Source organism: Marmota marmota, unplaced genomic scaffold (assembly GCF_001458135.2).
Source record: "Marmota marmota marmota unplaced genomic scaffold, marMar, whole genome shotgun sequence".
NCBI lineage: Eukaryota > Metazoa > Chordata > Mammalia > Rodentia > Sciuridae > Marmota > Marmota marmota.
Genome location: NW_025999941.1, coordinates 10,112,598 through 10,184,686, shown reverse-complemented (window position 1 = coordinate 10,184,686; position 72,089 = coordinate 10,112,598). Strand labels below are relative to the sequence as shown.

At 38.7% G+C, this 72,089-nt stretch overlaps 1 protein-coding gene across 2 annotated transcripts; it reads right to left on the bottom strand.

The window, feature by feature from the left end:
• Positions 1-15,518: 15,518 nt before the first annotated feature.
• Positions 15,519-68,456, bottom strand: Dcp1a (decapping mRNA 1A). Of its 2 annotated transcripts, XM_015494427.2 has the most exons (10): positions 68,218-68,455; positions 65,643-65,683; positions 63,915-64,042; positions 43,497-43,563; positions 38,393-38,531; positions 32,201-32,314; positions 23,681-24,439; positions 22,039-22,104; positions 20,108-20,326; positions 15,519-19,795 (listed from the first exon to the last, which is right to left on the bottom strand). In XM_015494427.2, exons 1-10 carry the CDS (start codon positions 68,350-68,352, stop codon positions 19,715-19,717), a joined length of 1,749 nt encoding a protein of 582 aa, XP_015349913.1. In that variant the 5' UTR covers positions 68,353-68,455; the 3' UTR covers positions 15,519-19,714. The 2 variants fall into 2 exon arrangements, with proteins under 2 accessions (XP_015349913.1, XP_048657088.1); XM_048801131.1 differs by lacking the exon at positions 22,039-22,104 and having other exon boundaries at positions 68,218-68,456.
• Positions 68,457-72,089: the final 3,633 nt, after the last annotated feature.

Genomic DNA, 72,089 nt, shown 5'->3' with positions numbered 1-72,089 from the left:
ATTTCATAAGCCAGGCTGCTGCCTGGGAGGTTTTTGGGTTGAGAGCAAAGCCCCGGGCTGTGTGGGTGCCCTTGCCCTTGCTTGGCTATCTGCATGCAACTCAGGACAAAGCTACTCTGATGTGCCCCGGCATGTCTGCCATCCGCTGAACACCAAGTGGGCATCGATGAGGCGTGAATGGCCCCGAGCAGCTGCGTTCCTGAGTGACAGGGCTGGGCATCGCTTTGGCAGGGCTGGGTCCATGTGTGTGTGTGTTCCCGGGGCACGCCTGGGCTGGGTGCTGTGAGCCCCAAGCCAGCACAGGGCTCGCAGTGCAGCAGACACTAACTTTTATATCCTTGGGACACTTCCTTTGACTCAGGTCCAGGGCTCTCCGCCAGCAGTGGCCTGAGATGAGTCCTTGAGGGGTGATTGTGCAGGCTTGTCTCTTTTGAGGTAAGAACACTATTTGTTCAACTCACTCATAAGAACCTCTGATTTTTCTGTATTTGTTTCAATTTCTTTAAACAATTTCAATTTCTAATTATAAAAGTAAAACATATAGCCAGGCACAGTGGTGCATGCTTGTAATCCTGCAATTTGGGAGGCTGAGGCAGGAGGATCATAAATTCAAGGCTGGCCTCTGCAATTTAGCAAGATCATGTCTCAAAATGAAACATAAAAGAAGCTGGGAATGTATTTCAGTGATTAAGCACCCCTGGGTTCAATCCCTAGTAACAAACAAGACAAAAAAAGTAAAACATACTCATTGTAAAAACCTAAAAAATACAGAAAATTTAAACTTAAACTAAAATCATGCAAGATTCCACCCAAAGAGAACCACCGTTAAAGACCATTTGTTCGGAGCTAGGGATGTGTCTCAATGGCAGGGTGCTTGCCTAGCATGTGCAAGGGCCTGGGTTCAATCCTCAGATCTCCAAGGAAAAGAAGTCATTTATTCAATTGACGAATATTGTTTATTATAATTGTTATTGTCTCAGGAGAAGGGCCCAAGGAGTACCCACAGGGAAGGGGGAATTTGATTCAGGACTGGCTGGTGTCTTGGTTCTTGGCATAAGTGACAAAAAAGGATTTCAGCATACCAAAGGCATAGACAGAGGTTTACTTAAGAAGTAGATACACATTCAAGAGAGAATGCAGCGGGTGTGGTGGTGCACGCCTGTAATCCCAGCAATTTGGGAAGGAAGATCACCAACTCAAGGTCAGCCTTGGCAATTTAGTGAGGCCCTAAACCATTTGTGAGACCCTATCTCAAAATAAAAAATAAAAAGGGCTGAGATTGTAGCTCTGTGGTAAGGGACCTCTGGGTTCAATCCTTGGGAAAAAAAATTATATATATACATACCAAATAGATACCATTTTTTACACTAGCATTTTTGAATTCTTCAGACATCTTTTTTTTTTTTTTGTTCGAGGGATTGAACCCAGGGGTCCTTTATCACTGAGCTACACTTTTGGCCCTTTTTATTTTTTTTTATTTTGAGATAGGTCTCACCAAGTGGCTTAGAGCCTCACTAAATTGCTGAAGCTGGACTTGAACTTGGGATCCTCCTGGCTCTGCCTCCCAAGTTGCTTGGATTTCAGTCGTGTGCCACCGTGCCTGGCTAAAGACATCACTTTTACTAGCTGTGTATTGTCCAGTCATAGGGCTATTTCCTCATTTATTAACTATTCCTACAGATTCACCATTACATGCTACCCTGAATTTTGTTGCCTTTGTCCTTGTCCTTTTGCAGGATTACCTCCTAAACCAGAGTTCTAAATGAGAAACTACTGGGTCAGAGGGTGGCAATCCTTCCAGGGCTCTGGATACATATTTGGCAAAGAGCTCCCCAGAAATTCTGGTTCTGCTGGCTCAGTCAACTTCTGCCACTAACTGGTGAGATCTTATTGTGGGCTTGGGGGAGAGAACAGAGAGAGGATCCAGAGCCTACTTGGCTGTGGCTGGATCTTTATCCTTCCTTGAGCCTCAGTTTTCCCACATCTGTAAAATGGGTTTATTCTTGCAACCCAGAGGTTGGGTTCTCCCATCATGCCTGGCCTTGTGTGCTGGGTTAGAAATTTGTGGGGCCATTCTCTGTCTGGGTCTGGAAGGTTGAAAGACCACTAACATGTTCTAGTAAATGACTTCTTCAGGCAGTGAAGTGTAGGGGTGGGGAGGGTTTTGGACCCTGGTGACCAGGAAAAAAGGTAAGTGGAATGGCCAGGCAAGGTGGCCCATTCCTTTTGGTTGAGGCAGGAGAATCACAAGTTTGAGGCCAGCCTGGACAACTAAGGTCCTTTCTCAAAATAAAAAATAAAAAGGGCTCAGTAGGCCTGGGATTACAGCCCCTGTAATCCCAGGGGCTCAGGAGGCTGAGGCAAGAGGATCAAAAGTTCATAGCCAGCCTCCACAACTTAGGGAGGCCCTAAGCAATTTAGGCTCTGTCTCAAAATAAAATATGAAAAGGGCTGGCGATATGGCTCAATAGTTAAGTGCCCTGGATTCAATCCCCAATATAAGCGGGAAAAAATGCAATGAGAGGAGAGAAATGGCAGGGTTTTGCAGATCCTTTTCTCTAGGACATCTGCAGACTTTGGGGCACTGTGCACTAGGCTGGTGGGAGTCTCATTCAAGAGAGGAAAGGGTGGGAAAGGGAGCCCAGAGACACTAGAGAGTCTCTCTGTGGTCTCTTTCCTGGGACTTTCCTGGGAGCCAGTTCAACCAAGCACACAAGGCTTTCTTGTCTCTTGACTTCCTCTTGTGCTGACTTTATTTTTTAAAATTGACATATGATAACACATCATGAAATGGGTTCCCTTTTTTCCCCTTCCACCATTAGGGATTGAATTCAGAGGGATTCTATCACTGAGCTTCACCTTCAGTCCTTTTTTTTGGGGGGGGGGGGAGTTACCAAGGATTGAACTCAGGGGCACCCGACCACTGAGCCACATCCCCAGCCCTATTTTATATTTTATTAGAGACAGGGTCTCACTGAGTTGCTTAGTGCCTCACTAAATCGCTGAGGCTGTNAAAAAAAAAAAAAAAAAAAAAAAAAAAGATCTAGAAACACAGCTGACTCTTAAAGAGATTACTAGGTTTGCCTGCAAGGCTGTAGGGACAGAAGTACCCACCTTTGCTGTTACCAGATCTTATAGTCCCTAGAGGGATGAAGACCCCAAGAGTAGGGGTGTCTACAGATGCTGTCTCATGGAAACCACATACTCCATTTTACCAAAGATAAGCCCCTCGAAAGGGTGACTGAGCAGAGGGCTGAAACTCTGAGACAAGAGAGGCATCAGTGCCAGCCCAGCCTGGGGACCCCCAGTGTTTTCTGCATAGCCCATACCTAGAGCCCTGGTCATGAGATAATGGCCAGCCCTCACCTAGATGTTCCTCACCACCACCCCCATGCCCAATTAGACACCAAGTGTGGTATCCCATAGCAATTAGCTCCTGCTGGTCCAGCCCAAAAAGGCTGGCCCCATGACATCTGGTTAGCAAGGATTGTGGGCTTGGATTGAAGTGATGTGGCCCCTAGGCATGCCACCCTGACAGTCCTGACAGGTGCTACCTCTGCCCTTAGATAGTGCATGACTGGTAAAAAAGGCTAATTCTGAAATATTTTGAAAGCTCTGTGCTTCCAACTCTGTGGCTCCTTATTTCGAACCTCAATTTCCCCATCTACCTACCTAATGGGACTATTCCTGGCCTCTCTGCACCTACCCTAGTCTCGGATGAGGGTACAGGATTCATTGTGGCGCTGGGGACAGAGTAATGATGGAAAGAAAAATGATTCTACCCCACCATGGGACTCTGGAACCCGGAGGAGGGCTTCCTCTCATCCTGAGGTTCCACAAAAATGGGGCCCACCCACTTCATCCTGGATCTCAGTCGTATTTTATGGTTCTTAAACCTCCCTAAAGTCAGTTTGGGAACCAACACTCTGTTTGTCCACAGCAGTTCCACTGTGCCTGGGTCCTGGGTCTTTAATCAGACATGCACACCTTTTAAATCACATGACGCTTGAAAGGCCAACCTTGGATCTTGCCTGATTTCCTGCTGCCATCTTGCTCTGCTCCCCTCACACCCTCAGCCTTTTTCAGCTTTCACTTTTCCCATTCACTTTCTCTATGGTCTTCAGAGAAAACTCCTGGTTTCCCCCAACTTATACTCCCATCAATCCTCCTCCACTTTTGAAATAAAATTCAGGCCCTGCCCCCCACCCCAGCCTCTCCTATTTTCCTGTTCTCGTGCCCTCCACCCCATCCATTCCAGCTCACTAGTCTTCTTCCTTTCCTTAAAAAACATCAAGTTCACGTTGACTACAGTGATGCATAGCTGTAACCCCAGCAATTTAGAAGGCTGAGGCAGGAGGATCACAAATTCGAGACCAGCCTCAGCAACTTAGTGAGACCTGCCTCAAAATTAAAAAAAGAAAAAGAAAAAGGAAGGAAAAGGACCAAGGACACAGTTCAGTGGTAAAACATCCCTGGATTCAAAAACCACCAAGCTTGCTGGACACAGTAAACCCAGCAGCTTGCGAAGCTGAGGCAGGAGGATTTGTAAGTTCAAAGCCAGCTTCAGCAACTGAGCATGTCCCTAAGCAACTTAGCAAGATCCTGTCTCTAAATAAAATGTTTTTTTAAAGGGCTGGGGGTGTGGTTCAGTGGTTAAGCCCCCACCCCCCTTCAATTCCCAGTACCAAAAAATAAAACAACAACAACAACAACAAAATTAACCCCTCTCTCCCTCCCAGAAGTTTCACATCTGTTGTTCCCTGAGCCAGTAAAGTTCTTCTCTCAGCTTGTATGTTGCCAGGATCTAGAGCAGCACCTCTGTCTCCTTATGTGACCGGAGACTCTGCTGGATTCTCCTTCAAACTGCATCATCATCGTTGTTGTTGTTGTTGTTGTTATTATTATTATTGGAATTGGGGGTCAGAACACTTAACCACTGAGTACATCCCCAGCCCTTTATTTTTATTTTATTTTATTTTATTTTTTTAAATTTTGAAGCTGGGTCTAAGTTGCTTAAGACCTCACTAAGTTGCTGAAGCTATCCTCAAACTTGTGATCCTCCTATCTCAGCCTCCCAAGTTGCTGGGATTGTAGGCATGCACCACTGAGCCCAGCTCCACAGGCATTATCAGCTCCAGGAGATCCAGGATGCGATCTCTTGTCCCTGGCTCTATCCTCAGGGATGAGAATTGTCATTCACACATAGCAGGCACTCAATAAATGCATGTAAAGTGAAAGTATGACTATAAAATGATAAGCCTGAAGTCATGCAGCCAGCAAGTGTCATATCTGTACCCAGGGATAGAAGGCATCAGAGAGACCTCAAGGGAGGGAATCTGTCTGCTCTAACTGGTGCCCTCCATTCTGGCCTTTTAAAAAGTTGAGACACAAAGGTGCTCTGTTGGAGGATAGGAAGTGGCACAGACATCCTGATGTCAGCATCAGGTGACAACAAAAGCCACAGCAACCTGAAAGCAGAGATAGATGCTGAAGTCTGAGCTGTCCCACAGGACCCATGAAGTGCCTGGGGCAAAGAGCACCCTCCAGGAGCCAGGAAGGTGCAATGAACTCTGTGAGAGTCCCCCACAGCTGGCTCCCTAGGACCTCTTGGATCACCAATACATACTTGAGCTGAGCATGGTGGCACATGACTGTAATCCCAGTGGCTGGGGAGGCTGAGGCAGGAGGATCTCAAGTTCAAGGCCAGCCTCAGCAATTTAACGAGGCCCTAAGCAACTCAGTGAGAACCTGTCTCTAAATTAAATATTATTTATATATATATTACACACACATACACACACACACAAACACACGCCTGAGAGGAAAATAGGAGTGAGGGGTGGCATGTAGCTGAGCGTTGCCACCGAGTTGGTTATTGGCAGGAGATTGGCTTTGGGCACTAGACAGTGCTGACTAAAGCCTGCTGGGGTGGAATGTGGAACAGGAGGATTCTGAGCATGCCTCAGCAGGAAATTCCAGGACCATTTAGCCAGGCTGGGCAGGGGTGAGTGGGATGGGAGAAGGGCCATGCAGGTGCATGGATGCCACTTCTGGGGGAACCTATGGGGACCTGAAAGGGCTGCACTTGGGCTAGGAGTGAGGAAGCCCAGGTTTTAGGATTGTCACACACACACACACACATACACACATACACTCATATTCTCAGACACAAACATGGGCACTTCCTTGCACATCCTCACACTCAGTCTCGTGTTCTCCTGTGCACACCCAAGGCATTCACTCTCATTCACACTTGCTCACACTCACCCTCTTTCACACTGGCACACATACCCAGATCCCTCTCCTGTTGTGCCCTGTCTCGCCCTGCCCTGGACATCGCTGGTGGCATCATCACAGCACCTTTTTGGCCCTCCTCAGAGTCCACAGACCTTGGCAAAGGCTCAGGGAAGAGTCAAGGCCCAGTTCTTTCTGCTGTCAGCCCCAGGGCTGGCACACCCTAAGACATGAAGGCCCAGGCTCTTGCAGCAAAAGCCTCCGCACAATCTGGACACTATGGTTATAATCCCAGTCGCTCAGGAGGCTGAGGCAGGAGGATCGTGAGTTCAAAGCCAGCCTCAGCAACTTGGTGAGGCCCCAAGCAACTCAGCGAGACGTCTCTAAATCAAATATAAAAAGGGCTGAGGATGCAGCTCAGGGGTTAAGCACCCCTGGGATCAATCCCTGGTGCCAAACAAAACAAACAAACAAACAAACAAACAAACAAAAAAATCATGCAGATCTTTGGATACCGCATCAAACTTCCCATTAGCCTCTGTCATGGGGCCTAGGACTCAGCATTGTTAATAGGACTCTCTCTTGTGTTGGGGTTCTGGGAACTCTCCAGCGAAAATTGCAGGCCAATCTGCTATGACTTTGGTTTCTGGAGCTGGGCAGCTTTAGGTTCAGTGCTTTCCCAAAGGACTGATTAATTCTTAAAGACCATACCACTCAATTCTGGGATGGCTATGAAACTTTTTTTTTTTTTTTTTTTTGCCTCACTAAATCGCTGAGGCTGTCTTTGAACTGGCGATCCTCCTGCCTCATCTTCCCGAGCCACTGGGATTACAGGCGTGCACCACTGCCCTGGCTCATCTTCAGTCCTTTTAATTTCCATTTTGAGACAGGGTTTCTATAAGTTGCGAGGCTGGTCTGGAACTTGTGATCCTCCTGCCTTAGCCTCCCAAGTTGCTGGGATTACAGGTGTGCACCACTGTACCTGGTGAAATTTACCTTTTTAAAGGGTACAATTCAGTTACTTTGGGTATTAGGGGATAGATGGGAGAAATAGAAAGTCTGGTGGTCCATTTTCAAAATATTGTGCTTAGTCTTAATTGGGATGTAAGATCCACTATAGGCATTTTGAGCTCCCTAACCTGTATCCAATCAGGGCCATTTTAACTAGAGTCCTTCCCTTTGCCCTCCCCAATTTTAAAATTAGCTAGCCAATGGCGGAGATCGTAACTCCCAGCTCCTCGTATCAGAGCAAGGGGCGGTGCTGAGTTAGGGATAAACCCAGGGGGACTGCCAGCCGAAGTGTGCTTGCTTGCTAGACTCTGTTCTGTAGCTTTTCGAGTTAGCCTTGCCAGGCTACTTGTGAGCACGTGTTGGATTCCTTGCAACACAGCAGTATTGCTAACTTAGAAAAGGAAAGGAAAAGTGTGCACCACCAAGCCTGGCAACTTTCCTATTCTTATACTCTCAGTACAATACAATATTTCTGTGACTCCTGGTCACCAAAATGTATGGCCATATCTCCTCATTAAGCAATTCTGCAGCAGACACCAGCTGGGATCTCCTAATTCAATTCAATTCTGACAGCATCTACCTGAGGTAACATCACTCCGGTCTCAGGTTGTGTCTGGCTTCTTTCATTCAGTGGAGTAGGATGTTTTCAATGTTCATTTATGTTGCAGAATGGCTTAGTACTTTATTCTTTTTTATTGATGAATAACGTACCATTGTATGAGTATACCATTTGTTGTTTGGCAGTTGATGGGCATTTGGTTTTTTTTTTTTTCTTTTTTAACTTATTTATTTATTTATTTATAGATGTAGATGGACACAATACCTTTATTTTATTTATTCATTTTTTTTTATAATTTTTATTGTTTAATTTTCGGCGGACACAACATTTTTGTGTGTATGTGGTGCTGAGGATCGAACCCAGGCCGCACGCATACCAGGCGAGCTCACTACCGCTTGAGCCACATCCCCAGCCCTCATTTATTCATTCTTATGTGGTGCTGAGGATCAAACCCAGTGCCTCACACGTGCTTCGTAAAGCACTCTACCACTGAGCTACAGCCCCAGTCCTGGGTCGTTTTGATATTATGAATAATGCTGCTTTGAACAGCGATGTGTGTAAACTTAGTTTCTAATTGTCTTTCTCTCTTGTGCTCTCTCTCTCTCTCTCTCTCTCTCTTTTTTTTTTTTTTGGTACTAGGCTTTAACCCAGGTTAGTGCCAGTATCGGAGCCCAGCCAAGACTTGCCAGGCCCGCTTTCCTTGAGCAGGAAGAAGAGGTGCTTAGTCACTGTAACTTGCAATTTGAATGGAGGGCTGGGTCCTGTCTGGTACCTTTCTGAGTAGAGAGCAAGGAGCCATCTCATGGCAGTGCCCTGCAGCCGTTGCCAACTCCTGTTGGGTGATGAGCTGCTAAGGAGGGGCACTAAAAGGGCACTTTTTTTTTTTTTTGATAGCAGGGATTGAACCCAGGGGTGCTTAACCACTCTGCCACATCCCTAATGGCCCGTTTATATTTTTTGAGACTGGGTCTCCCTAAATTGCTCAGGGCCTAAATTGCTAAGGCTGATCTTGAATTTGTAATCCTCTTGCCTCAGCCTCCCATGTCATTGGGATTACAGATGAATGCCACAACGCCCAGTTTGTGGTCAATCTTAAGAATTAGTTTGCCTAGTCTGTGTGTTCCCAGTGATTCAATCCAACACTAATCTAGGTGTTGCTGTGGTAGAATTTTGTAGATGTGCTGAATTCAGTGGCATGGTAATCCCAGTGACTGTAATCCCAGTGACTGTAATCCCAGTGACTCTGGAGGCTAAGGTAGGAGGATTCCTAGTTTGAGGCCAGCCTCAGCAATTTAGGGAGACCCTGTCTCAAAATAAAAAAATAACAAAGCCTGGGGATGTACCTAAGGAGTAAAGTGCCCCTGGGTTCAATCCTCAGTAACAAAAATGCAGGGGGTGGGGGGTAATTTTGTAGATGTGATTAAAATCCATAATCAGTTGATTTTAAGTAAAGGAGATCATAAAAATAATCTGGGTGGACCTGATTCACCCTCTTGAGAGGTTGTAAAGGAAAAAATTCCTTTGTGGAATACAGCTTCCCTAGGGCCAAGAGTCCAATCTGCCTTGAAGATTTCCAACTTGCCCCACCAGCTTGAAGTTTTCCAATTTACCCCCAAATGGAGTAGCCAATACCTTGAAACAAATCTGTTAATCTCCTGTGCACACAAGAAAACTAATTTATTATTCAGTTGGATCTGTAATCCCAGCAGTTTGGAAGGCTGAGGCATGAGGATTGCAAATTCATTGCCAGCCTCAGCAATTTAGTGAGGCTCTAAGCAACTTAGCGAGGCTCTAAGCAACTTAGCGAGATCCTGTCTCAAAATAAATATATAAAAAGGGCTGGGGATGTGGCTCAGTGGTTAAGCACCCCTGGACTCAATCCTTGGTACAAAAGAGGAAAAAAAAAGGAAAAGAAACCATTATCGTTCCATGCCCTCCAGCATCCAGAAGTCACCACTGATTTTTCAATTATTTCCTTAAAGTCTTATTTTTTTTCTACTTATCTATGTAAATATTTTACATGAACATGCTGCCCATCTTGCTGGTTTATCTCGCTTTTTAATTCCTATTCTTTTCTACCCTAGTATTACTGTTGATGCAGAGGGAGGTCAACCTGTCCCTTTTTCATCAGAACATTTGTTTGCTTTTGCTTTTATACTGTAAGGAACAACATTTGCACTTTCACTCCAGTCAGCTCGGAGCTTCCAGGAAAGTTTTTTCTTTTTTCCGCTGGTTGCTACTGCAGACAGGACCCTGTGTGTCCTTGTCCAATCCCAAACCCAAGCCCAGATTGCATTGTTGACACTCTGAGTCATCCCAGAAGGCCTGAGGAAGGTGAGGGCAGGGCACTTCTGAGAGGTTAGTGCCAGTATTGGAGCCCAGCCAAGACTTGCCAGGCCTGCTTCCCTTGAGCAGGAAGAAAAGGTGCTTAGTCACTGTCACTTGCAATTTGAATGGAGTTCCAGGTCCTGTCTGGCTCTGCTTCAGGCCTGGTACCTTTCTGGGTAGAGAGCAAGGAGCCATCTCATGGCAGTGCCCTCCAGCCTCTGCCAACTCCTGCTGGGTGATGGGCTGGCTAAGGAGGGGCACTAAAAGGGCACTTTTTTTTTTTTTTTTGGTAGCAGGGATTGAACTCAGGGGTGCTTAACCACTGAGCCACATCCCCAGCCCTTAATATATTTTATTTTGAGACTGAGTTGCTTAGGGCCTTGCTAAGTTGCTGAGTCTGGCTTTAACTTGATCCTCTTGCTTCAGCCTCCTGAGCAGCTGGGATTACAGGGGTGCACCACTGCAGCAGGCTCCAAGACGGGGCACTTGTAGGGAGGTTGGGCCTCACCTGGCTTAGTTTGCAGGACACAGCAGGGAGATATTCAGCCTTGTCCCCTTTTCTGGTACTCTTAGGTTTCTCGGAGCAAGGCAGGGGTGGTGGAGGTGGTGATGCTATTTGCATGGATACTAAGGGTTAAAGTTTTGTTTTGTGGGTGGATTTCCTCCTGGCTTGACTGTGACTAGCTGAAAGTGAATGGCTAGTTCGGATAGGACCAAAGAGCTCTGGAGTGGGGTGATGGAGCTGCCGAACTGCTCTGAGCCACCGCCCCTCCTGGGAAACATGGAAGTCATCAACAGCACTTTACTATATAGGTTTGAGGCAGGTGATTAATGAGGACATACATCAAGCCCCAAGCCCAGGTTTCTTGGCCCTCCAAACTCAATTTTTTTTTTTTTTTTATTTAATAAATAGAGCAGGTTGAAGTAGTCTCTTGAACCCATCCATTGCCCAATCAGGGAGCAAAGCCATTTCAAAATACTGTCATTTCAAAATACCCCTCACAATTTTCCAGGGACCTAGAAGCCTTTGTGTTCTGCAAACCCAGAGGAAGTTCCTGTGAAGAGCTTCTGCCACTCTCTAGCTTGGTGAATTTGGGCTGATTGCCTCAAGCAATTTACTTGAGCACGTCCTCATCTCTAAAATGGGTCACACATGTGTTTTGCAGAGAGGCATGAGGGGGAAGTTCATTCTATTCAACAAATAGTGATATGCAATTCTACTACGTGCCACCTGCAAGGGTAAAGGGGTCCTAGCAGCCCTGGTTCTCTGTGGAGGGCGTGGTCCAATGCTCGTGGCACAGAATAGCTGCTACTCCCAGTTTGACGGCCAGATGAGGGTACTAACAAATAGCTCACTCTGTCTCTTTTCTACCACCTGTTCCACTGGCCTCTCCCTGAGACCACAGCCTGGGGAGGTGCTGTGCGATCAAAGCGTTGAGCCATACCGGCCATCTCAGTGCACTGGACCATCATTTAAGGACTCCAAAGTCCTCCAGAGCATTATTAATTAATAACTTCACCATCTGATTCTGAAGCCCAAACAGCTCTTTCGTCTCCTTTTGGGCAGAAGCCCATGTGTGTCAGGGCAGCGGGTGGATGAGCATCTGGGCTGGGGACCATGGGTGGCTGGGAGGCACTGATTCCCAGGTGTGTTGGGCCCTGGCCAGAGTGAAGACCAGGGTTCTTCTTTAAGTTAAAAAAAAAAATTCACACAAACACATATAATTATTATTTTTTAAAATGCTTTTTAGTTGTAGGTGGACATAATACCGTTATTTTATTTATGTATCTTTATGTGGTAGTGAGGATCGAACCCAGGGCCTCACATGTGCTAGGCCAGCACTCCACCATTGAGCTGCAACTCCAGCCTCACATGTATAATTATTAAACATTTATTTACTTTATATGTTATATTTATATTTAAATATTATATTTCATATATTTATATAAAATATATATTTTATATTTTACTCTTATATTTTGGTACTGGCAATTTAACTCAGGGGCACTTTACCACTGAAATACATCCCCAGCCCTTTTTTTGAAACAGGGTCTTGCTGAGTTGCTTAGGGTCTCACTAAGTTTCTGAGGCTGGATTTGAACTTGTGATTCTCCTGCCTCAGTCCCAAATTGCTGACATTATAGGCATATGCCACCATATCCAGCATGGATTCCTAGGTCTTTTTTTTGTGGTTCCAGGGATTGAACCCAGGGGTGCTTAATCACTGAGCCACATCCCCAGCCCTTTTTAAATATTTTATAGAAACAGGGTCTCCCTGAGTTGCTCAGGGCCTTGCTAAATTGCTGAGGCTGGGTTTGAACTCGTGATCCTCCTGCCTCAGCCTCCCAAACTGCTGGGATTACAGGCATGTGCGCCTGCACCCAGCTTCCTAGGTCTTGATAGATGAGAAGCAGACCACTCTAGGTTTTAATAAACAGTCGCAACAGGAATGACCTAAGAATGACCAAAAAGCAATGGATGCAACTGAGTCTAGAAAGGAATTCTAGATCAGCTCTTCAGTCTGCTAGGTTTCAGATCCTTGATCTACCTATCACTTGTTCAGTATGCAACCTTTGGCATAAGCTTAACTAATCTTAGCTTCAAACTTTATTCTCCCTAAAATGGGTTATTGTGAAGATCAGGAAAATAATGGGGGCAGCAATTCTTAGCTGTTGAATGAGTATGCAGCATTAATGATGACTGATGTGTGTAAGTGTACCTAAATAGTTATAAAGCAAGTTAGCTCTAAGGCAGACAGGTATAACATTTTAGAACTGCATTTGGAAATATGCATGTTAGTAATGATTATTAAGGATACACATGATTAAAACCCCTTTTTTTGTGGTACTGGGGACTTGACCCAAGAGTGCTCTGCCACCAAGCAGCATTCCCAGCACTTTTTAACCTTTATTTTCAGGCAGGGGTCTTGCTAAATTGCTGAGGCTGGCCTTGAATGTGCAATTCTTGTGCCTCAGCCTCCTGAGTAGCTGGGATTACAGGTGTGTGCCACTGCACCTGGCTTACACCCTTTTTTCCTTAAACTTTTCTGTTTTCATAATGATCCTGTTTTACTTCCCTTTTTTTTAAAAAATCATCCTAGATGCCTGGTATGTGAGAGCTCAGTACATATGAATCAAATAAAATTTGAGAAATGATTCAGATAAATCATATAACATTTATTTTTCTATTATAAAACAGTTTTTTGGTAGAACTATACCCTCTCTCCACTTGAGGGAATCTTAAAGGAGTAAATGAAGTTCTTGAGATGTCAACTCATGTGAATTACACATTTCATGTTTAGTGACTAGAGAGGGGATTATTTAATAGGCCCAGGACTTGGAGACTCCAGATGTAAGGATCCCCGTGGCTGTGATCCTGTGCTTGGGAACAGATTATATTAATCTTTTTTTTAATTTAGCTCATTCACATTTATTTATTTATTTATGGTGCCACTTAATGCTGGTATGTTAAGGGTTTTACTATCATTTAAAATTTTTTTTGGTAATGGGACTCAGGGGGACTAAACCACTAAGTTACATCCCCATCCCTTTTCAGTATTTTATTTAGAGACAGGTCTCACTGAATTGCTTAGCACCTCGGTAAGTTGCTGAGGTTGGCTTTGAACTTGCAATCTTCCTGTCTCAGTCTTCTGAGCCGCTGGGATTATAGGCTTGTGTGACCACACCTGGCTGTGTTTGTATTTGATGCTTTTCTTTTTTAGATTTTTTTAAAAATATTCTTTTTAGTTATACATGACAGTAGAATGTAGTTTGGCAAATTATATGTACAGAGTATAACATTCTATTTAGGTTCTGCTCTTTTGATTGTGAATGATACAGAGTTATCCTGGTCATGTATTCAAGTACAAGTCTTTCCTATTCCCCTTCCTTATCGCTTCCCTTCATTTCCTTCTAGCTAATCCAATAGATTTAAAAACTGCATACTACAGTGACACAGCCACATCAATGTTTATAGCAGCTCAACTCACAATAGCCAAGCTATGGAAGTAACTTAGGTGTCCTTCAAAGAAAAATGGATAAAGAAATAAAGAAAATGTGGCATATATACACAATGCAATATTACTCAGCCATAAAGAAGAATGAAATAATGGCATTTGCTGATAAATAGATGGAACTGGAGAATATCAACTCACAATAGCCAAGCTATGAAAATAACTTAGGAGTCCTTCAAAGGATAAATGGATAAAGAAAATGTGACACACACACACACACACACACACACAGAGAGGAATATTACTCAGCTATAAAGAATGAAATAATGGCATTTGCTGATAAATGGATGGAAGTGGAGAATATCATGCTAAGTGAAATAAGCCAATTCCCCCAAACCAAAGGTCCAATGTTTTCTCTGATAATGTGGAGAATGTGTTAATCTTATGAATCACTTGACTGAGTTAAGTGCTACAGATAGCTGGTCAGGCATTGTTTCTGGGTGGATTTATAAGGGTTTTTGGAAGAAATTAGCATATGCATTGGTAGACTGAGTAAAGCAGATCTGCCCTCAGCAATGTGAGTGGGCATTTCCAATACCCTGATGGCTTCAATGGGACAAAGAGGAGGAAGTTGAATTAACTCTATCTGACCTGGTACATCGTTTTCTTGATTTCAAAGCTGTCTGTTCTTAGCCATTTGGACCGGTTTGGAGTCTATAACATTGGATTTCTTGGGCCTATAGCTTGCAGATGGCAGATCATGGGACTTCTCAGCCTCCATAATCATGTGGGCCAATATCTGATAATTATTAAAGAAAAGTTACAGGAAGCCATTGGTTTGGAGTAAGCTCCCACAGTAGGTCCATCAGGCCAACCAAAATGTACTCACACATGCTGAAGTTTCATATCAGAAAGCCAAAACTCAGTGGGTTATCTAATGTTTTGAGAAATTAGGAGAGAGAACAGTCAAATCCCTCAACAGGCCAGTTTTAGCCAGCAGGATAAGGCTAAACCTTACCATCATATTTTAACCTTAAAACAAAAGTAACTGGGAAATGACTAATTCACTTTTTGTTTTCTGTTTCTGCAGCCTGTTTTCTGTTGTAAATCTTTAGGGAAATGAGGGTTTGGCTCAGTGTTAGAGCAAGTGCTTAGTAAATGAGAAGCACTGGGTTCAATCCCCGGGGTGCACACAAATTATACTGAATGTGATATTGCTGGATTTTGGACTTGAAATAAAGCCAATTAAGAACCTTAAACTGAGTTTAAATGGTCCTGTTTCTTTGGAACCCTGACTCTACGGGGTGGAGACAGGAGGATGAGGTTTTCTTTGTTGCTTTTGTTCCCTCTCCCTCCCCTTCTCACCAGTACAGGGCAACTCATTCAAAAGTTCCTAGTTCTACAAATTAAATAAAAACACAGGTAAAACTTAGTAGGTGCTAAAACTTGGTTTTGAAATTTTATTAAAAAAATATATTTGCAAACATATAAAATTTAGGATGAAAAACGCTCATTTTAAAACATGTAATAACTTAATATTTGCAAACATACACAGATGGTATAAAATCCATACCATTAAAAATGTCAATGATGCTGTATTGCGCTCATGGAACAAAAACTTTGCTGTCACTCCAGAGCTTCTTGTCCCCACATTTCAGGGAGCTAAGAATCTGATACAATGAAAGTTGTGAGAGCCAAAAGGCCAAAGCAGTAATACAGAATAAAAGACCATTGAGAACACCTATTTTAAAAACATGTTTCCTAAGAATTCACATGGATAAAAGGGAAATGCAATCTTGCATTTTTTGTCACTTCAAAGTGATCAATATTGCATCTTAGCATTTTAAAGAAAGATGTCAAATACAAATCTGAGTGAAAGATTGCACACATCTCTCCTGCTGAAATTTGCTGAAAAACAGGCTCCTTGGGGCCTTGTCCTGCTCAAAGAACTATTCTCAAGCATAGCTTTTAAAAAGCTCAGTATAAGTTGCTTTGCTCTGTTCAGATATCAACATTTTAGACACTTGAAAACACAGAGCACTATTGATTCCTGAAGGTACTCTGAACACAACTGAAGAAAACCAAAGGTACGCAAGAAACAACAACAACAAAAAACACAGGTTCCACAGCAAATGTGCAGCAAGGATGCAGGACATGGGCCCATGATTCTCAGTCTTCACTACTCAGGCTGAGCTTACTTGTGCCTCTGTCACCTCTCATTCCTCTCCAAGTTACAGTATGATGGCTGATTCTGTTTTTTAAGCAGTTAGGCACCTTCAATTTCATGTTGCATTATTAGTAATACAATGGCAGTCATGGCCTCTACTATCAAAACAAGAAAATTTCCAACTACATTCTTTGGGGGAGGAGAGTAATAAAGCTGCATGGTTTAAAAATATTTACCTAGTAGTGGATTTGATGGAGTCTATAATTTCAACACGAAAATATAAGCCAGAAATAGAATAAATGCTTGAACATGCAAAATCTGGTCAGACATATTCTAAACTAAGTCTGTGCATCCTCCCGTAGAGAAGTGCCCAGGTTAACTCAGGTTCTGAACAAAACACTACTGTTCAAGGTAAGCTGTAAACATTCCATAGGAGACTGCAGGAAATGCTTCTCTTGACACTGTCACTTGATTGGGGGAAAAAAAAAAAAAAAAAAGCAACAAACTATCCCTCCACCCCACCCTGCCCAGGTACTGGGGATTGAACCCAGGGTGCTCTACAACTGAGCTACATCCCCAGCTCTTTTTTAAAAATTAATTAACTAGTTAATTAATTAATTTATAGTCATGGTCTTGCTAAATTGCCCAGGATGGCCTTGAATTTTCAATCTTCCTGACTCAGCCTTCCGAGTAAGGTGGGATTACACATGCGCTAACATGCCCAGCAAGTAGGACAACTTTCACAACTCACAAATCCTGGGAGAGATGCTCAACAAAGAGAAATAAGGTGATCTGGGAGGTATGGTGTGTCCATTCAAAGACATCACCTTATCTACAGCAAACATGTGAGTAGTGCTACCCACTGGTGGTACCCTAGACACACATACTTAAAGGTCTGGGTTGCTCCTCCCAGGGCCTACACTTGGACTGCAGGTGGGGAGCAGGATGGGTAACAATGGACAGAGTGGTCTAAGTGCAGGTCTCCTGGGTTTTGCAAAATCCAGTTAGAAGGATCTCTATTCTTGCTGTCCATTTCTATTCAACTAAGGTTCCAGTTAAGACATGGCAGCAATGTAAACATGCAACCTAAGCATGAGGTTTTGGACAGTTAAGCCTGAACAAGGAATAAGGCAACTGAACTGTGATATTCAGGCCAGGGTAATCCAACTGCAACTATCCAGGCTTGGCCTGGCTCTCAGGGGACTCATTCTGGCCTGAACCTCCTGGTAATCATGACCACGATTTTCTGGCTTCTGATTTTAAGTAAATGCTTTGAAGATATAAATTTGGGAGTTAAAACAGGATTACCCTTTTCAAGTCTCCATGACTTGGGCACTTAAAAAATTTTACTTTCACACTAAGGAAGCCTTATCATAGATTCTCTTTCACTGTTGATCATATTCACTCCTATGATTAAAGGATGAAAATTAACAGATTTGATTATAGATCCTCTTTAGGATATTCTCTCTTTACCCTCTCTCATAATATTATACAAACTCGAAAGCATTATTTAAATTCAAATGTCTACTACAATGAGAATCCCTTGATTCGTCTGTTTACTAAAGCCCACTGAGACTACATTTGGGATGTGATCAAATCTTCTGGTGCATTCATTTTATAAGAATAGTCATGTGGTTCCTTGGACACCATCTCGGATGTCAGCAACATTCCTTATCTTGCTATAATTTGGATCTTACTAGAACTTTCTCTTTCCTAGATGACAGCTTGAGCAATTTATTTTTGGTTGCTGAATTTACACACTATCTTTGAAAACAAACTCTTCCTAATTGAGTAAGAAAACTTATAAGCTTCCCTGAATTCTGCACAATTCACACATAAAACTAGGTAGATAGCAACATAAGACACTAAATCGAGAAGCAGAAACGCTTTCCAGGAAGCATGTTCAGATTAACATAAGCCAATCAAACAAAGTATTCTTTTTTGCTAAAAAAAACTACGACCAAACTAAAACAAGAATGTAATTCACAAGTAATTTCCTAAAATTTCTGCTAGGAAAAAAAAAATCTATGGACTTATGATTGAGTTATCATTAAAGCTTAAATGATTGTTCCCGAGGAACCATCACATCTGTCAGCATTATTGACAGCTAATCCTTATGCTAGCTGGTTGAGCCATTTGGGTTTTTACCCCATCATTAAATAGTGCTCAGAAAAGTAAGCAGTGCATCTTAATTGGTTAAATACTACAAAATGACCTGTATCATAGAAACAAAGACACTTTCATTCAAAAAATATCTTAAAATTACTATTGCTGAAATAAATCAAAATCTACATTAAAATATTACTAAACACCATTACATGCCATAAAAGAATAAATATAAATCATGGCAGATCAATAGCAGCATAACAAAGCATCTTTACATATTTTCACACTTTGGGCTGGAAAAGTTCTCACAGCCAAGGAATACATTGGTAAAGTTCTGAATCTCACACTTTCTTTTTAACTCCATAGTCTACAATAAAGTAAGGGCCGTGTGAATAACAGCTCCCTTTTCTGCATAGCTTTAAAACTGTTCTCAGTACACTTGAGGAATGGAACCAGAATGGCTTTGTCAGATTGGTCCACTGGTCCTTTTATCAAAGTGTTAAAGAAAATAATCAACAATGACTTCTGTGTTTTGACAGAAAAGGAGAATAAGGCTGTGTTTCACACACGAACTGAACATTTTCAGAACCACCGGAATTTAACTTAAAATGAAGATTTCTAGTAGGATATGGGCATTCCCAGCTCTCGCCCCTGCTTTGAAGGTGTGACACGCTCCCTCCCACATCACCACAGAGCCTAGTAGGGCCCTATTAAAAGGGCAATGCTGCACTGGAGCCTGTTGCATGGCAGGACTGGGGACACTTAAAACAAAACACAAAGGAATTTCAGAACTTTTAAGGCCCAAATGGGGCACGCATATAAAATATACTTCACTTGAACAAATAATTCCTAATTTATCAACTTAAACTGTGATTCTTAAAACTTGAAGCTACTTTGTGGAGCTGACCTACTTTGTTCAGAACTCGACTATCAGCTTAATGCCCAAGTTTCTTAGGGGCAGGGGTGTGGGGAGGTGTGGGCTAGGCTGAGTTCTGTGGCAAGGCTGGTGGCTACTCCTCCCTAAGTCTTGAAAGAGAAAGCAAGCTGAATATCAGACCCCTCTGTTCACATACTTGCTTACAGCTGATGAAAACAACCATATAACTTACACAATGGTCTTTTTTTTTTTTGTTTTGTTTTGTTTTTTTGTCAAAGGTCTGCTGGTGATGCTTCACAGTGAAACCTCCATTATCACTGAGAATGTCACTTGGAAAACATTCTTAAGGAATGAGTCTCTTTCTCATAGGCTCATTTTCAGGATTCTCAAAATTCAATGTTCTGTCCAGAAAGAAGTTTCCATGATGAAGCCTATTGTTTTTGAGGATGACCCTCAACTTCAGATTTATTCCACTCCAGTCATAGGTTGTGGTTGTCTTTGTTTTTGGTCAGAACCTGCAAGTAAACTTCATGAAGTGTACTGAGGAAGCTGGAATCATTCTGGAAGAGATGATAAAGGAAAGAACATGGAAAGTCACATTTACCTTATCATAAAGCTTACTTCCCTGAAAATAGCTTAGAAAAAACTGTAGCAGTGAATGCTATAACTAATTATTAATTACCCAAATTATCTCACCCAGAGATCATCATGACTAATACCTTAGATCAGTTACTATTCTGCCAGGGATACATGCTTAGGAAGACGAACTTACTCCAACCTAGTCTTTTGTACTTATGAGAACATACAAAATCTGTTTTCTTCTATTAAAGAAAAAAAACAATCAAAGATTCCATTGATATCCTACTACATACCTTTATGAGATGTATCAATGTATCCTGGAGCTGAGACTTGCTGAGGATAATGGAAGGCTTTCTCTGATTTTCTGGTGTTCCAACAGTGAGGGGTGAAGGGGAACTTGCTTTCCTCTCTAGGTCTGTGGACCTTGGAACTGTCTGCTGGAAAACACTCGGGGACAACAGGACTGAAGATACTGCTGTGGTTGTTGCAGTAACCAGTGGAGGGCCTGCAACCTGCAGAGAAACAGTGGTCATTTTGCACCAAGTATAGAAGCCAGCAGCCAGGCTCAGAGTAGAGGACATCTGATAACATCAATTAGTATAATATGAAAATGATCTGGAGCGCACAGAAGAATCAAACAGAGTTTTTTTTTTTTTTTTTTGTGGTGCTAAAAATTGAACTCAAGGGCCTTGCACAAGTTATGCAAGCGCTTGACCACTGAATTTCATCTCTAGGCTTCTAACACTGACTGTTTTGGTTTCAGGTAAACATTCACTAGAAAAATTTGAACATTTGGTATCTGTTTAGGTAATTTCTGTTACCTAAAGGATGAAAAGCCCATATATACAGGAGTGCCCTGGAGTCATGAAGGAAAGCTAAGTTCAACCATTATAGAAGGTGATTATTAAACATATGTCATACAGAGTAAGAACAATACTATGATAAAACTCTAAAATTTCTTTGGGGGTGGAATTGAAAAAATGACTAGACAAAGGCATGGGACTTTTTAGGGTGAGAAAATATTATGTATTTTGATAATTATAATAAACAAACTTAAAAGAAATCTAAAACACAAAAACCCCAACTTAATTATATAAAGACGAAACTTTCTAGAAATGTAGTTAATCTCTATCTTCTTCCTCCATTTAAATGTGCTTCTAATTACAGCTGGCATCAGACTATACCAAATCAATGATGATTATTTTAAATAATTCTCACATTTGATACAATCAATAGAGATCTTCATTTTTCTTGCCCAATGCCCCTTTCTGGATGCTGGGGACTGAACCCTGGGGACTGAACCCTGGGGACTGAACCCTGGGGACTGAACCCAGGGAGCACATGTTACACCATGAGCTACACTCATAGCTCTTCTCTTACTCTTTTATTCACCTCATCTACAAAGAGCCAAAAGCCTGAGTTTTCAGGCTGCAGTTTCTGGTATCTGAGCCACTGTTTTCTGGTATAAAACCAAGCTGACAGCTCCTGCTGATCACCACAGAATACAAGTTACCCAGAATGTAAAGCAGAAGCTGGCTTTACATTCTGAGACTCAAGGAGAGGTGTACAAGCATAAAGGCAAATGAAAACATGATACGAAAGAAAATGAAAAAAAGGAGGCCAGGCAAGTTTGGGAGACTTCATCATCAGAGCAATGGGACAGGAGAAGATTGTGGCAGGATAGTGGCTCTACCCGCTGGGACATCACAGCTCTTCCTGGGCAAAGAATATTCCCTAATTCTAGAAACCAGGCTAGTTGGGCATGGTGGTACATGCCTGCAATCATGGCCAGCCTAAGCAACTTATGGGGGCTGGGGATGTGGTTAAGTGCTCCTGGGTTCAATCCTTGGTCCAAACAAACAAGCAAAACAAACAAACAACAACAACAACAACAACAACAAAAAGCAAAAAAAAAAAGCAAGAAAGAAAGAAAAAAAGAAGCCAGGCTGACAAATTCTCATCAGTCACCCACTCACAAACAACACTGTGGTTAAGCCTGCCCCTGGACAGTTAGGGGAGACATGCATGATGATGAGAGGATGTGAGGCACACAGAGGCTGCAGTAATGAACTCTGCCTGGAGGGCAAGCAGCCCAGCCTGGAAGGAGGCATCTAAGATAGGTCTGGGCTTCAAAGCTAAGACTTTTCAATAAGGTGATATTTCACCTCACAGTCAGCAAACTTAAAAATACTCAATGTCCTCTTGAGAAAATGGGAGTCCTTACCGGGATGGCACTGGATAACACCTTAGGCTGGGCAAACAGTTCAGGTTCCTGGTTTTGCTGCATAGACTGAAATGTTTAATAAGAAAAGATGAACAGATATAGTAAGTTTCAATTAAGAAGATTTCCTAGTTACTGGTGGAAAATCTCGGTTAGCAATAAGGAACAGTCCAGACATTATGTAGAAATGTAGTTAATCTCTATCCTAAACTACTGAGGGAAGAGGCTGACAGCATCCTTGTGACAATGCAACCAGTGACTCGACTCCACAAGGAGACGTTCAGATGGACTGCTCTCTTCATTTCCCCTGAGAAAAGGGGGATGCAGAAAGAGCCTTTAAGGTGACTCTCAAGAAAAGCTGCAATCTGTATCTTAAAAGAGCTGAGGACACGGACTGGGGCTGTAGCTCAGTGGCAGAGCGCTTGCCTAGCATACATGAGGCACTGGGTTAGATCTTTAGCACCACATAAAAATAAACAAATAAAATAAAGTCATTCTGTCCATCTACAACTACCAAAAAAAAAAAAAAATTAAAATAAAGGTATTGTGTCTAACTGGGGAAAAAACAACAACAACAACAAAAAAGAGTGGAGGACAGCCCAGATCTATTTCTACTGATAAGCATCAGAGATAAGACAGCCTGGCAATCTGATGCCTCTTTTTTGCCCGCTGTTGGTGCTGCAGATCAAATCCAGGGTTTTGCATGTGCTAGGCATGCGCTCTACCATTGAGCCACATCACAAGCCCTTTTATATTGAGATGGTCTAAGTGAGTTGATGAGGCTGCCATGGAACTTGTGACCCTCCGGACTTAGCCTCCCCAGTAGGTAGAATTACAGGCATGGTCCATCACTGATGCTTCTTAATGGGGTTATTTAAATTTGAACAGGTGGGGGTTGAGGGAGTGGTTCAATGATAGAGCTCTTGCCTAGCACATGTGAAGTCCTGGGTTTGATCCCTGGTACCAAAAATAAATAAATAAGCTGGGCATGGTGGCGCACACCTGTAATCCCAACAGCTCAGGAGGCTGAGACAGCAGGGTCTTGAGTTCAAAGCCAGCCTCAGCAACAGCAAAGTAAGGCCCTAAGCAACTCAGTGAGACCCTCTCTCTAAACAAAATACAAAATAGGGTTGGGGATGTGCCTCAGTGGTCCAGTGCCCCGGGTTCAATCCCTGGAACCCTCCCTCCCAACAAAACAAAACAAAAAAACAACAATAACAACAACAAAAAACCAACGGAAAAAGATGTGGGCTGGGGTTGTGGCTCATCCGTAGAGCTCTGGCCTAGCATGTGCGAGACGCTGGATTCAATCCTCAGCACCACATAAAAGTAAATAAATAAAATAAAGGTATTGTGTTTTGACTACAACTTAAAAAAAAAAAACAAAAAAAACAGGGTCGGGATTGTAGCTCAGTGGTAGAGTGTTCGCCTAGCATGCACAAGGCACTGGGTTCGATCCTCAGCACCACATAAATGTAAAATAAAGATATTATGTCCACCTAAAACTAAAACTAAGAAATAAATATTAAACAACAACAACAACAAAATCCAAAGCCAAAAAACAACCCAAAAAACAAACGAAGGCCTTTGTAGTTTCATCTCATCCAATGAATACCCCCACATGCCCCAGTGCTCCTGCAACTACCTGAAGGGGAGCAAGCACCATGTTGCTCAAGGAGGCTGAGGCTGCTGCTCTTGCTGCTGCTGTCTTAGAGGGAGGCTCTATGAAGCTCTCAGGTGTGGCTAGCTGGCCAGATGCTGCAGGAAAACTGGGTGCTATTGCACCTTTCCCAAGTGGCTGTGTCTGTATTTGGTCATGCTGTGAAGTCAACCTGAGTTTCTGGAGAAGATCGACGCTTGGGAGGGCTGTGCCAGTTGTGTTCGTTATGCTTAGTGGGGCTCTGAAGGGGCTCTGGCTGGCAATGAGACTGGTGTGGCTTAGCTCAGGGACTGGCTGATGTAGGAGTGGAGACCTCTGTCTAGGCGTGGTCTTCACTGCCTGCATCATGGTGCTGTTGCGAGGTAAGCTGGGGGGAACCTGTGCAGTAGGAGCTTCAGCTGGCAGAGTAGGACTGAGAACAGGGCTTAAGGGGATCGTGTAGCTCGGGGCATGCTTTTCACTGGACTGTGAGATGGAGGCAGGAGTAATTAGCACCGGAGTGGTGACTTCAGGTTGGACTGTGTGGTGGGTGGTTGAATGGACACCCAGGTTTTCCAACTGAGAAGTTCCTCCTGGTTGCTCAAAAGAACACGGTAGGAACGAGCTGGGCTCTTTCTGGGAGGTATCTCCTGGCAGCTTCTCCACTTCTTCTGGATCCAGGCCCACAACTGCTGGCTGTTCCTTTGGCAAAGAAGTTCCAAATAACTCTTCCACTGTCAGATGTTTGTGTCCAGTTGGAGCAGACTAAAAAACAAATGAAATCACCCAACAAAAGAAACTTTTGGAAATCAGTATTAAGTGAATTTCTTTTCTAGCTACCAAAATAATTTACAGAAACAAGGACAGATGGATTCTGAAAATAAGGACTGGAACAGACTGAAGGTGTTTTGTAAGTTTGAGGCCAGCCTGGGCAATTTAGCAAGACTCTCAAAAAATAGAAAGGGTTGTGGATGTAGCTCAATGGCAAAGTACTCTTGGGTTCAAATTATCTTTTATTTTTTTGGCAGATGGATATAAGGTAAAAGGGCAATTACCTCATTACAAAGCTAACTGTGCTAATTGTACCGAATTGCTCCATATTAGTAACACAGGAAAATGATATCAGAGAGGACAGAGTGAACAAATGCTGATCAAGTGATTAATTTTTACTGTTCTGCACAAAAAGTTAGCACTACATCTTAGGGACAGGGTCCCAAATACTAGAAAATAAACTTAATTATTTAACTGCAGGTCTTTCCCCCATCTATTCCCAAATCACAGAATCCGTAAGAAAAAGCAAAGTACTTAAATCTTGAAAGTTTAACATTTATATATATTTCAGTAAACTGGATTAATAATACAACTGCAACTATTCAAAGGAAAAATATTTATGCATGCCATTTGTGAGCTTTCCTGTACCTTCAAGCAGTATGGCCATATCTGTCCTTTAACTTTTGTTTCCTGAGTACTCACAGGGTGCCAGGTCCTCCTTTGACAAAGGCATGTAAGCAGGAAGTTCCATAGAACATATTTATATTCTAGAGGGAGACACATCTAAATACTTGGAAAACACAAGCAGCTTCAATTTATAGTTTTACTCCTAAAATATGTGAAGCACTTAGTTTTTTATGTATGTGTATATATATATATATATATATATATATATATATATATGTGTGTGTGTGTATGCTTATACTGAAAATTTAATTCACAAATACACATGATTTTCAGGGTTTCAGAAAGCCTGGAAGGCCCAGAAATATACTGCATTTGAAGTATCATAGTACTCAGTATATACACACACAGTATATGTTATTTAGCACACAGGATGATATTTAAGGTATCATAGCACTATGGTATGATCTTATTTCTACTGGAAACAAAATCAGTTTTTCCAGGCAATTGTTTGTTTCATCCATCTGATAATTGATGAGTTTAGCAGGTGCCAGGCACTGTGCTGTGACTGTAAGGTAGGGAAAACAGGCAAGCACAACTGGCCACATGGGGAGGGGAGAAAAAAAGCACTGCTTGGGCTGCACAGTGTCTGAGACACAATGGGGATCTGGACTTTACCCACAGAGCAATGGAATGAGCCACTCAGCTATATGATAGGATGTACACGACGAAGGCCATGTAAAGGAAAAACTGGAAGAGTGAGACTGAAGAGAGCCGGACTAAGGTCCTGGCAGAGAAGATGATGAAGACGAAGGAGTTTGAATGGAAGGAACCAGTGGCTGAAGAGGAGGCAAGAAGACACCCTGGTATCTCGGTACTGTGTGTCAGAAAAGTCCAGAAAAGTCCCCCAGGTAGAGGGAGGAAAAGCTGAGGTGAATTCTGAATACATCTGAGGCCTTTATGCATCATCTGGAACCTGGAGGTACTGATCTGGAAGTTATTAAAAAATGAAAATGGCTATCCAAGTCCAGAAAGCACATGTATTCCCTCAGGAGACTATAGGGACAAAGCCTCAGGGCCCTGCCAACCACCAAGAGGCAGCCAAGCAGCACTGCCACTGCCAGGCTCTATGTCCTCCCAGCTGTGTAGCCTGGGGAGTCACTCGCTCTTCTCTCTGAGTCTCAACTCCCTTATAAAGTAGGGAAGGCTGAGATGGGACGTGGAAATGTAGGGAACCCAACACATAAGAAGTGCTCATTTAGTGTTAGCACTCATAACAACAGTAGAAAGTAAGTTCCTCCAAGGCAGAGGCTGTCTTTCTCATTTATTCCCTGATCATTACTTTCCTTCCTGTTGGACTTACTGTTAAGCAGCACCACAGATACGAAAAGTATACAGTAGAGGCTCAAAAATACTCTCTCACAACCTTCTCCTGGTGTATGATGGGGTGAGGGTGAGATCCCCTGTGTCAAGGGCAAGAGGACCAGCACATGGGACTGACGATACAGAGGAGTTTGCATGTGAGACAAAAAAGGGAAGGGAATGTTAAGGGAATGTCACTTTGTATTTTCTCCTTGATGTGAGGACAGTGTCATCTGTTGGGTGAGAGGTGGCAGGGCAGGTCTGAGTAGGATGTGGAATAAGTGTTGTGGAGCAAGAGGCAGAAGCTCCTCCAATTGTAAAAACCATAGCTTCATGTAAACTACTCTATTTTAGGAAATATTCAATAAAGATAATTCTATTAATATTAAAAAGCTAACAATATGTCTTGACAAGCTGATGTGACAAGAGGCTTTGTTTAAGTGGAGAAAGTCTTAAATGGCAAATTCAGGACCCCACTAATAAGACTCTCTGTCACAACACTCTCTAGCACTTTAAAGAATTTTCCAGATTTGGAATCTCACATCAAATATATAGCAGCACTAACATCTAATTATAAACTGGATGTAAAAAAAAAAAAAAAAAAAAAAAAGCTAATGATTTTATATGGTTCAACTCCCTCATATTTTTACTACTACTTTATCACCATCTATCACACCCTGGGACTATTCTGAAGAAACTTTAGGATCTTTTTCAGGAAAGAAATATTTTTGTTATATGAAAGGAAGAGATCAAACAACAGGACATGCATCTGATACTTGACAAAAGGTATCAAAATATGTTGGCCTTTTCAACAAATGGTACTGGGAAAACTGGATATCCACATGTGGAAGAATGAAACTAGATTCCTATATCTCTCACCCTGCACAAAAGTCAAATCAAAGTGGATCAAAAGTGGATCTAGGAATTAGACCAGAACCTTTGCAACTACTAGAAGAATAAATAGGATCAACACTCCAGTATACTGGCACAGGCACTGACTTCCTTAATAAGACTCCTAAAGCTCAAGAAATAAAACCAAGAATCAAGAAGTGAGAAGGCATCAAATTAAAAAGCTGCTTTCTTCACAACAAAGGAAACAAGAGTGTGAAGAAAGTGTACAGAATGGGAGAAACTCTGTCAGCTACTCCTCCAATAGGGGATTAATATTCAGAATATATAAAGAACTCAAAGAATCCAACACACCAAAACCCAAATAATCCAATCTATAAATGGGCAAAAGAACTAAACAGATATTTCTCAATAGAAGAAATACAAATGGCCAACAAATATAGGAAAAATGTTTGAAATCCTGGCAACCAGGAAAATGCAAATCAAAACTACATTGAGATTTCATCTCACTACAGTTAGAATGGCAATCCTCAAGAATGCCAATAATAATAAACACTGGCAAGGATGTGGGGGAAGAGGTATGCTCATACATTGTTAGTGGAACTGCAAAATAGCATATCCACTTTGGAAAGCAGTACGATCCCTTCAAAGACTAGGAATAGAACCACCATATGACCCAGCTACACCCCCCCTCAATATTTATCCAAAAGAACTAAAATCAGCATACTGTGTAGTGATATAGGCACACCAATGTTTATAGCAGTATATTCACAATAGTCAGGATATAGAACCAGCCCAGATACCTGTCAACAGATGAACTGAAAAAGACAATGTGGTATATATACACAGGTAAGTTTTAATCAGACATAAAGAATAAAATTATGGCATTTGCTAGTGAACAGTCAGAACTGGAAAACATCATGCTAAGAGAAATAAGCCAGACCCCCAAAATCAAGGGTCAATCTTTTTTTTCTTATGCAGAAAGCTAGATAAAAATGGGGGCTGGGCAGATCCCATGAAAACAGAGGGGAGATCAGTGGAGTGAAAGAAGGCAGTTAAGGGGGAGACAAGAAGAGTGGGCAAAGGGAGGAATTATGGAATTAAACTGACAAAATTATACTATGTACACATATAAGTATATCACTGAAGCCACCTTTAAGTATATTTATAAAGCACTCCAATTAAAAAAAAGACAGTAAGTAGAAGATCAGTAAAACAGAGGAAGCAGTGGTGGGAAAAAGGAAGCACTGAAGATTAAAATGGAGCAAACTATTCCTGCATGCATGATTATGTAAAAATGAACACTACTATTAGTTTAACTATAATACACTATTAAACCATTAAAAAACAGAAATTGCCAGGCATGATGGTACATACCTGCAATCCCAGTGGCCTGGGAGGCTAAAGCAGGAGGACTGCAAATTTGAAGCAACTCAGTGAAGCTGTAAGCAATTTAGTGAGTCCGTGTCTCAAAATAAAAAAATATAAAGGGGATGTGTCTCAGTAGTTAAGCACCTCTGGGTTAAATCCCTTGTACCAAAAAAACCAGAGAAACCTCTTGGTGAAATATACCTCAGGCTTGACCACAAAGCAAAAAACAACAAACTAAGCAGAAGTAGTCTCAAGGGAGTTTTAATAAGTGAACTGTGAAAATGAAATGGAATTAACAACTGAGTTGTGAAAATGAAATGGAAAAGACTGTTAAATTTGAATAGTATAATTTATCCCTCAACACTAGATGGCACTATTACTAAACAAATGTAATGCCTGTGTGTAAGGGGCTGATATGGATTTGAGTTAATTTTAGGCAAACAAACAGCTTCTGATAATCAAATCTCAACATTTTATCATGTTTTTTTGTTTGTTTGAATTTGGCCCCAAAAATGAAATTGTATTTTGTTATTTATTTATTTAGCAGTACTAGTGATTAACTGAGGGGAGTTCTACCACTGAGCTACATCCCTAGCCCTTTTTACTTTGGGACAGGGTCTCACCAAATTGCTGAAAACAGGACTTGAACTTGCAATCCTTCTGCCTCAGACTCCTAACTCTTTGGGATAATAGGCATGAACCACCACAGCACCCAGTAAAAATGGAATTTTAAAAGTATGTTAAGAACTGAAGGAATAATAACAACATCAGCACTATTTACATTAGAGAGTACACTTCCCTGAGTATCCACTTGAATTCTCAATGTTTGCAGATCCATCACTGGTGCTGTTATTGAAAGACTGAACATTTTATGGCCTGTCATACTCATTTTTCATCTTTCAATGAAATTGAAAAAAAAAATTCTTAAAGAATTTTTCTGGTCCATTTCTTCATAGTAACTCTTTGAGTTTGGCAGTGCAAGAAAAAGGAAAGGGGAAGTGACAGATCCACTGAACACTGTTGGCTGACAAAGTACAATGGAAGGAAATCTATAAATCTGGCTCTGAAAAATACATTAAGAAAAACTAAATTTATAATAAAATTTTTATAATAGAACCATACTTAATGTAAGTTTCACTGCCAGCATCCTAAATCCTGGTAGTATGGGAATGTAATACACAAAATCTGCTTTAAATTAATTACTTAATACCTAAAAATATTATGGATACATTGCTGATGGGAATGTAAAATAGTACAGCCTCTGGAAAACACTTTGGCAGGTTTTTAAACTTTTTTCTCGGGGGTGCTGGGGGTTGAATCCAGGAGCGCTTTACCACTGAGCCACATCCCTCAGCCCTTTTTATTTTTTGAGACAGGCTCAACTAAATTGCTGAGGCTGGCCTTGAACTTGCAATCCTCCTGCCTCAGCCTCCCAAGTGACTGGGATTACAGGCATGTGACACCATTCCTGGCTCAGTTTGGCAGTATTTTAAGGAAAAATGTATAATTACCAAATGATCCAATGTTTCAATTCTTAGGCATTTATCTCATACAAGTGGATATTTATATTCATGAAAAAAGTTGTAAACAGAGTGGTAGATAAAGTGGGGCTGGATTCATCATTGTACACTTTATGAATGTACTGAAATATACCGAGCCCCATTAATATGTACAATAACACGTTAAAAACAAGACAAAACAAAAAAACCCTGTACCAAATATTCCTGGTTGAAAAGTGGTTAAACAAGCCAGGTGCAATGGTGTATGCCTGTGATTGCAGCAACTTGGGAGACTGAGACAGGAGGATTGCAGGTTCAAGGCCAGACTCAGCAATTTAGTGAGGCCTTAAGCAACTTAGTGAGACCCTGTCTCAAAGTAAAAAATCATCATGTTCAGATGACTGAAAAGCAAAAACATCAGAGCTGAGGGGCATAGTGGAGGAAAGCTGTTCATCTCATGGCAACTGGGAAGCAGAGAGACAGGAAGGGGCTGAAGAAGGGTAATAGTCCCTAAAACCACATCCTCAGTGACCTACTTTCAATAACCATGCCCCAACTGCCTTAAATTACCACCCAGTAGTCCAAATTCTTATTTTTTTTTAAATATATTTTTTAGTTGTAGGTGGGCATAATACCTTTATTTTATTTATTTTTTTAATGTGGTGCTGAGGATCAAACCCCGTGCCTCAACGTGCTTGTTGAGTACTCTACCACTGAGCTACAACCCTGGCCTCTAGACCAAATTATTAATCCATTAAATGGATTAATCCACTGATGAGGTGACAATCCAATAATTTCCTAAAAGTCTCTGAACCTTGCTGCACTGAGGACCATGTTTTCAACACTTGAGCTTTTGGGAGGACATTCCAGATCTAAACCATAACATCAAATGATCTGAAAGTTTGGACTCTTAAGCATTTCACCCAGAGAAATAGAAATTTATATTCACACAAAAATATGTAAATGGAGGATTTGGGAGGTGGACTGGATAAAGGAGGCTTTATTTATCAACCCAAATTATGGGTTTTACTTGATATGGTTTTTTTATTAGACCATCAATTATAAAGAGAACTAATTAATTCAACAGTCACAAGACCAGATTTTAAGAATACATATAGCAATGAAAAAGGCAGATAAAACTACCTGCCCTCATGGAGTTTATATTTTGGTGAGCATGAGAAAAACAGTAAATAAAGAAGAAAAACCATGTTAGCTAGTTAGAAGACTTAATGAGAAAGCAAAACAAGCAGGAGGATGGGGAATGAAAAGGGCTGGTGTTTTACACAGGGTAGGTAGAGAAGTCCTCACCTACATGAGGACATTTGAGATCAAAAGGAGGAAAGAAAGCAAGACAGCCCTGGGAGGAAAGTACTCTAGGCCAAGGGGACAACCAGAACAAAGGCCTGTCTTGAGGCAGGAGCATGTCTAGCACTTGAGATAAGGCAAGAGAGCCAATGACATGGAGGCCAAGTGAGCAAGGCAGAGGGGTATAGGTATAGTTGATGCCACAGGTAGAGAGGTCAGATCATGCAGGGCCTTGTGGGCCATTGCCATCTCCTTGGCTTTTAACTGAGTGAGGCAGGACATCACTGGAGGGTTTTAAGTAGAGGAATACACTTAAGGTTTCCTCAGTATTACTCTGGCTGCTGGGCTAAGAATAGGGAAGGTAGAATTAAGGACAAATTTGAGAGACCTGACAGGAGGCTACTGCAAAATCCAGATCAAAGAGTATTATATGGGGGCTGGGGATGTGGCTCAAGCGGTGGCACACTCGCCTGGCATGCGTGCGGCCCGGGTTCGATCCTCAGCACCACATACAAAACAAAGATGTTGTGTCTGCCAATAACTAAAAAATAAATATTAAAATTCTCTCTCTCTCAAAAAAAGTATTATATGAACTAAGGAAATTACCTAGATGGTTGTCATTATGTTGTCACACATAAGACTTGGTCAGATAAGTGACAACTCAAACTTGCACTGCAACACAACCCTTATAAAATGTTTCTTGTTTTGTTACTCTAAACAAAGCTAGGGCTTTAACTGTACAAACCTTATCTTGTGACCCGGAGAGTGTCTCTTCTAGTGTCTCAGTGCTTCCCAGATTGGAGAGTTGGGTGCTTGGCTGTAACCCAGGGCTGGAGATATTTGAGTCGCCCATCTGATTCTTAAAAAAAAAAGATTAAGAAAGTACATCTTGTGAAAAAAGTTCATCATCTATTATTTGGTTCATAAAGTAGGTGAACAGAAATGTTACATTGAAAATAAGGAAAAGATCCCCCAAAATGTTTGCTCTGAATTCTCAAGTAAATAATTTATATAATAAAATTTTTATAAAGCTGAGCACCTAATTTTAGACAAGAGTGTTAGCCACAATTGTTATTTTTAATCACCCTTTAAGGAAAAGCTAATGGTATCACTCAACTATTTATTCTCTTGTAGTTTGTTGTAAGTTAACATGATAAAATTAACTCTTTTGGGTTGGATAGTTCTATTTGTACACCTACCTCCACAGACAGGATAGAAAACAATTCTATCACTCCAAAAAAATTCTCTGGGATGGGTCCCATTGTAGTTATGCCTTCTCAACCACAAGTGGTCTGTTCTGTCCTACAGTTTTATCTTTTAAAAAATGTCATATAAATGGTAGGTAAGCAGAATGCTTGCTTCTTTCACTTAACATAATGCTTCTTAGATTCAGCCAAGGTGTCATATGGTATTAATGGTTAATTCCTTTTTTATTGCTGAACAGTATTCCATTATATGAATATATTATGACTTAACCATTTGGTCATAGAATATTTATGTTATTTTCATTTTTTGATCATGAATATAGATTCAATAAGTTTTGTATGAAAAAAAGTTACATTTCACACAGTGGCATGTACCTACAATCCCAGATACTTGGGAGGCTGAGGCAGAAGGATTTCAAATTTGAAGACAGCCCTTAGCAATTTATCCAGACCCAATCTTGAAATAAATAAAAAGGCTGTGGATTTAACTCAGTGGTAGAGCACTTGACTCATATGTGTAAGGCCTTGGAATCAATCCCTAGAACTCTCACCCAAGAGTTTTATTTCTCTAGGGCAAAAACTTAGGAAAGGTAATGGTGGGTCCCATGGTAAATAAATTTTTTCTTCCAAAAGTTTTATATTTTTTTTATATTTTACACTTAGATCTATGACCCAGTTACAGTTGATTTTTGTATAATGGATACATTTAGGTTGGGGTTCACTTTTGTGGGTATGTGCACATATATGGACATCCAACTGTTTCAAATTTAAATTCTAATTTGTATATAACAAAAAAAGTGAGAATATTTTTGTTTTTAGAATCCTCAACCAGCCAGGTATGGTGGCACATGCTTGAAATTCCAGTGAGGCTGTGATAGGAGGATCAAAAGTTTGAAGCTAGCCTCAGCAACTGAGTGAGACCCTGCCTCAAAATAAAAAATAAAAAGGACTGGGGAGATGTGGCACAGTGGTAAAGCATCCCAGGTTCAACTGCCAGTACCAAAAAAGAAAACAAAACCCCCAAACAAACAAACAAAACCCCCAAACTAATGATCAGATAGACATAAAATTATGAATTTTTGGAAACTCAAGTTATATTTGGGCTTATGATCCAGCACTGTCCATGTCAAAACACATGATGGGCAGGGGGAAGGGGCGGCTCTCCAAACTTCAGTTCTGAGCAGATAATTTTCTTGATACCATACTTCAAAGACATGATGCTTAGCCTAGGAATTGGTACTCAAATGGGTGGGGATGTAGTTCAATTATGGAGTGCCCCTGTGTTCAATCCCTGGCACCCACCTCCCCTGACAAAAGGCTCCATAACAAATTCTTTTATTATGTATTAATTTTCTATGCTTGCTAGGGATCAAACCTGGGGGCTAGGCAAGACCTCTACCAATGAGCAACACTCCCAGATCACATAACAAGTTTCATAAGACGGAAGATGTCATGTTAAGAAACAAAAAAAAGTTGGGAACTTCCCTATAAAAATCCAGGTTTGTCATTTTCACAGAGAGGCTGAATGATAAGTCATGTGACAGTCATTGGCTGGGGCTGAGCTTCAACTGAACCTTTACCCAGAAACGGGTTCTCAAGTCTGCCTTAGTTCTGCTCTGGCCCACTTTATTCACTACCATGGCTGACCTGCCTCTTCAGGCATTTGAGTTTGCAGTACTTGTTGTTACATCGTACTCTAATAAATTCTTATGGATTTTACGTAGTTTTGATACTTGTGCAGGGCTTTTGTGGATTTTTTAAAAAATATTTTTTAGTTGTTGATGGACCTTTTTATTTTTATTTATTTTATATGTGGTGCTGAGAATTGAATGCAGTGTCTCACACATGTTAGACAAGTGCTCTACCACTCAGCTACAACCCCCAACCCTATTTTATGTGTTAATGATGTCATTCAAGCTTTGTAAAATTTAGGGGGAAATGCATACTCACAGAGAAACCTGATAAAGGATAATTTTTACAATATTTGGTAAAAAAAAGATTGAAAATCTTTTGATCTACCACTTCAATAATTTATCCTAGGAAAAATTAATTCTACATTCTATACTTAGTTCCAAAGTCATATTGCTGAGTTCTTTCTTTCTTTTCTTTTTTTTTTTAGTTACTGGGGATTGAACCTGGGGCACTTAACAACTGAGCCTCATCCCCAGCCCTCTTTGTTTTATTTAGAGATAAGGTCTCACTAAGTTGTGTAGGGCCTCCCTAAGTTGCTGAGGCTGGCTTTGAACTTGTGATCCTCCTGCCTCAACCTCTGGGGTTAAAGGTGTGTGCCACCGTGCCTGACTCATTAAGTTCTTAACAGAAAGATCTGGATCTAGGGCACTGTTTATAGAAAGCACAGAAGGATACATAATAAAGTATTAGCAGCGATTATTTCTAGGTGATGAAATTATAGTATTTTATTTTTTGTCTACTGTAGTTTTTAAGTATGAAAATTTCTACAGTAATATGTAGTACTTACATAATAAGAAAAATAATGGTGCTCCTTCCTTTTAAAGAATAAAACTCCTAGCCTTAAATTTTATTTTTTATTTATTTTTTTGGCAAAAATTAACTAAAACAAAACAAAAACCTGAACAAAATCCAGGGTTAGGGGCTGGAGATGCAACACAGTGTTAGAGGACTTGCCTGGCATGTGCAAGGTTCTGGGTTCCAGGACCAAAACAAACAAACAAACAAACAAACAAACAAAAAACCAAACAAACAATCCAGGAGTATAGCTATGGCTAGAATCAACTCAAAAATGGGCCAACTGTCAAGGACTGTGGTTTCAACTATCTTTCACTCCATTAAAAATAGGAAAGTTGGTTAAAAGGAACTATAGGATTTATAGATAAAATTCTTATAGAATTTTATTTTTTAAACAGTGTATTATAAATTCCCCACTCAAAAGTCTGTATTTCAGTCCATTATATTATATACATTGGACAGGGGAGATTCAGAGCTGGGATCAAATCCTATCACTGAGGCCTTGCTTACACCACTACTGTCTGTGTTTTCTTTCTTTCTTTTTTTTTTTTTTTGGTAGTTGTAGATGGACTGCATGCCTTTATTGTATTTATTTTTATGTGGGTGCTAAAGATCGAATCCAGTGCCTCACACATGCCAGGCAAGTGCTCTGCCACTGAGCACCCCCACCTCTACTCTTGACTCTGCCAATCCCCCAAGTCTCTACCAAAGATAAACAAAGGGCCATCTGGAACCACGTGCAGCTGGTGAGAGTCTATCCAAACACTAAGATATGGATCCATGGGTCACTGCTAATACCAGCTCCATTTGGTTAGATGACAGGCAAGTACAGACAAAAAAACCAAAAATGCTTATTTAGGAAAGTTCCACCTATTTACAATTTTCAAAAACAGCAGACATTAAAGGAATTGTCAGAGTTAACTAAACCTTTGTTCTGTTCTAATCTAACTTTAGACATTATTTTTTTTTATTCTATACTGTTGAAGAATTTGACTTTTGCAATATTTATTTTTATTTTTTTTAGAGTTTTTTTTTTTTTTAAAGAGAGAGAGAGACAGAGAATTTTAATATTTATTTTTTAGTTATTGGCAGACATAACATCTTTGTTTGTATGTGGTGCTGAGGATCGAACCCGGGCCGCACGCATGCCAGGCGAGTGCACTACCACTTGAGCCACATCCCCAGCCCCGACTTTTGCAATATTTATATAACTAGAAATCAGCCAGATTTTTAGATTGCTTACATGATACTGGATGTTTTTAAAAGCTTTGTGTAAAAAAAAAAAAAAAAAAAAAAAATTGCTTTGGGGCTGGGGGGTGCTGCTCAAGATGTGCATCATTCAGGGGTCTGTTCCCAGCATGAAAAAGGAAAAAATATGAAATAGAAATGAAAAAACTTAACTCAGTGTTTAGTGAGGGATCCCCTCTTTTTTTTTCAAATGTAAGGTAAGCTTTTTTTTTTTTCCCCTTCCCTTTTTTGGGTGGTGCAAGGGATTGAACCCAGGGCCTCCTGCATGCCTGGCAAGCACTCCACCATTGAACTATACTGACAGCCCTAAGGTAACCTATTAAAAAAAAAAAAAAAAAAGATTCTTAAAATATATTCTCGATGTATTAGAGTTGAGAGCTTTTCCAATGTTTAATTTCCATACACACATAAACTATTCCTATTTCTCCATGAGACACTGATGAATTTGAGACAAGTAGAAACTTTTCATGGGCTTGCATGTACATTTCTCCATTCAGGAAAAGAGACTGTTTTTGTGGTTAAATACAGAAAATTTATCATAGTTTATGGTGAATATGACTCTTCCTTTCTAGAGAAAACTGTCTTCCAGAACACTTTTTTTCAAGCTTTGTTCCCTGAATTCCAGATTCTTAAGATATTAAAGGGTAGTAATTGAGAAATGGTCCTGGTAGTGAAATTGCTCAGTCTTGAGTACTGCAAAGCCAAGAGGATGCAAGGAGGAGACACGCTAACAACATTTCCTCAACTCTTTAGCAACTTGAACCTTTTTTCAAAGATCATCTGGTATTACTACAGAAGCTAGTGCTAAAGCAGAACTGTTTGGGAAACATGGGCTTAGAAGGTGCTTTTTTTTAGTTGTATATGGACACAATATCTTTATTTTATTTATTTTTAATAGAGGCAAATGCTCTACCATTGAGCCACAATCCCCACCCCTAGATGGTGCTTTTTCCTCAATTTGTTTCCTGAAGTTTTGGTAAGGTGAAGATGAAATTGGGTTAAGAGAATCAAATTTTAGTGAGGAATAAGGTGACAATTTTAATTCTGTTGAAATAAAAAACAGCCATAGAAAGCTTCAGTCTCACTCCAGTGAAGCGTGGGGCATAGAGGTATTGATGTCAAGTGAAAAGTAAGGATAGTTCCTCAGATATAGGCAAGCCTTCTATATACTGTCAAGAAGAAGTGTCCACTTCTTGGCACACAGTGAACTCATAAGCATGCATTGAATAAATTAACTAACATACTATAACTTCCATATTATCCAACTTTTGGAAGAAAATTTTTAACATCTAACTTATAAGGTAAAATGTAAAATAGAAGAAAAAGACAATACTGCTTTTGAGAAAATTATCAGTTTCAGGTAAAATTCCAAATTTTAAATCTGGAATTTAAAATTCTTCATGAAACTGTCTATCCACTACCAATTATAGATCATGAATATACATTTTAGTAATATGAAGTGCAAAATATTAGAGTACTTCTCAAAAATCTATGTAAATTCCTAAAGACTATTCAGCATCCAAACTGAGGCTGCAGGTGTGAAAAAGATGTATAAGTTTTTCCAGAACTACTTGATGTGGGCCAACTTCTTTCCTCCTTTTTCTTCCATAGTAATTTTGCTATTATTATTATTATTTGGATTTTTTTTTTGTGTTGTAGATGGACAGAATGCCTTTATTTTATTTTATTTTTCTGTTCAATTTTATGTGGTGCTAAAGATCAAACCCAGTGCCTCACACATGCTAAGCAAGTGCTCTGCCACTGAACTATTTTGCTATAATTATAAGTATAGGAAAAAAGCATTCTAAACTTTCCTATCCAAACAAGTACTCTCAGGTAATAGATTTCTTACCCTTCAGACTTTACATGCTTTCTTTTTGGACCAATTATTCCTGTTGGCTCTGGAGATAACTTATTCAGTCCATAAAGCCTTCTTGCAGGCCTTCTTCCCCCCAACACCTTCTGGTCTTCCCTGGTCAGCACCTGGAGCACCTTACCCTTTCATACTCATCCTTGGCTCTGCTCAGCATCTCTAGGATGTCGATGGGCCTGTGGTCATTGCAGCCATTGGCCTGGCTGGGACTCTGTTTATCTCGAGCAGCTTGCTGGGATCGCCTTGTCTCTTCTTCTACCACACTAAAGAAGGAAAACCAGGTTTTAGAGAGAAAATTTGACCCAAGAGCTCTTGAAGTTCATCTTCTGAAGACACAATAACAGTGTCACATAATGATACTGTCTTTATAATACATAACACTGGAAAGAGTTCTCATTCCAGAAATAAGGAACTTAATTACAGTTTCACCACCTCATTAACAACAGTGCCAACCAATATATTTCACATTTAAAGACAAAAATACAGAATTCCTTTCTGGAGGTGGTGGAAGTATGTACACTAAAAATTCCACCGAAGGATCTTCTTTTATAAGCAACTCAAATGCAGTCAAACTAAATGATAAAGTAAATGTGAAATTAACCATTTTATCAAAACATAGGAAGACTGCACAGTTGAATAACACTGTGGAAAGCTTGTACTGACACTAAGCTAGCCTTGAAAAAGATTTCTGGCAAATCTTCTGAAGTCAAATGATAGCACTACAAGTGAACAAAAGGATTGCCTTATTTTCTCTCTTCAAAATCACTAAGTGGGTGACTGAGATTAGTGTGGTTCTGGGAATGCTCTTTATTTTGACTGGAACTATTTGAGCTAATTAAACACCTGAAAAGCCACAAATCAAGTAAAGCCTCAGATTTTAAGAACGACATTGACAGCACACCTGTAATCCCAGTGTCTTGGGAGATTGAAGCAAGAAAATCACAAGTTAGCAAGACCCTATCTCAAAGTAAAAAATAAAAGGTCTGGGGATGTAGCTCAGTGGTAAAGTGCCCCTGCATTCAACCCCCAGTATAAATAAAGATAAAAGAATGATACTGATAGGGGTAAGGACTTCAAATCTATCTATAGGCTTTCATTTTTAAAGAATATTCTCTCTTCCCTGCATTTGAAGCAATTACAGCAAAATGTTAGGAATTACAGGTTGGTGGCAAGCACATAGGTAGTTTATTTCCTATATTTTCCTTCAAGGTAGGATAATATATTTTAATAAGGCAACTAATTTTTTTTTTTTTAAACTCATTTAGGTTTCAGTCTCAACTTGAATGAATAAACCCTGCCTGTCGTGGGATTTTATGGGAACAGCCATGACTTGGTGATTATATTAACAGAAAACTTGACAATGATGACGGGCAATAAATCAATTCAATAATGAAGGGTTTGTTTTTATGGAATAGGATCAGGACAAGAATAGACTATTCACTGCCAGTTTATGGCTTCAAAACAGCCTACCCAAGAACTCCCAATTATTATGTGTGTGGTGGGGAGGGACATGATGTCTCTTTTATTTAAAAGAAATAGGTTAAAAAATCTTTAATTTTTTTTTTCTTTTGGTGGCATTGGGGATCAAACCCAGGGCCTCTCACATGCCAGGAAAGCACTCTACGACTGAGCAACATAATTTTGGTTCAAAAGAATATTTCTAATAATCACCTCTATTCACCTGTGAACAGGCTATCTCATGAAGTTCACTACTGCTAAAAGCAGAAGCTGTCAGGAGTGGTGTAGCAGGACTCTTACATGAGTGATGCTTAGACTCTAAAGGCCTCTTTTAGTTCAAACTTAATGAGAGATACCCTTGCCTCTCTATCTTCCTCTCTAACACCAAAACATGCCCTTAGGACTCTAAGATCAGGAATAAAACTCACTTTCATGAGTTCTCCAAAAAAATCTTACACACATACACACACACACACACACACACACACACACTCTCTCTCTCTCACACACATATTTAGTTGTAAATGGACACAATACCTTTATTTATTTTTTTTAATGTGGTGCTGAGGATCAAACTAGTGCCTCACACATGAGAGGCAAGTTCTCTACCACTAAGCTACAATCCCAGTTCCTGAGTTCTCCAAATTTTATACCATTTATCTGAGCAAACATTCTATCAAGTATTTGTTAAGAAACAGTTTCCAACAGACTAGATTCCCTCTTCAGGAAAGTCAATGTTATCTGAATGTAGTGGGTTTTCAACTTTGCCGCTGACTAAAGAAAATATCCCAAAAGACCTAGAAGTTCATTCAATTTCCTACATGACTTCTCAGTTTTTTATGTGACATTTTTCCTGCCTGAGTTTATTTTTTTTTATTTATTTCTGCAGTGCTGGGGTTGAACCGAGGGCCTTGTGTATACTCAAGCACTTTACAACTGAGCTATACCTCCAGCCCCTCCAATTTTACAAACATCTCTTGGAATCAATCAATTTCTTAGAAAATTTTTATTATATTGTGGCTGTCAAAAGAGTCATGAGAAGAATTATATTTAATGAGTACTGTAAGACATGCTTATTTATTGCAGTGCTGAGGATCAAACCCAGGACCTTGAGCATGCTATACAAGCACTCTACCACTAAGCTATGTACGTCCCCAGTCCAGATACATTTGTTTAGATGCACACTAAAAAAAAAAAAAAATTGTACCAGTATTTTTGGTTATCAAAGTGATATTCTGAATTACGTAGAACATACAGACATATGGAGGCAGTTTTATTTTATTTTGGGGGGTTCTGGAGATTTAACCCAGAGGCACTTTACCACTGAGCTACGTACCCAGCCCCACCCCTTTTTTTATTGGCAACAGAGTCATAAGTTGCTTAGGGTCTTGTTAGGTTGTTGAAGCTGGCCTTGAACTTGAGATCCTCCTGTATCCACCTCCTGAGGTGTTGGGATTATAGGTGTGCACCACTATGGCCGGCTATTGGCAATTTTAATACAATGAAAAACATTCCATTTTATCTTTGGTGATTATAAAGTCATTTATGGTAACATTTATAAGGCATTATCTTTCTCTATAAACAGGCCAGCTCTATTTTTTAAAATACTTTCATTTTGTTTCTAGTAAAACAAGCTGACAGTATGAAAGAACCTCAAATATTCTTCTCCCTCCCTGCTTCCTTTTTCTACTTCCTCATCCTATTTTAGGGTTCAATACAATATTTTCAATAGGTCTCAGTTTTTAGCTTCATTTGCCATCTGAAGTCTGGTATTAGGGGGTGCCACTTGCCTTTAAAGAGAAAATAGTTGAAAATAATTTTCTCTGTACATGTTAGGGCTCAAGGAGCCAGATTCTCTCATTTAGGGTCAAAATGCTGTCATGTTGCAGGAGAATATGTGAATATGTTAATATACTCCTAACTTTAGGTATTTAAGACAAATATTCTGGATGAATCAACAAACCACATGTGTTTTCTAGTAACCAGAAGAGTCAGCTGCCTTCACTGATACTTTCAAAATTAAAAACAAGTTGGGTATGATGGTGCACACCTGTAATCCTAGCTATGGGGAGGCTGAGGCATGAGGATCTGAAGTTTGGGGATTACAAGGTTGAAACTTACCAAGACCCTGATTCAAAATAAAAATAAAAAGGGTGGGAATGTAGCTCAGCGGCAGAGTGCTTGCCTAGCATGTTCAAGGACCTGGAGGAGAAAAAAGTGATCAAGCGCTGTGTGTACAGCTCAGTGGTACAGGGTTTGCTTAGCATTTTTAAAGCCCTAAGGGCAATTCCCAGTAAACACACACACAAAAATGATCATCAAAGCAATGCCTTTGTTAAGATCACGAGACGAAGTCCTCATGATGGCATCAGTGGCTTTATGAGAAATAATGCAGACCTGCACTAACATGCCTGCTCTCATATGATGCCCTCCTTCATGTTATGATGCAAGAAGACAACCCTCCCCTAGATGTTGGTACCATGCTCCTAGACTTAAAAATCATACACCTCTATTCCTTATAAATTAAATGAACCTTTTTTTCTGAAAAACAGATAAATCTTTTTTAGAGGTAAGAAAAAAGAGGTTCTAGAGAGCCAGCCCTTTTTCTAATAAATAACTACAAGTTCACAGGGAGAGATGCTCTCCAGGGTGAACATAGTAATAAACATGAGCCTGCTTTCTGAGCTCATAGCCAGAGCAGACAGAGTAGGAGGCTGATAAGCAACCAATCAGGACATGCCAGGACATTCCTGGATTACAATTTGGCTTTGGCTATGTGTACCTTTCTTATAAAAATGTAAACTGAAAACTGAAGTTTGGGGGTTAACTACTTATCTATGCTTTTAGGGCAATTAATTAAAAATTAGAATGTTAAAAAAAAAAATTAGTACTGTTTTCTTCCATACATGCAGTATAAACCTTGCAGGAGAGCAAAGGGAATTTTGATTTGACAGATGGGGAAGAAAGATCTACATTTCTGAGAATATTTAAGCAAAAACTGAAGAGGAGGCAGAGGTACACCAGAACACATTGTCCATGCAGCACTGTCCAAGTTCTGTAGCCCCTGAAGCTCCTTCAGAACCACAGTGTCTTGGGCTCCCAGAATACAGACTGGCAGTCTAGTAATATGGATAGGCCACACAAGATATTTTCTACAGGCTAGCTTGAGAAAGGACATGAGTCACCCTTTAGAACATTAATTCAATGAAATTTTCCAAATTTCAAGATTTTGGGTTTGTAACAAAATCTTCTGGAAGATAATCTGTTAGTGGATTGGGGACTGCTAAACCTAGTCTGTGTCAAAAGCAAGTTTGCTTAAAGGAATTCAAATGGATGTGTGCAGGAGTTTTCTTATAGGCCACTGAATATAGTACCATCTGTTACAGTGGAAATTTGGATAGCTACTGCATATGCTGGTCAGGCTGTGCACTGGATTAGCTGACAGCCTCTGGAGCTGGGCAAGTTGGTCGCCCTAACTTACAGTAAAGTTTTGGTTAAATTATGAATTGTTGGACCAGATATGATACAGTCATTATAAATACAACTGAGGAAAATTTAATGCCTTGACATTAAAGCAGAGTATATAGCATGAGGCTATTTTTCTAAAAAAAACAATCCACATATCAACCTGATGTATTCATGAAGAAAAAGACTGCAAACAAATAGACATTTGCAAACACCGGAAGTAGTAGAATTATAGACAAGTTCAGAGTTAGGTTTTTCTGCCTTTTTCAAATTTTTGGCAATAAAAAGGAAATCAACATACTTACTCAGCCATGAGTTTTGCTATGCGGTGACAGTCATTCTTATCATAAAACCAGATACTGTATATTGACACTTGAAAAACAAAGAGAAAAAAAATGATAAGGGGAAATAAGGTTTTAGCATTTGTATATATATAAAAATAATAAATCATCACCAAAGAATATCACTGAATTTATCATCATACCCTCATACTGTTAACAATCCCTCTAAAGAGAGAAAAAATAAAACAAACAAAAAAATCCCCAAACTCCTCCCTTCCCAAACCCTGTTTAACAAATAAGGACAGGTAAAATATTTAGATAAAAACTGCAAAGAATAGTTGATTTTAGACATTATTATCAGATCTCATTAAACTTAGAAAGGACACTAAAGTTTAAGATTTACCATTATTTATGTATTATCAAGAAGAAAAAAGATTGCCAATAAAACTAAAACTAGATCAATATAATTGATTTTAAGACGTATTCCAAATTGATATTAAAATATGAAAATAGGTCTTAAAAAATAAAAACCAAGTTCTGTGGCTATCAAACACCACAATCTTTTTTTTTTTTTTTTGTATGAGTAAACCCAAGAGTATTTAACTACTGGGCTACATCCTCACCCCTTTTTATTTTTTATTTTGAGACAGGGTCTCACTAGGTTGCTTACAGCCTCGGTAAGCTGCAGAGGCTGGCTTTGAACCTGTGATCCTCCTGACTTGGCTTCTTGAGCCTGTGGGATTACAGGTATGCATCACCATACGTAATCACCATACCTGTAATCCCAGAATTTTTATGAGTCTCTTGAATCCTAAAATACAGAATAAAAACTATGTTACAGTAAAAGTGAAGTTTTAATAAAAAATAACAGCTTTACATCCAAATTCAGATCAACTGTTACATGTGATGTGGACTGAGCTCAATCACTCTTCTTTTACCATCTTTTTTGTTCCTCGTATGCTGACCAGCACAAATAGTCTTCAAAAAGTATTAGCTGTAAGATAAATGACCCTTATTTTTAAAGATGACAATATATAAAATTAATTGTATTTTTTTGGATATGGTAGGTAGAAATCCTAAAGATTCAAGTCACAATAAACATGTAGATGGGTAAGGCTTATTGCTACCATGTGCATCCATCATGAAACAGCTTGCTCAGCTTATTCCTCCTTTGATACTTAAGATGATGCTCTGGCACAGGAAGGGTGGGTATCATTATGCTTTTTTTTTTTAAAACAAACTTATTTTGAAACAATTGCACTTTCACATACAATTAAGTCAACTCTCCCAATGGTAACATTTTACAAAACTATGGTATAATATTACAATCAAGATACTGATATTCATCAATGAAGTTATAGAATACTCCCATGGCCACAAGCATCACTGGTGTCCTTTTATAGTCAAATACACCTCCCTTGATTCACTCCCAGTTCTGACCCCTGCCAAATACTAATCTGTTTTCCATTTCCTTCCTTCCTTTCTTTCTGGTAATGAGGATTGAACCAGAGTACTCTACCACTGAGCTACATCCTCAAGCCTTTTTATTTTGAGAAAGGGTCTCATAAAGTTGCTGAGACTGGCCTTGAACTTGTGATCCTACTGCCTAAGCCTCTGCAGTCACTGGGAACAGTGCCAAGTTAATCTGTTCTCTATTTCTATAATGTTATCATTTCAAGAGTGTATATAAATGAAATCATATAGTATGTACAAGGATGACTTTTTCTGACTCAGCATAATTCCCTAGAGTCATCCAAATTGTTGCTTGTCTCAATAGTAGTTGCTCACTCCCAATAATATTCCATGGTATAGATGTTCCATTGTATTTATTCACATATCTAAGAACCAGTTTTTGTTTATTATGAATAAAGCTGTTATGAATTTGTGTACAGATTTTTGAGTGAAGATAAGCATTTATTTCTCTGGGTTAAAAGTCCAGGAGTACAGTTATTGAGTCATTATGATAGCTGCAAGTTTAGTTTATTTATCTATTTTTTTAAAAAATATTTTTTTTAGTTGTTGCTAGACCTTTATTTTATTCATTTACTTATACATGGTGCTGAGAATTGAACCCAGTGCCTCATACATATAAGACAACCACTCTACCACTGAGCCCAGCCCCTATTTATCTATTTTTCTTTTTGTGGTACTGGGGATCAAACCCAGGGCCTCCAACATGCTAGGCAAGTACTCTACCACTGAATCACACCACCCCCCTTGTCCCATGTTCAGTTTAATAAGAAATTGGCAAACTGTTTTCCAGAGTGATAATGTCACTTTACACATTCCTATACATGCAAGAGTGATGTAGTTTCTTCACATCCTTGCATTTGTTGTTACCACTGCTTTTTTTTTTTTTTTTTTTAAGCTATTCTGATAGGTGTATGGTGATATTTCAATATGTATTTTTGGTGGTGGTGATGATACTGGGGATTGAACCTAGGGGTGCTTTGCCACTGGGCTACATCCCGACCCCTTATCTTTCACTTTCAGACAGGATCTAAGTAGCTTAAAGCCTTGCTAAGTTGTTGAGCTTGGTCTGGAACATGCAAACCGCCTGCCTCAGTCTCCTGAATTGCTGGGATTACAGGTTGTCACTGCATCTGATTCATTATGGTTTGAATTTACATTTTCCTAATAGCTAATAATGTTGAATATATTCTCATGTGCTTTTTTGCTATCTCATATCTTCTGTACTGAAATGTCTTTTGACTCTTCTAATTAGATTTTTTTTCTAATATTGAGCTTTGAGAATTCTCTACATACTTGATACTAGAACTTTGTTGGAAACAGGGTTTGAAAATATTTTCTCCCAGTCTGCAGCTTGTTCTTTTATCATTTCAGGAATGTCCTCTCAAGGCAAAAGTTTTACATTTTCACCAGGTCTAATATATCAGTTTTTCTTTTAGTGATCTTGCTTTTGGGGTCAAGTCTATGAACTCTTTGCTTAGCATTACTTCCAAAACTTACGTTATTTTTCTTTTGGTCTAATATACCAGCATTATTTGTTGAAAATGATAACCTTCCTCTGTTGAGGGATCTTTCAGATTTTTTCAAATATCAGTTGGGCATATTGTATGGGTCTATTTCTGGATTTTTAAATTCAGTTCCAATTATTTGTTCCTCTGCCATTACCACACTGTTCTTGGTTACTGTAATTACAGAAGTAGGCCTTAATACTGGGTAAAGCAGTTGGGTGCCATGGCACATGCCTGTAATCTCAATGACTTGGGAGGCTGAAGTAGGAGGATTGCAAGTTTGAAGTCAGCCTCAGCAACTTAGTGAGACTCTATCTCTAAATAAAAAACAAAAAAGGCTAGAGATGTAAATCAGTGGCAAAGCATCCCTGGGTTCAATCCTTAGTACCCCTCACCCCCTACCAAATTGTTCAGACCAATTCCTTCCACATTATGCTTCAAGATTGTTTTAACTTCTAGGACTGGGCTTTCCCATGTAAATTTTAGAATAATTTTCTCTATGTCAATGAAAAAAGCTGCGTGGGTTTTGATAAGAAATGTATAAAATCTATGGGTCAATTTAAGGACAATTAACATTTTTACTATGTTTAGTCCTTCAAAACACAAAAGCAGTATTACATTTATCTATGCCTGATGTTTTTTGTTGTTACTTTGTAATTTTCAGCACACAGGTCAATCCTGTACATGTTGATACCTGAATTTACTTTGCTTAGGAGTGGTTATAAAAAAATATACTGATTTTTAACTTTGTTTTCTACATTTATTAGTATATAGACATGTAATTGGTTTTTGTGTGATGATCTCATATCCTGAGACCTTACCAAACTCAATCATTAAGCTCTGTGAGTGTATACAGTTATGCCATCTGATTGCCTTCTTCCCAAATCAGTAGGCATTTTCTTTCTTAGCTTATGGCAGTGGCTGGAACTTCCAGTAATGTGCTGAATAGCAGCGATGAGAATAGCTAGCTATCTTCATCTTTTTCTTGATCTCAGAGGAAAAGCATGTAGTTTAGGATGTTAGCTCTAAGTTTTTGTAGGTACTCTTTATCAAGATGAGACCATTCACTTCTTTTAACTCAAAGAGTTTTTATCATGCTGGGTGTGGTAATGTAATCATGTATCATGTGGTAATGTAATGTATCATGCTTGTAATCCCAACAACTCAGGAGGCGAGACAGGAGGATCACAAGTTTGAGGCCAGTCTCAGCAACTTATCAAGGCCCTAAGCAACTTAGTGAGACCCTGTCTCAAAAAATAAAAACAAAAAGGGCTGGGGATGTGGCTCAGTGGTAAAGCAACCCTGGGTTCAATCCCTCATATAAAAAAAAATAATAAATGTGCATTAGATTTTGTCAAATAATTTTTTTGCATCAAAATGATATTTATTTTATTTCTTCTTTAACTTATTGCTATGGTATATTACATTAGTTTTCAACACTGGACTAGTTTTCTATTTCTAGAATAAAGCCCCCCTGGGCATTGTATATGCTTATTTTTAATGTATTGCTGAATTTGACTTTGGAATATTTGGTAATGACTTCTTATGTCCAAGTTCATGAAAGAAATGATCTGTAGTTTTATTTTCTTGTACTGTCTTTGCCTTGTTTTGGTATCAGGGTAATTCTAGCTTTATAAAAACAGTTGAGAAGTTTTAATTCCTTTTGTATTTTCTGGCAGAGACTGTAAAATTTATGTTAATTATTTTTAATTCTCTGGTAAAACCACTTGGGCCTGGGGATTTCTTTTTCAGGAGCTTTTAATACATTCACAGATTCAAATTTCTTTAATGTTTGCAGCACTAATCCTGTTATCTATTTTCTCTTGTTTGAATTACATAGTTTGTAGTTTTCAAGGAATTGTTCCATTTCTTCTAAGTCTATGAGAGTTTAGTTTATGAAAGTATAGTTGTTTGTAAAATTTCCTTATTACCCTTTTGATAGCTGCAGGACCTATAATATCTCATTTCTTTTTTTAAAAATTTCTTTTTAGATGTTAATTAACCTTTTTAAAATATTTTTTTTAGATGCATGGATCTTTATTTTTATTCATTTATTTATATGTGATGCTGAGAATCGAACCCAGTGCATCACACATGCCAGGCAAGTGCTCTATCACTGAGCCACAGCCTCAGCCCTGTAATATCTCATTTCATTCCTGATTCTGGTAATCAATGTCTTCTCTCTTTAGTCTTGCTAAATGTTAGTTAATTTCATTGACTTTTTTTAAAGAAGAAGCTTTTGTTTCATTGATTTTCTCTACTTTCTTATTTTCACTGACTTATACTCTCACCCATGTTAATCACTTCCTTCCATTTGCTCTGAGTTAATTTTGCTCTTCTTTTTCTAATTTCTTGAGGTGGGAATTCAGGAGATTCTTAGCCAGTGTTGCTTGGTGGGGTGGGAGGAGTTTCTCGTGGTGAGGCCACCTGAGGCCTCTAGGAGGGGAAGGAAGCCTCTAGCCTTCACAGATGAAGATAGTTTCCCAGGCCAGGCTGGTTGTGACATGATTTCCTTTGTCAGTCCCACCCTGTCCCCTTCAAGAAAGGGAGGGAGAACATTTCCCTGGTGGCCATTCATTATCAGCAGAGCTTCCAATCCTTCCGGTTAGTTTTGACTGTTAGTTTTAGTACTGTTGGCAGGAGTCCCATTCAAGTGAAGGGAGGAATGAGTCTACCTGGGTTTGTGTTGGTAGGTTGAGAATTAAGAAAACACCAGATTCAGGTCTTCTTCTGTTCGGCAGGTTGTAAGACATTCTGCTGTGTTGTTCTGCCACTTCTGCATTCCTCATCAGAGCATTTTCCTCTTTCTACCTTTTAGGGTTCTCCTCAGTATTTCTTGTGTCATTTCCAGATTCTATAAATGTACTTAGCAAGGAGAAGCAGAGAGAGACAAATCTATGCCATTTTGTTTGATTATAAGTCCCACTATGCATTTTTATGGTTGGAAAAACGAGTCCAATGGAGAGGCTAAGGGACTTATTAATACATCAAGAGGAAAAATTAGTCCTAGAACCATAACTGGAACTCAGATCTCCTCATTTGTAGATTATCTTGCCAATACACTCCTTTTGCCTAAATCTTTTTATTTTAAATATTTATTTTTTGGTGTTAGGTGGACATAATATCTTTATTTTATTTTTATATGGTGCTGAGGATGGAACCCAATGCCTCATGCATGCTAGGCAAGCACTCTACCATTAGCCAAAACCCCAGCCCTTGCCTAAATCTTAATACATTCAAATAACAGAAGCATTTAAAAATTTTTTAATGCCTCATGAGCAGCTGGGATTACATTCATGTGCTTCTACACCCAGGTTCAGTAACGTCATAATTATTTTACAGAAACAAAGAGATTGTGGGCTTCAATTATGCTTAAAGAATAAAGCAAAACATAAAAGAAAGTCTATGAATAATTAAATTAAAAAATTACACATTAAAAGGATAGCATAGGAGATATAACATATAAATGCTAGCACAAAAAATTTTAAATAAATTAAAAATCTCATAACTATCAATTGAACTCTAAAGATATTAGTAATGTACATCAATTTAGAAAACCACTGTTAATAAAGGTTATTTAATGGCAAATTATTTGTTTCATCCTGAATTGAGGTCATTATTCCACAAGACTTCATGGCAAATTACAACTTTAAAATTTGTGAGCAATTGGTTTTAGTTCATGGAGAAAATCATAAAAAAGATTTTTTTCCTCTACCTTGTTTACAAGGCGGCTTCCCTGGCAGAGAAAACTTCTATAATCACACTAAATCTGTCCTAAACCTTTGGGCCCCATGTCTGGCCATGGGTCCTGCAAGTGACAGCACTACCTGAAAAGCAGACTAGGATGATCAGCCTCTGAGATTTCAGACTACTATAACTTCCCATTTTTGGAAGCCATTTTACACTGACTCTCCTGTTTACTGAATTTCAAAGTACTACAAGTATTTCAAACAGAATAAAAACTCAAATGAATAACAAGTCATTTTGAAATGTTTTACATGATATAGATCAACAAACTGACTAAGCTTTGAGATCTCAAGGGAAAGAGCACAGAAGTAACCTTGCTATATAGGAGGTAATTATTAAGCATTATCTATTGCAGGGTCTTTAGCTCTTAGCAGCTAAAGCTTACCCCAACACAGAATAAATCAGAGCAAGGCTTTGAAAGGACTCCATATATGGCAATTACATGCAATCACCTTTCTTTAAATATGCCTCTTCCAACCTTGGCTAAGGAATACCCCAAACACCAACTCCAAATATGAGAGATTTTGTTTTCCACTAATACATATATATATCTGGACATACCCATATGATTTATAATGGTGAGAAAAAGTTTACATTATGTAATATATCAGGCTCAGAGGGGAACATACAACTTTTTCTGGGTAAAACAGATGCAATTAGTATGTTTTCACAGAGGATTCTAAATCAAACTCTTAGAAAAGAATTCCATATTAAAAATCAAAACAAGGGGCTGGGGTTCTGGCTCAGTGGTAGTGTGTTTGCCTAGCATCATGAGGCACTGAGTTCGATCCTCAGTACCACATAAAGACAATAAAGTCCATCAACAACTAAAAAAATATTAAAAAAAAAATCAAAACAAGTCCATCAAAGCTGTCAAGTTAAGATAAATCTTCACTTATGTCCTCTCTTTTTTCCTTAAAGAAATCCAATATAATTTAGAAATACGACACATGCTTCTATACTTGTACATACATTATCAAATAAACTGCCAAAAGAGAGTCAAACGCTTTCAAAGGCATGTCTGCAGAAGAAATACAGATAAGGAAGCCATAATGATAGCTTAATGGGTAAAGGATAAGAGTCACACTCAATTCTGCCAGAAGCAGACCTGTAGAGGTTCAGACACGCATCCAAGAATCAGCTCTGTCTGCCAACATATCGAATGCTCAATGCATGCAACTGGCAAGAAAGCCCAGGGAGCTGCCACTAAGCCTGTCACTGCCACTAGTGAGGAAAGACAGATAAGTTCACCAGATAGCTAAAACTGCAGAGACTTTGTTTCTAAACCAAAGCTAAGAATTCTTACCTTAAGAGAACTCACAATCAAAGGCCCAATATTTTCTGCCAACAATTTACTTGCTAAGACATCCAAATAATTTCCCCTAATTAAACCACAGGAGACTTAAGTTTCTGGCAATATAGTATTATTTTGCTACAGCAAGTAATGATGGCACTGCACTCTGTTTTATACATGAATTTTCTCAAGATGAAAGTAAATTATTTAGTTAATGGATATCCAGTGACAATAAGTCCTAAATGTGTATAGGCAAGTTACTGAGAAGCTTAAGGGTGGTATGACAGAGCATTCGATTACTGTTAGGTTGTACTAAAATCAAGCACAGATAATAGTATCCAAAATCAAATGTTTCCTATGCTTTTCAGATGAAGGCTCTTTCCTGTGGAAAATGTAATAAATAATAATGATAAGAGTTAAAGTATTTGGATTATTTGATATTGACAAATTTAAAGTTGAGGGGAAGAGTTTTCTATTTCTTAGAGAGCCGTGTTTGAAGATCCAGCAATTTATGATTCAATGTTATACTTAGTTTTTCATCTTGAGTGGTGTAAGGCACATACAAGATCAAGAGAATTCAAATTCATTTGAAGACTTTGTCAAATCCCTTTACACTTCTAGGGATGCTATGAAATGTCACAAAACAGAGCTGGGAATCATTCTTATGCATATGTTGTCCTTTGATTCACTTATTATTTAGATCTGACCTACTTTCTAAAAAGATTTGAGGAAGCTGAAGATTTTCTCAGTATGGTGCCAAGCAGAAATGGGGGTCTAATAAAGCCTTTTGGTGGTGGTGATAAGAGTTATAATACTTCTAAAGATACTGAAAAAGATCTACACCAGAAAACAAAAACAAGAGAACTGGCTTTGAGTATAGTCAAATATGCTTTTATATTACTTTTATAATCAGAAGGACCTTTTCTTCTGATATAAAACATGCAATACTGCAGCTATATAAACATGTTTATCAGACTAATGTAATGACAAAGCAAATGCTTGTACCTTGACAGATCATTTCCTTTAAGACAACAATAAGCCTGATGGCTCTCCATGAACACCAAAAGCTTGGGAAAAAGTAGGAAAGGGAAAAAGGATCTGGGATAGCGGGTAGAACAAACACACACCAACTCTCACACACAGTGGAAAGGATATAGACAGACAAGACAGTCTTACAATCCCAAGAGGAGATTTTGGTAGGATGCAAACACTTGGGCAAGAAGATGCTATGGATCTACAAGTAAGGCTGGTAAATATGGTTCTGATACTGTAGCAGCTTACCCTTTTTAGCCCCCAAAAAGCCCCCTCATCTCAGAACATCACTGAACACTAATGTGGAAGAGAGAGAGCTCAATTTCTAAAATTTAAGTGGTAGTATCTACTTATTGAACAACGCTTAAGAGACTTATATAATTTTAATATGCTATTCTGCAAGCTCCTTAGTTTAATAGGATTCAGACACATGGAATGACCAATGAACTTGTTTGAGTATTAGGGAAGTAAATCCAACAACATTATAGTTGATCATTTCTTTTTCTTTTTAAAAATATTTTTATTTTGTTTACTTATTTTTATGTGTTGCTGAGGATCAAACCCAGTGCCTCACATGTGCCAGGCAAGAGCTCTGCCACTGAGCCACAACCCCAGCCCATGGTTGATAATTTTTATTTATCAAATTTTATTCTTCAAATAATGAAGAAATGGGCAACCCCAAATAAAACAGTAAATCACACAAGGGTTTTGCCTCAGCTGTTAAGAATTTATAGTCACAATTGTATGGGTACTCACTGCTCCTTCAGGCAGGAGAAGCATACACTATAAATGACTGGATGTGACACAATGCTGGACACATCAACCACCACACTTTTATGTATCATAAGAGAGAGATAAAGGGTGAAAAGCATGTCCTTTGGCTTCCATGAAGTTGAATTCCAGTTTCTTAGGCTTTGGGAAATAGAATGGACTATAGAATAAGAAAGGTATGGGTGTGTGTGTAGGGGGACTTTTTTCCTTAACTTCTAACGTCATACATTTTCCCACCAATTTACTAAGAGATCATTTAAATCAGAGTTGTAAGTACAAATGCCTATAAGGGTATTAAAAAAATCCTGGTGTGTGTCTGTGAGGGAGAGAGGGAGAAAGGGAGGGAGGGAGAAAGAGAGAGACATACACACAGAGAGGGAGGTGGGTAGGGAGAGGGAAGGAGGGAGGGAGAGAAGGGAAGAGAAATGTTGGGAGCAAATGCTATGTTTTCCTTTAAAAATCTGGGCATGCCTGAACATAATGACTTTGTGAGTAACTTGGATCTATGTGGATTTCTCAGGGCACTGAACTTGAAGGGTTGAGGTTTATACTGTCCACTCCAGATTTAGTGGTTATTCTGTATTTCAATTTTTCCAATCACAGTGAACTTCACAGTATAAATTCAAGGTGAAAATTTATGTACACATTAATATATATGTCACTTATATATGTAACTGGTTTCCTTTGTAAATTCTCAAAGAATAAATATTAAAAGTATTAAATATTAATGTGATAATTATCTAAAAGGGATTAACTGCATGTATGATTAGCTTATAAAATCTTTACAATTAAGATAGCAAAACAAAAGATAAAAATTGCTTTTATCTGATAACATCTTGGTGGGGGCATGGGGATGGGTGGGAGAAGGAAGCTAGTGATTAGTGAACATAATGAAAAGGAGTTATTTTGGAAATTTTGAAATACTCACGGACTCAAAGTTACCAAGAAGGTACTTGGTAGAGGTTCTACTAGAATACTAAGTAGTGGTCTATAATGAGACAGAAGTAGTTCTTATTTTTAAAATGTCTGACCTCAGAGCACCACAGAGTCAACACTTTCAGTCTAAGTCACTGTATGTTCTCATGGTGTTTTCACCCCTTTAATCTACACATGTGGCAATAGCGAGGCTTTTTCCTTATCTTGGTCCAGGAGGCTGGACTAATGCAGTTGCCACAGATCCTTTCTCCTTCACTGATTACAGGATCATACCAACGACAGCAGTGTCGCAGCTGATGGTAGAAGACTGCCTTTCTTTAGGCTACAAAAACAGCACTGTGCTGAACTGAAAGATCACAAAGGATGAACCCTAGAACTTTTCTTACTGTTTATAAATTCCTCTTTCAGTTTGGAGGTAGAACTCACATTTTTTGACTTGACAAATTATAAACTCATCTTGCAAGGAAATTTCTTGCACTGTGCTTTAAGTCAGAAGATTTGTTCCAAATGCCAACAACCACCTACCATCTCTACTGTTCTGAGTCTTGCCCTTGAACTGAGAAAGGACAAGCAGAGAGACAGAAAAAGTACACACTACAGCATTTCTCCTACTAAAACTTTCCATTTGGCAGCTGTGTTTTCAACACTATGGAAATGAACCTCCCTACTTTTTCTAGTGATCTAATTTTAATTAAAAATGCTCTCCATCAAGAGACTGATGCCCGATATAAAGGAAAAGTTATAACTGAAGCGGAAACAAAGGGGTACTTCTCCCAGGATTTTTCAGGTAAGTTTTAAAAACACTAAACAGTAATAGTATTTTATTTTCTATTTTGTTAGGTAAAGCAGACTAAAAAGTAACACACTAGACTAGTAGCTATGTATCAATGCTTTCTTCAAGAAATTTCAGATTCAGTTTTACCTATAAACGATTATTTTCAAAGTGTTTTATAGAAACTAAAGAGTGTTCAGTTTATAAGTGCCAAGGTAAAATAAAATTCAGGATATATTTGGGTTCTTTTGGAAAACCAAAAAGGACTTTGTTCTTTAAATTTTCCTGAAGTACTCTGGGATTATAGAAAACATTTTAAGGGCTGGGTTATGGCTCAGTGGTAGAGAGCTTGCTTCGCATGTGTGAGGCACTGGGTTCAATTCTCAGCACACATATAAATAAATAAATAAAATAAAGGTCCATCAACAACTGAAAAAATATTTAAAAAACCCATTTTTAAATGAGAAAAGAGGCCTTTGGTGAGAGACAATCTGTCTTAAGGTGTTAGATAGAGGAAACCTAAAAAGTTGTCTTTGTTAAAATAATTACCTTCTGGTAAAAAGAGACGAAGTCTAACATGTACATAAAATAATTGCTTCTCATTTGACTAAAATTACCATCACACGCTTTCCTAAAGATAGAATAAAGCTAGGACTGAAAAGAGAAAAATCTAGACTTTGTTTTTTTAAATTTATGAATAAGTTTTGCTGCTAAAAATAACAAGAGGAAAAAACCACATCAATATCTTTACATCTCTTTGGCAGATCTGATTTTCACGATTATTAGGATAATTGTTCAAATGAACAACTGATAACCCTCAAAATAGACCTTAAATACTAAATTTCATAGTTAATCCATGGTGATTATGAATAAACATGAATAGCTCTGGGCTTAATGTAGTAGCATATTTCACTAAAGAGTTTTGAACCTTACTAGGAAGGCAGAGTTTTAACACTAAGAGCTCCAATACACTTTTAATGACTTCTGCTTATAGTTTTCTAAGAAAATTCAACAGAACTATTATTACAGAGCTTGATGGTATCACAAACCTGTATCTTAATATTTTCAATTAACCAGGTTACATTGTATATTATCTAACTGTGAGAAAGAAAACTAAAAAAACAAAATAAAAACCCAGTTGTGTTTGCTTTTATTCTTTGCTTCACATGCCAGATTTTAGATAAAAAAAAAAAAATTGTTCTAAACTTACCTTACAGAATATTCTTGGGGGCATTTCATAATTAAGTGAGAAGAAAGCCTATATACCAAAAAACGAATTCCAGGTTACCACTTTCACTTTGAGAGGTGTCCAAAGAAGTAGCAACAAAGGACACCTGACACTGGTCTTGGGGAAAAGCACCTTCTAGGAGAAACATAGTGAGGTATGTTGCTTGAAACAGGTGCTCACTACCTTGCTGAAGAAATAGTAAATACAAACATAATACTTTCACCACAGAATGCCCAGAGACTAGTTTCCTGTGAAGACAGGACAAGAAATGTATAGATGCTATATCTGCCTTTTAGAGGCCATTCTCTATATAAAGAACTATCCTAGTACTACTTATTGAATAGAACATTTCTCTCAGCATTTTCTTTAGATGTGATAGGAGAGATTTTTAAACTATCATAGACCAATTATTTTATTGTTTATGAGCCCATCCAGATATATTTATGCCTGCGGATGTTTTTGTTAAATTGTGCTTTTCTACCAACTTTTTATCATCTGAGTTTTAAATGTATGGACAAAAAGTGTTTCCTATTGGTTTCTTGTTTTTTAAAAAACGCACATATATTTTTTAATTGCAATAGAAATATATTTTTATTCCCAAATATTGCCTATTGTGACTCTTCTCACCTTTTTTGGGTTTTGTTTTGTTACACTATTAGGGATCTAACTCATGAGTGCATACTACCATTGAGTTACATCCCCAGTCCTTTTCATTTTTTTATTTTGGGACAGTGTCTCACTAAGTTGCTGAGGTTGACCTCAAATTTCTGATTCTCCTGTCTCCTAAATGTCTGAAATTACAGGCAGCACCTGGCTCCTCTTCTTGTTTTATATTGTTGATGTGTCAATCTAATCTATTGTTCTTTTGTAATCTCTACTTTCTGCAATTAATTTCTACTCTCATCTTTATTTTCCTTAATCTTTACTCAGATGTTTTTTTTTTTTACTTCCTAAATTCTTGGGTTGGATGGCATAAGCACACCCCTCCATAACATTAAATTCTCTGCTTTATCTGTCAATTATTAAACTGGTCTGTTAAAGTTTCCCATTTTGATTAGGGATTTTCAACATTCAACTTATAATTGTGATATATATTAGGTATGTACTAACTCAAATCTTCTAGATTATTTATTCTTTTCATCTTCATGTATTTAACATTTATCCCTACTGATGCTTTTTGTCAGTAATGATTAACATAGTTACATCAGCCTTTTTTGGTTAACATATGCCTGATATGTCTCATTCTACCCCTACTTTTAACAAACTGCATATAGGCAAATTCTATGTTTATCCAATCTCATTTAGCTGGCAAATTTAGTTCAATTTGCATTTATTCTAATTACTGATTTTCTTATTTCTGCCATTTTATTTTTGGGCTTCACTATGTTTCTCCTAGAAAGTGCTTTTCCCCCAAGACCAATACCAGGTGTCCTTTGATTGCTACTTCTGTGGACACCTCTCAAGAGTGAAAATGGTAACCTGGAATTCATTTTTTTTGGTATACAGGGTGAAAGTTAAGGTATCCTACTTTTGTTCTACAGTAGTTAACTGCAATATTTTAATTTTATTATTTTTATGGGTACTGGGGATCAAACCCAGGTCCTAGCAGATGCTAAGCAAGTATATCATCACTGGGCTATACCACCAATCCAGTTTCACTTGTTTCTTTCTTTCTTTTTTTTTTTTATTAGTTGTTCAAAACATTACAAAGCTCTTGACATATCATATTTCATACATTTGATTCAAGTGGGTTATGAACTCCCATTTTTACCCCGTATACAGACTGCAGAATCACATCGGTTACACATTCACGTTTTTACATACTGCCATACTAGTGTCTGTTGTATTCTGCTGCCTTTCCTATCCTCTACTATCCCCCTCACCTTGTTTCTTAATACCAAAACTATATTTTTTTTGTTTTATAGTCAATGTTTACCTTTATTTGTGCCCCCTGTGCTTATTATTGTTTCTTATATCTCATTCCTTCCATGTTCCATTTTCTTTTTGGAATATATCCATTGGAATTACACTATTAAGCTTAAATTAATTGATGCCAAACAGATGCATAAAAGGAAATGTGATTTAAAACTGAGCTACTGCTGCACTAGCACTATTCCAAGAGCTCAACAGCCACACATGGCTAGTGCTCACTGCTGCAGAAAGCTGCTTTAGAAGATCTTATAGCCAGATCTGCTGGAGACAAATGTTCTGTTCTTGTTGAAAATATCTATATTGTCTTGAATTTCTGATTTGTTGGTTGTTTTCTCCTCAGTCCTCTGTGGAGTATGTGTTAGCCTGACTGGTGTTCTTTTATAAATATGCTACCTCAAGTAGCCTTTAGTTGTTTCTGTCTCTTTGCCTTTAATATTTTTTAAGGTGTGTATTTCTATTTTTCATGCTTTGGGCCCATTTTATTGTTATTAAGGTTTATTCCTTTTAGGAATTCTGAAAACTTAAATCATAATCTCTTCAAATATTGCCTCTCTCAAATCTACTTTTATTACTTTAAAATTTGTATCCATTATATATTAGACTTTAATTCTATCTTCTTTGTCTTACTTCCATTCTCTCCCTTGCCATCTGCCCCTGCTTTTGGGAATACATTGTGTATTTCTAGATTTTTTTTTCTAGTTCACTAGTTTTCTTTACCTGTTACTAATTAACTGTTGAATCCAGGTAGAGTTTATTTCAGTAATTAAAATTTCAATTTCTATAAGTTTTACTTAGTCTGTTATTTTAAAGTAGCATTTGATCTTCTATTTTTTATTTCCTTTTGCTTCATTTTATAATCTATATTTGATAGTTGCATTCATTAAAGTGTGTACCTGATCATTCTGTTAACTAAATTTTTTGTAAAGTGTTGCCTAATCTTGCTGTATGCTATATATTTACTGCCTTTCATTCACTGGGAATTGTTTCCTTGCACATTTAGTAATTTTGAACTAAATGAAGCTTATCTGTGAAATTTCTGGGCAAACAATTCTTATTGTGTCTTGTAAGGGGCTGGGGTTGGGGCTCAGATGAAAAGCACTCGCCTAGCATGTGTGAGGCACGGAGTTTGATCCCCAGCACCACAAAAAAATTAAATGAAGGTATTGTGTCCACCTACAACTAAAGAATAAATGTTTAAAAAAAATACCATAGGTTATTAAAAAAAAAAAAAGAATTATATCTTATAAAAAGGTTTTACTTTTGCTTCTGTAGGTATCCTAGAGTACTTACCAACTGAGGCAATTTTATGTTAATTTCTTTGCCTAAGTAAGAAATTATACCAAATGAACAGTTTAACTTGAATATCAAATCTGTATGAGAAAAAAATTCATGGTTACAAGGAAGACATTTTCCTTCTTACCCATAATTCAGACTGAGATAAACGTGGCTGCCATCTCCTTAGATTGGGGGGCAGATACTTCCCAATTAATTGCTAAGAACTAATTAGGAGATTTAGTTATATGCTGGTTTGTGGGTCTTAGTTCTCTCTCTACTTTGTTGCACAACGGCAGCCTAATATTATGGAGTGCGTGTATCTTCAAGAACCCCATAATAGCTGACAACTAATGTCAGCTTCTATGTCTCCGAGTTTGGCTTCACGTTTTCACTTTCATGCTGGCCCCTACTCTGTCTTCAACTATGCTATGCATTCTAGACTGTGTTTCTAAATGTCTGGATAAGATACTACTGGACAGGAACTGAATATTTTCTTTGATGTGCCTATCACAGAAATCATAGAAGTCTCTATGGAGTGGTTTTATAATCCAGTTAGTTAGTAAAATGGATTGTATTTACAAGTGAAAACAGAAGATCACTAGATTGATGGTAACATGCAGATTCATAAACCAAAAGATTTTTGTAACACCATAATCCATTGGGAAGAACTGTTTTTGTTCTGTTTTGATGTTGAGACCAGGTTTCATTATGTTGCCCAGGCTAGCTGCAAACTCCCAAATGACTGCAAATACAGATGTGTGCTCTTGTGGCCAGTTTGCTTTTTTTAAAAATATTTTTGGGGATGTAACTCTGTGGTAGAGCGCTTGCCTAGCATGCAAAGAGGCCCATGTTGGACTTCCAGTAAACCCCAAGCTCCCAAAAAGTTTTCATGTTTAACAGACTTTTTCAACTTATCACGCATGCCTCAGGCTGCCTGGTAATGAACCCTACAACATTTGAAATATTTATATAGAGAAAGTGGGCTAGGGATGTAGATCACTTGTAGAACACTTGCCTACCATGTATGAGGCCCTGAATTTGAGGAGCACTGCAGAGAGAGAGGAAGAGGTTGGGGGGAGATGTACAGAGGTAGATAGATATTGGAGTCCCTAGCTTGTCCATGGTACTAGTCACAAGCACACTGGAGGCCTGGGTTATAAGACAACCTTGACAATACTAATAAGACCATCTGGCTTGAGTTTAGGATGGAGACAAAGTCTTTGATATTTTGCATTTAAAAGGTATTTGGCTGACAAAAATATATTCATGATGCCCTTTTAGGATAAACAGGTCAGATCAGTGGCTTAAGTGATTTATCTCAGGTTACAGCCAGCAAAATGGCAAAGCCTAGAATAGAATTCTTGTCTGCAAACTAAATTTCATGCCAAAGAAGTGTTACCATGGCAAAACCACCCTCAGGAATATATTCTACAGCTTTCTATTTAGAAATCATTTATAAAATTTCAAAAAGGAATGTCTTAAATGAGAGGCATAAGAACTAACCCTAATCTGGGCATGGCAGCACACGCCTACAATCCCAGCAACTTGGGAGGCTGAGGCAGGAGGATTGCAAGTTCAAAGCCAGCCTCAGCAACTTAGCGAGATCTTGTCTCAAAATAAAAAATAAAAAAGGGTTGGGGATGTAGCTCAGTCGTAAAGAGCCCCTGGGTTCGATTCTTGGTACAAAAACCAACCAACCAACCAACCAAACAAACAAACAAAAAAAGAAAAAACAGCAACAACAAACCCCCCAAACCAAAACAACAACAAAAACTAACCCAGAGTGTCCCAAGTGGTTTGTGCAATTTAGGTATTACACAACAAAGGGTATGTTAGATAGAGTACAGATTCATGCTTTAGACTTCCACTGTCCAATGTGGTAACTACTAGTGCATGTAGCTGTATAAATTCAAAAGGATTAAATAAACTAAAAAAAGATTCTCTCTCAATTATACTAGCAGCCACATTTCAGGCACTTAGTGATCAGTCACTCTATTGGACAGTGCTGATACAGAAATTTTCTGTCTTTGCAGAGTTCTACAGGATGGTACTGCTATGGAAGGTGTACTGATGAATTATATAATTTCATTGCTGCAGTAGAGTAGAAAGGACAATGACTTTGAAGACAAACTGCCCTAGTTTTGAGTACTGGGTCTTTCACTTATTACGTCTGCAAATCCTGAACAAGTTTCTAAATGTCTCTAAGTTCTCTGTTTCCTCAGTCTATAAGTTGGGAATCAGAAGTAAAGTGATCAGAACATTGCTCAATACCAGAGAATCTGCAACCTCCCCATTATTTACTGAAATCCCAATGAAGCCTTTTGTGGCTGTTAAAAGGCCCTTGTAAAGAATGAAAATATAGTGTTTCTGAAAGACTTGAGAGAATCTCCAAACCTAAGACCTTGGTTAATAAAAGCATTCTCTCTGTAAGATTTTACCTTTTTCTTGGGAGTGGAGTGGGTAGGTACTTTTTATAAATGCAGAAAAACTAAAATAAACAAAGAAGGACCAACAATTAGAACTAGAAACATTTATGGTTCATTATTCTATTACATTGACTCTAAAAGTTGAATGAAAAAAAGCTGGATATGAAGGTGTAATTTGAATTAAATGGGTCAGGTGTCTTGGTGGTATTTCCCATAGGAGAACGACAAAAGAATAGCTACAGAATCAGGTATAATTACTCATATGCACAATCAGATATTAACTAACTTCTTATTTAAAGAACAAATCCCTAAACAACTCAATAGCTTGCTGACATGATAAGTCTATTTTCTACTTTAAAGATGAGGTAGACAAAACATACACTTAAGAAAGACTTCAACACTCTCCAAATCACTGCTTGTTGTTTTGTCACTTCTCCTGAATACAGCTATTTCTTTAAATACTTTCCCCCAAAGAAGGACCTAGTTAAGTGAGTTTTCATTCAACTAAAAAAACCCCCTTCCCCCTCCATTACTGGGAATAAACCCTGGAATGTACTACTACTGAGCTACACCCCCATCCGTTTTTATCTTTATTTCTATTTTTTGGTGCCAGGGATCGAACCCAGCCACTCAGTGACATCCCCAACCTTTTTTTTTTTTTTTTTAAATTTTGAGACAGGGTCTCACTAAGTTGTTCAGGTCCTTGCTAAATTGCTGAGGCTGGCTTTGAACTTGTGATCCTCCTATCTCAGTCTCTAGAGCTGCAGGGATTACAGTCATGAGCTACCATGCCTGGCCCTTTTTATTTTTGGACAAGGTCTTGCTAAATTGCTGAGGCTGGCCTCAAAGTTAAAATTCTCCTGCGTCAGGCTTCTGAGTTGCTGGGATTACAGGTGTGCATCATTATACTTGAGTCACTAAGAAAACCTTTGTTTCTATCTCTTGTTAAAAATCTCTCTAGGGCTGGGGTTGTGGCTCAGTGGTAGAGTGCTTGCCTAGCCACGTGTGAGGCCCTGGGTTCAATCCTCAACACCATATAAAATAAAATAAAGGTATTGTGTCCAACTACAACTAAAAAATAAATATACATATTTTTTAAATTTCTAAAATAAAATGCATCAGTTCATTTTTTCCCCAAGAATATTCTAATTAACACAATAATAAATACTTCCAATGATTTAGTCTTATAATAAATTAATCTCTGATAGGGTCAGAGTTATAGAATATTGACATTTTTGTCGGTCCTAGATTATTGTCTAGATTTCTGTACTTTTCTTTCTTGAAAAGGAAAAGGCCACTCTAACTTTGCTGACTGCATTAATCATTATTAGAGCCTATAAAATGTCTGAAAAGACCCTGGGTTAGGAACCAGAAAAAGATGATAATCCTCATTCTCCAACTGAATGTCTCTCATGCATTTATGAGTCTCAGTTGACCTGCCTACCCCACATACGTTACTGTATCATTAAAAAAAAAAAAAATTTTTTTTTTTAGTTGTAAATGGACACAATACCTTTGTTTATTTATTTTTATGTGGGGCTGAGAATCAAACCCAGTGCCTCATATGTGCGAGGCAAGTGCACTACCACTAAGCCCCAGCCCCAGCCCCAGCCCAATACTTTTATTTTACTTATTTATTTTTTTTCTTCTGAGCTAAAACCCCAGCCCCATAAAAGCCCATACTTTCTTTGTGGAAAGAAGTATAAGTATGTATTCCCATCTTGTGTCTCCTCAACTAAGTTCTGTTGCTCAGAGGCATGGGCAGCTAAGAGTCCAGTGCTATAACAAAAACAAAGGAGTAAAACTTATTTTCAAAAAACAAACAAAACAGAAGGCTAATAATAGTATAGCTAGCTTAAATAACATAAGTTATTATATACAAGAAAGTATTTCCAATTTTAGAGTCAAGGACAAAAGATCTGATCTTACCAAGAGACTCATTTATAATCATAAAACAGAGTGTAGTCCACATTTTGTATTTTAGTATCAAACTCCAAAAATAATATACTCAGATTAAAGTCACTGACTTAAATATAAACATATATACTCACAGCTTGCATTTCTATACAGAAGAAATGGCTCATGAAGCTGAAACTCCAAATCTTTATTCACTGGTTCAACTAGATTGTGCATATTCAGTCGATTTACAATGGTAAAACCATGGTAAGGTGAAGCTGACCTGAGATTTAATAGAAGAAAATCCATAGTTACATTTTATTTTGCAAAAATGTTATCTCCTCCTTATTTTCATTTTTTAAAAAATGAATACATTAGGACATTATATAATATCACACTTAAAACCATTAACAAAAAATTTAAGTCACCTTGTATATCCCTGCTCAGAAGTTTTAGGATTTAGTTTCTGAGAATATAGGCCAAAGTCCTTACTACGACCAACAAGACATACCCCCAATTCTCCACCCCTACTTCAATCTCTGATTATCTTTTCTTGCTTCCCCTGCTCCAGCCACATTGGGCTCTCCTCTCTTTGCAGGAGTACTTCTTCCTAAAGACCTCTGTCTGGACCAGTACCCCCAAATCATAGCTATCTCATTTGAGCATTTGCTCAAATATTACCTACTCATTGAAGCCTATCTGAACCACCATTTTTAATACTACCCAACCTAAATATCCCTGACTTTCCCCTCTTCATCCATTCCACTTATTTTTTATTTTTATTTGCTTCCTCCTCCAACCAGAATGTAAGCTGTATGTAAATGGGGATTTCTGTCTTATTTTTTTTTCACAGATGTTTCCCAAAGTTAGACACATAGTAAGTATGATAAATATTTGCTGGAAAAAGTATCACTTATTTTAAATATGGTACAGAATTGGCTATAATGATGTCTACCACTACAATAATAGTTTTTCTTAACACCAATATGTCTTTACATAGTTCTTCTGAATTAGATGGATAAGACCTGACTCCTACAATAAGAAGTGTATTAGTTCCCATAATGGGAGAACACAATCCTTTGGATCTTTCTCACATGTATCTAATATTTTACTGTTTCTCAGTGACATACATGGGGAGGTAACAGAATTTTATTCTACAGATTAGGAAATAAGCTGGGTATGATTAATGGCTACGCCCAGTTACACAAATAATATAAATGGAATTTAATTTTAGGTTTTCTGATTTCAAATCCAGTTTCTTCTATATTAAGTGATTCTACACTAAGTGCTATCTGGTACACTTTGAACGAAAATTCCAAAATGTGTTAAAGTGCCCTTGGATTCAATCCTTAGTTAAACAAACAAACAAAACCCCAAAAACAAACTACAGAACACAGAGATCAACTCTCAACTACTTTACTTTATAGAACTAATTTATATATAAACTCTTTCTCTCATATGTGTGTCTGTGTACTTGGATATATTATTTTATTTCCTTTTTTAATATAGGGAATGAGAGGCAGGCATCTGTTTCAGATTCATTCATCACTCAAAAATGCATTTTATTTTGTAATGATTTTGCTAGACTCCTAAATAAATTCTAGTTCTGTTTATTCTGAATCACAGGAAGGATAAGAGAAGGGAAATAGTTAGGTTAGAATCTCACAGCTAGGAGTGGATGAAAAATTGAAGGGAATAAGAAGGAAAATTCCAAAGATAAATAAACAGAAATGAACCATTTCACATGACATTGCTTCCCATTGTATTTCATTTACTTATCTGCAGTAATGAGGATTGGACCTAGGGCCTCATGCATGTTGGGTAAGCGCCCTAATACTGAGCTATATTCCCCCATCATTAGATTTTTTTTTAAAAAAGCTTACCTTCGATATACAAATAAGGTCCCTTCTATATCAGTCTTCTCCTATAACAGATAATGAATCAATTAGTTTGTTTCTTAAAATCCAACTCCAAAAGTCCCAATGGAGAAAAAATGCTTCATGTTTAAAATCAACATGTTATATTTACCACAGTTTTGAATAGGAAGTCTCCTTCTCACTCCACAAATTGCTATTACCAGTTTCTCATGTATCCATTCAGTGTTATTAGTGCATACTTAAGTATATGCAATGTTTAAACCAGGAACATGTTTATACCTGCAACATTTTTCCTGTTTAACTAATAAAGGAGAAAACTGTAGAATTAACTTTTAACTTTTATTTTAAAGTTTATAAAAATTAATAGAAAAGAAATGAAATTTTCTTACAGGATACTTTGTTTCATCACTGAGGGATTTTGGGTATATTTTTAAGAGTAACAAATTTTGTGGTTAGTTAAGAAAAACTATCAAACAGTTTGTTATTTTTAGAACTGTTGAAGAGTTATGGATACTGAAACTATAATCTGCCTTAAGTAATCACTATAGGTCTCTAACAAAAAAATTAAATTTAAGTGAAAATGTGATTAAGAAAGCAACTCATTACCACTTTTTCTTTGCTACAAGAGCTTATTTAGATTTTTTTAAACAGTTACACTGTTTCATTTTCAAAAGTAAATCATCCTACTGGTCTGCAATTCACAGTCTAGATTGGTTGTAAGAATTTTAATGTAACTAACAAACTTATTTGTTTATTTATTTTTAGATGTGTGGACTTTTATTTTATTCATTTATTTATATGAGGTGCTGAGAAATGAATCCAGTGTCTCACACATGCTAGGCAAGCACTCTACCTCTGAGCCACAACCCCAGTACTAGCAAACTTTTAAAACTTTAATGTTATTCATATCAAACTGAATTTGTTGGAATTCAAAATAAATTGTCTTGACTTCTTCAAAGAATATTACCTTAGCTTAAATATCACGGTGAAACTTTTCTTTCCTAAGGATTGAGGCCTTTTCTTGCCTTTAAAAATGTTAGTAGTAGCTGGGTGTGCTTGTGGACACTGATAATCACAGTAAATTGGGATGCAGAGGCAGGAGGATTAGAAGTTCAAAGCCAGCCTCAGCAATTTAGTGAGACCCTGTCTTGAAATAAGAAATAAAAAAGGACTGGGGATGTGACTCAGTGATTAAGCACCCCAGGGTTCAATCCCCAGTACAAAAAAAAAAAAAAAAATTAGTATAAGAAACTGATAATTGGGATTAGGGTGTGGCTCAGTGGTAGAGCACTCACCTATCATGTGTGAAGCATGGGATTTGATCCTCAGTGCTATATAAAAAAATAAATAAAATAATATAAATGTATTGTGTCCATTTACAAATAACAATAAAAAAAATTAAGAAAAACAGAAAGAAACTGATAACTGCCTCTCAGTAAAAGAAAATTTGTCCCCAAAAAACACTGTGCAAAGTTATAACTCAGTATAAAATAACAGAGAAAAGATTTTGGTTATCCCCTATGTGCCATGATGCAAATAAGCAAATAGCAGCTTATTTTTCAATTGAGGTCTTTGTAGCTTGTATTTCCTACTTAAAACAAACTCCACAGTTTAAAAATTCTAATGCATCTGTATGTTGTAAAAAACATATTACGATAATCTTTTCAGTTTTGTTTAAGGATTTCTCATTGAAATGTGAATGCCATTGATGAATTTAATCTAACCAACATTTATGAATTATTTTACCGGTGTAAAGCTTATAGCTGAAAGAGTTAATTAGGAAGGGTCAATCACAAAAAACGGGGAACTTACATTATGTAAACAACTAATGAAGCTTCAAGCAAGAGTTAACAAAAGTCAGTGAACAGACTTAATACAACTTTTTGGATCTTCTCTGGTGCACAAAAAGCCAGTAAGTACTTAGTTTGAAGACAGCATTCAGAGGTGACATCATCGGTCTCCTTTCCCTGTAAAAGGTCTCCAGGGAATCCAATTAACATAGAAGCCCCTTCCTTAATTGTTTGAAATCTTTTCCAAAATTCTGGAAATACAGTGTAGTTCAATTAAAAGCCAAACTCACTCAAACTAATTGGATTTCAAATTTCAAATCCTAATGACCTCTGGGAAGAGGGCTCACGTGTATGTCTGTTGGGGGGAGAGAAGGGGTGTTCATTTTTAGATTATATATGTATAACTTATCTAATAATCCTCGAAGCTTCAAACATAAGCTTTCAGGCATCTTTTCGTCCTACCGGTCTCATATTCCCTAATGCATCTGTAAAGAAGGCAAGTCGCCCACGTCCTCAGACCTGACCCTAAGGGACTGATCTTGCTCCAATCCCCCCCACCCCCCTCCAGCGGCTTTTCCCTGAGATGTCTCGGGCCTACTTTTTCACTCCTTCCGCCTAACCCCGTGCGCTGCCGACACCCCTGAGGCCCTGGACCGGCTCTTGGCCAGTTCCTGGCCTCGCCTCCACCGCCCTGGCCTCTTGCTTTGCCCCCCACCCCTGGCAGCTTGCGCTGTCCCTTTAAGAGGCGGCAGCAACCGGACTGGCGTCCTCTAAGGATAAGCCTCACTCACCCACTGGTTGGCTTTAGGGCAGAAGGTGTACAGAGCGACCTGGCCCGTGAGGTCTGCTATGCTGGTGATGTAGGGGTCGTGTTGCTTCAGGGCCGCCAGGCTCATCTCCTGCCCAGCTCGACTCAGCGACTCCATCTTGAATCCCAGAGCTCAGCCCCTCCAGCGGGGGCGGAGTAGCGAACAGGAAAGTGCGATCCAGGCAAAGTTCCCCCAGCTGCGTCAGTACCCTTAACTTCCGCCTCTCAGCTGTGCCTCACGGCGGGGCGGTACGTCAGCTATTTTGTTCCGCCGCTTGCACACCGCCAGTTACGAGTTCCGGTGACGTTAGGTCCAGGGGCCCAACGGTCCGAAGCAGCCAGCACGCCTGCGCGGCAGAGTCGGCGGGCGGGAGTCCTTGCACTTCCTCTTCTCTCGCTAAAACGTCCGGTTGCCCGGGGCTGTACGCGTGTCTTCCAGGCTCCTGCTAGGAGATGCTGGGCTCCGTCGGGTGTCTGCTTCGGCCTCTCGCGGCAAGGGAAGGGGGCCACAGAATCAAAGCACCGCCGTGGAAATGCTGGGCTCCACGGGCCACTGAGAAATAAAGAAAAGCGTGGAAAGGGGGCAGCTCCGAAAATTAACCCCCAGTATCTGACCGCATCACCACCGTTAGTAATTTGGTGATATCTGAAAGAAAAGTTTCAAAACTGCCAAATTAACCTGCCTGGAACTACAACAGCTATGTTTCCCCGTCCACTTTTGCTCCTTATTTTCCTCATATGGATCTCACACAAACGTTTCCAGTACTAGGAAAAGCCCATAAACGCTTGGGTTTGTTTGGCATCATTTAAAGAATTAGACTGTTCATTCTTACAGCAAACCTCCGTTGAGTATCTTAAAGTATTTTTAAAGAGCCAGATACTTGGGTAAAGATAAAATAAGATGCGGAGACTACAGCGAGCATTGTCTCAGACTTCTTAAAAAAAACCTTTTCTTTTATTGAAAAGACACCCCAAAGGAATTGAAAGTTTTTGAAAGGAAAAAAAAAGTATTTTCATCGAACTAACACAACATATTTGTATTGTTTATGATTTTATTCCCAGGAACGTTGTTACTAAAAAGAGAAACCGTATTCTTTACAGAATCATGTCTGAAGCATGTACAAATGCGGGCAAAGAAAAATATATCATTCATTTACCCTTCATTACACAAATATTCGTAGAACTCCTAATTAGTAACTGGTGACCCCTTGACTCTTCCAACTCTTTTTAAAAACATCTTCCTGGCCCTGGGAGAAACTGAAAGAAGTACAACTATGAAAGCAAACAGGGCGGATGCTAGAGATATCTCTTTCTGAAACCCAGAGATGAAACCACTAACTCCTTCTGTCCAGGAATGCCTAGGAAGGGTTCAGGGAGGAGGTGATGTTCGAATGGTGCTTCAGGGATGAGTAGGTGTTTCTCAGGAAAATAAGGTAAGGGCTCTGGCTATTTTACAGCCCAGTAGGGAGGTAGGAAAGAAGTAGTCATCCCTATTTGATAGAGGATTGAATTCAGACTAGGGAATAATAAATCAGTTTCTCAAAGTTCCATGCTAGTTAGTGGGATTCTGGTATTAGAATCAAAGGATCCCTGGGATTCTTCTTTCAGAACTGGGTCGTCCTTTCTCCCAGTGGATGGAGGCAGGAGCCCTAATTCCTCCCACCTACCTTCAATCCATTAAAACACACACATACACACACACACACACACACATTTATTTATTTATTTATTTTAGTCGTAGATGGACAGCTTTATTTTATTTGTTTCTATTTTTATGTGTTGCGGGGGAATGAATCCATTGCTTCACCCATGCTAGGCAAGTGCTTTACCACAACGCCATCCCCTTCAATCCATTTTTAAAAACCTGTGCCCTAATTTTAAAATGCGTGTATTATTTTAAAGGTAATGCATTCACTTGGTACAAAATTTAAAAAGCACACCTGAAACTATATATTTTTTTTCTTACATAGATTTCCTAAAAATAATCTAAGGCATTTCCTTTTTTTTTCTTTCTTGTTTTCTTTTCTTTCTTTTTCTTTTCTATTTATTTATTTGGTACTGGGATTGAACCCAGGGGTGCTTAATCACTGAGTCACATTCCCCAGTCCTTTTTATATTTTGAGACAGTGTCTTGCTAAGTTGTGTAGAGCCTCACTTATTTGCTGAGGCTTGCCTTGGACTTGCAATCCTCCTACCTCAGCCTCCTGAGTTACTGGGATTATAGGCATGTGTTACCACACCCTGTCTAAATCATTTCCTTTTAATTTTGATTGAGCAGGACTAGCTTAGGGAACAACACTAAGCTATTTTAGAGAATTTTCATACTTAGAATAGAAAGATAGATCACTTCAAAATGCATTTTGCATGCCCCTGAAATACATTAATGTTGACTCTCCTGCTCTATACAGCTCTTAAATTATATTAAAGACAGTGTGAATGTTTTGGAATTGAAAATCACTCTCATTTAATTTGATATCTAATTTTTTCTTATATTTGTAAATTAAATCTCAAGATCTTTCTTGTGTCTTTACACAATAGACTGTAAGATGGGGAGAGATGACATCTGGTCTAGAAGGTCCCTAGTACCTAGCAAAGGTAAAAAGTAGACTGTCCCTCCCTTTCCCAGCACTCTCTCCTCTCTCTCTCTCAGCAGTACTGAAGAGTGAACCCAGGGCCTTATGAATGCCAGGCAAGTGCAATACCACTGAGCCACATCCCTAGTCCTAGATTTTCAATAAATGTTTGTGAATGCATGCCATCTCACAAGCCAACTCCTTGAATGCCACACAGGAGACAACTATGAGGGGAAGGGAGCTGTGTGACTGGGTTCAGAATTGGGAAGAAGGCTTACACTACATTTAGAAACCTTCATGCACTTTTCAGTTGTGTCAATTATTGTTTATTATTATTTTTTAAAAAAACGTATTCTAATTTGTTATATGTGGCAGCAGAATGCATTTCAATTCACATTACACATACATATAGCACAATTTTTTATATCTCTGATTATTCAGAATGCAGAGTCATACCATTCCTTCATACATGTACTTAGGGTAATGATGTCCATCTCATTCCACTGCCTTTCCTACCTCCATGCACCCTTCCTTCCCCTCCCTCCCCTTTGCCCTATCTAGAGTTCGTCTATTCCTCCCATGCCACACCCGCCACTCCCATTATGAATCAGCATCCTTAATATCAGAGAAAACATTCGGCATTTGTTTTTTTGGGATTGGCTTATTTCACTCAACATGATATTCTCCAGCTCCATTCATTTACTGGCAAATGCCATAATTTTGTTCTTATTTTTTATCATTTTATGAATTTTAATTTGTTATATATGACAACAGAATGCATTACAATTCACACTACACTTATATAGCACAATTTTTCATATCTCTGGCTGTATACATAACTATATGTCTTCATACATATAGTTAGGGTAATGATGACCATCGCATTCCACCATTTTCCTACTACTATGTCTCCTCCCTTCCCTCCCCTTTCCCCCTTTGCCCTATCTAGAGTTCATTTAATCCTCCTATCCCCACCCCCACACATATTATGGATCAGAATCCTTAAATCACAGAAATCATTTGGCATTTGGTTTTGGGGGGTTGCCTAATTTAACTTAGCATTATATTCTCCAGCTCCATCCATTTACCTGCAAATGCTATGATTTTATTATCTTTTAATGCTAAATAATATTCCATTGTGTATATATTCCACAGTTTCTTTATCCATTTATTTACTGAAGGGCATCTAGGTTGGTTCCACAGTTTAGCTATTGTGAATTGTGCTGATATAAACATTGTTGTGGCTGCGTCCCTGTAGTATGTTGTTTTTAAGTCCTTTGGG

Coding starts and splice junctions, on each gene's coding strand:
- Dcp1a (XM_015494427.2), bottom strand. CDS start 68,352: ATGGAGTCGCTGAGTCGAGCTGGGCAGGAGATGAGCCTGGCGGCCCTG. Junction 32,315..38,392: donor CCAAGGATGAGTATGAAAGG/GTAAGGTGCTCC, acceptor TTTTTTTTTAAG/AATCAGATGGGCGACTCAAA. Junction 20,327..22,038: donor TGTTATCCAGTGCCATCCCG/GTAAGGACTCCC, acceptor GTTTCTCTGCAG/GTTGCAGGCCCTCCACTGGT.